This window comes from Perca fluviatilis, chromosome 20, assembly GCF_010015445.1.
Source record: "Perca fluviatilis chromosome 20, GENO_Pfluv_1.0, whole genome shotgun sequence".
Classification (NCBI taxonomy): domain Eukaryota; kingdom Metazoa; phylum Chordata; class Actinopteri; order Perciformes; family Percidae; genus Perca; species Perca fluviatilis.
In genome coordinates this window covers 30,032,403-30,104,491 of record NC_053131.1, presented here as the reverse complement: position 1 = coordinate 30,104,491, position 72,089 = coordinate 30,032,403, and the positions used below count along the sequence as shown (strand labels likewise).

Below are 72,089 nucleotides of genomic sequence, written 5' to 3'. Positions count from 1 at the left end.
TATGATTTATTATTTTATTATTATGTTTCTGTACATCTGAGATAAAACATGACTTTGTCCTACTTTAGGTCAGCTCTGTTGGGTAAAGTTCTCCGCATTGATGTGAATGACAATGAGAGAGGCCCGTTGTACAGAATTCCTCCAGATAACCCCTTCAAGCACGAGCGGGGGGCACGACCGGAGGTATATGCTTACGGTGTCCGCAATATGTGGAGGTGTTCTGTGGACCGGGGCGACCCTCGGACCAAAGAGGGCAAAGGACGTATCTTCTGCGGGGATGTGGGCCAGAACAAGTTTGAAGAGATCGACATCATCGAGAAAGGTCGAAACTACGGCTGGAGAGCCAAAGAGGGCTTCTCCTGCTATGATAAGAAGCTGTGTGCCAACAGCTCCCTAGGTAGGCATGCAAATGGTAAAATGGAAACATTCATTGTCACCCTCCTTCGACTGCAGACAACGGTAGTCTCCAATGATGTTGTACGCACACAGTAGACAGTTAAATGAATCAATGAGCATAACCTACGACATGACTTACTTCCCTAACTATAAATATTTGAATGCATCACCGGTCACTTCTAATGCGAATTGTTAATTAGAACTGCATTGTTCTCTCTAGTGTATATCATTGCCACTGATTGATACGCTTGTTTCAAAAGATATTTGCTAAAAATACTTACAATCTGTTTACTTTTCAATTTGACTCTTCACCGACAGCTTTCTGATTTTATTTGGGTATATAATTATTAGGCATAATCACATGAACTTATTTCAAAAAAATATATATCTATATTCAACTTTTAAATCTATTTTCACTCATAAAAGCATGTTTTATTAGGTAAACAAGTGGCTTCATTGTAAAGAAATGGCTGGAACAGTAATTATGACTTTTAAAAAATTTTTTTACAGATGATGTCCTCCCTATTTACGCGTACCCTCATAAGATGGGCAAGTCAGTGACTGGTGGCTATGTTTACCGAGGCTGTGAATACCCCAACATGAACGGCATGTACATATTTGGAGACTTCATGAGTGGGTAAGGGTTTAATATGGTAAATAGCATATTTTCTTTGCAAAATAACACCAAAACATGGAATGCATGACATAAGATGAAGCATAAAACTGACTGAATTATAATAATAAAAATATTAAAATCAGTACCCATGAATCCATCAAAAGGTCGCCATTCTCTTCTACTCTGTTCTTTCTATTTTTCTCAGCGGTGGAGATTTGATTTTTTAAGACAAAAAATCTAAGTATTTCACCTCACGTGCAATCTCTACCAATCTGCACCTACTGTAGGTAGAACAGAACCTACTTTCCCGATGGTGTAGGTATTTGTTGCTCTTCCTGAGGTTTCTTCCATGTTTCCCCCATTAAAGATTTTTGGGGGAGTTTTTCCTTATCAGAATCGAGAGTCAAAGTAACTTAACTTGACTTGACACTGCTATATAACCAGTTATGCATGTTCTCTAAGACTGTTTAAAGGTCCCATGGCATGAAAATTTCACTTTATGAGTTTTTTTAACACTAATATGACTTCCCCCAGCCTGCCTATGGTCCCCAATTGGCTAGAAATGGTGATAGGTGTAAACCGAGCCCTGGGTATCCTGCTCTGCCTTTGAGAAAATGAAAGCTCAGATGAGCTGTTCTGGAATCTTGCTTGTTATGAGGTCATAACAAGTGAGGTTACCTCCCCTTTCTCTGCTTTGCCCTCCCAGAGAATTTTGCCAACCCATGAGAGAGAGACATCATGGCTTTCAAACGAGAAAAGTGGCAGTTGGTCAAGGCCACACCCCCACCCTCCACCTTGCCCCTCCCTCTCTCCTCCTCAATAGCTACAGACACAGAAATGGCATGTACTAAGGAAAGCTCATTGTGGGACTGGCTCTAGTGTCTGTAATTCTGCACCAAAGCTGAATTTCGGGAAAGAGACTTCAGATACAGTATTAGGGGACCACTAAGGTCTATATAAAAGCATCCAAAAAGCACCATGTCATCGGACCTTTAAAAGTACTTTGGGAAATTTAGGAATACATAAACAAAAGCGTAATTAAAAGTAATTAAAACGCTCCATCATAAAGTAACAGTGCACTGCACATTAGAGATTGTAGATTTGATCTTTTCCAGGCGTTTGATGAGTCTGCGGGAGGACAGAAACACAGGGAACTGGAACTACAATGAGATCTGTATGGGGATGGGCCTGACCTGTGCCTTCCCTGGACTCATCAACAACTACCACCAGTACATCATCTCCTTTGCAGAGGATGAAGCTGGTAATGCATGAACACATGCACACTCTCAAACTCAGAATATATCTTGAGTTTGCCCTAGCAGTAATTTGGAAATATGTTTCCCAGCGTAATTTCCTCTTGATGAAATGTTTTGTATTTCTTTCCACCAGGCGAGCTGTACTTCATGTCGACTGGAATACCGAGCGCTACGTCACCTTCAGGAGTCGTTTATAAAGTGGTGGACCCTTCAAGGTGAGTATTAGGGGACACTGTGTATTCGCTCTCACTGGTGTGCTGCAGCTAGATATTCCTGTGCACTGTTAAAAGGCGCAGGTGACCGACTGTGATGAAGAAATTTCTGTCCACATTATTTCCCAACGACATTATCCAGGACTTAATTTCAGTTTCAGCAGAACATGTGTAAAGGTATATATAGGTATATTCATGCACACATACACATGTCCACAAACAATAGAATCACAGAGTCCGATCCTGCTCATATAGACCAGGCACAAGATGGTTCTGTCCATTACTGCCACTGCTAGGGGTGATACAGAGTAGTCCAAGTTGCTGCAGAAACAGGGTTTCATACAGTAACATAATCATTGCTTTTCTTCTTTCTTACTTCATTATTACGTGAAGAAAACGTGTGCATTTTGCCATGTACAGTTACTGCTCCCTTTGTGGAGAGTATGTACAGTTCTGTTTCTGTTTCTTGGGAAGGGAGATGTAAGACACACATCTGTTCATAATTACAAACACAGGCATGTCGTTCTTCTCTGTGAGCCTGAGGGATGTGCAGTATCATGATCATTCTTGGCCTGGGTGTAAGCTTATATCTGTGTTTTCTCAGTGCTGGTGGGATGACTTTTGCTGAATGTGGAGGTTATACTGCCTGTCTCTGTTTGGGTAAAGAAGGGAAATGAAGCAGTGTTGGCAGTAGTGTGAAAGGCCTGCCATTCTAAATCTCCCTTCTCTGACATTGCCTCGGACAGCTCTTGGCTCTCTCTGCATTTCTCTCAGCGGTGGATGGTTGTGTCACCTAATTTGTTTCCCAGCCATTCAGTTTATTTAACTGTTCCTCGCCACTGTTGTGACTTGAGCTGGAAGTTAAATACAAAATGAAAGACTGAAAGTCTGAGGAACACAAAATATGTTGTAGTATGTGTCCACCTGCTTAGGTTCTGTCTTCCCTTATGTGCAATTATATTTTATTCTGATTTGTTATTGCTTGTTTTTTTCAGACGTGCTCCACCGAGACAATGCCACTATGACCCTCTTCCTGTCAGAGTGAAAAGTAACCTCATCAAGTTTGTTCCCCAGGAAAGTAAGTCCACTTCCAAACACATTGACCATACTGACTAGGATTGGGCATCGAGAACCGGTTCCAACTTGGAATTGTTTCAAAAATGACCAATTCCAATTTTTATTGTAGGGTTGGGCTTATTTTATGTTAATATGGTATGCTTATATGATATATTTTGGTAACCATGGTGATCTATTAGTGATATAGTCATAGGAAACTTTAAACAGCCTCAAACATCACCCTGATGCTGTCAAGGCAGCCGAAAAAATAAACACATTAGTCTTTAACATATATTCTTCAAGATAACACAAAACAAATATGAAAAATATTGAATCAATGAACTTAGAAGCTATAAATAATCTATGTGTGGATAGTCTAAGTATAATCAGACTAGGGAAGTTTTTTGGGGGGGCATTTTCAGCCTTTATTTTGATAGGACAGCAGAAGACATGAAAGGGGAGAGAGAGGGGGGAACGACATGCAGCAAAGGGCCACAGGTTGGCGCCGAACCCGGGCCCGATGCGTTGAGGCATAAACCCCCAAATATGGGTGCCCGCTCTACCAACTGAGCTATCCAGGCACCCGGGAAGTTTTTTTAAAACTAATGTATTAATTGCATTTCACAGGTCTGACAAAAAGTGATATCTTGAGTAAATTAAAGTTAACATGAGCTACACAAACACTTTTTTACTGCATGTTATAAAACTTGACTCTGCCAGAGAAGAGATTTGATCCGGCGCTCTAGTAGAAATGTCGTCCTCCCCCTGAAATTAACAAAATATAAAAAAAAAATCATTTGGTAAAATTGGTTTCGAAATCCAATCATTGGTTCCAGAGGTTTCCGTAGCGGCCACCAGACTTCCAGGCGCTTGTTGTGTTGCAGCCATGGAGCACAGTAAGCCGCGCTCTAAAGTGTGGCTTGATTTTACATCAAAGTGTAAATCACCATTGAATCAAGATAAAAATGATCCTCTTATCTGTGAAATAAGCATGTGACCCGTTTCAACTCCACCCCTTCAAAGAATTGGAATCAAGAATCGATAAGAACCAGATTCAAAAGGAAGAATCGGAAATTGGAATCACAATTGTTAAAATCAAAACAAAGCCCAACCCTACTACTGACTGAATGTGACTTAATCTGTTTTTTGTGTTTCTTCGTCATTCCCCATTAGCATTAATCGGTGTTGAGCCAGCAAACAAAATCCAGCCTGAGCCACAACCCACAGAGTCCTACGACTGGCTCCAGGAGCTCATTGACCGTCTAGGAGGACCAGACCCGACCACTGCTTTGCCAACCACAACCACTACCAAATCATCCAGACATTCGAGGCGGAAAGGCAGACGCAGGAAGGGCAAATCCAGAACGCAGAGTACACCTGAGCTCCAGAACGGAGTGGTGAGGCTGGTTGGGGATGAACAAGGCCGCAGCGACCGCGGACGGGTGGAGATCTACGTTAACGGGGAGTGGGGCACCGTTTGTGACGACCTTTGGACCACCAAGAATGCTGCAGTGGTTTGCCAGCAGCTGGGCTTCAGCTACGCTATTAAGGCAGCCAGGAACTCGGAGTTTGGGGAGGGGAAGGATCTGCAGATTCTTCTGGATGATGTTCAGTGTGAAGGGACCGAGTCCAGCCTGCTGGACTGCACACACGCCGGCGTGGGGACACATAACTGTGCCCATTATGAAGACGCCGGGGTGATCTGTGGCAACTCGGACTCCGTTGTAGAAGTCTAAATGTTTGACTATTATGAAATCAAAGCTAATTATCATTAACTAAATCTGTTCCACCCTAAATTTAACAGCCAATCTACTCATGAAGGAGCACACCAAACATAGAGCACATGACTTTATGTCTTGATATTTTCAGCAGATACAATGGATGGCAGAAATATGCTCTAAAATTGTTGTATTTTGTTGTCAGTCCATCACAATAAAAAGGCAATCTTGTAGGACAGTGGTTCCCAAAGTGAGGTCCGGGGACCCCCAGGGGTCCTTGAGGGGGTTCCAGCATGTCCGGAGCAAAAGGGGGAATAATTTATTTTCACTAAAATTGCATCCTTAAGCGTGCATTCACACTAACTGCATCGTTCCTCTGATGGTGCAGTGAAAACGCAGATCTTTCCATTCATTTAGAATGGGGGTAAGTGGTTATGCTGCGCGGTGGGGTGCGCGCGGGGAGAGCCAAAAAGCGCACCGGCCTGCAGCGAAAAGTTGAAACAGATTCACCTCTTGGAGAAATGCAACCCAACATCACGCTGTAGTGGCCAATCATGGAACGTAAACGGCGATCAGACTTGTCAATCGGTTTGATGCGGTGTGAGAATCCAGTAAAGAAAACAGGAAACATCACTGCCTCTGTAGCTGCCACTAGAAAGTTTTAAAACACAATGGCTGCATCTGAAATTCCATACTAACATGCTATTTAGGCTAAAACAGTATGTGAGATTTTTTTAGTATGTCCGAAACCTTAGTATGAAACCAATAGTACGTGAATGTACCATGGTTACATCTCTTCAACGGCAAGGAGGCTCTCAGGAAGTGACTTTGAACAGCTTAGTGCGTCTGAAAAGATACACACTACTGTTTATTTACACAAAGTCATGTTGAACCGTAGTACACATATTGAGTATGTAGTGCAGAGGATGAGGTTTCGGACGCAACCAAGCACTGAACTGCCCAGGAGTTTGCGTGACAGCCATCTGTTTCCTCTAACAACAAAGCGCAGTCGCTCCGTCTCTTTTCTTTCATTTTTTGCCGTGAAATGAAGCTGCCTTTAAGTGCGCTCGGACTATAAAGTCTACTTGTGCTACTTTGGGGTGATAAATAAAAACAGGACACACACATGGGCCATTTAAGTGACACCCCCACCACCGCACAACTCTGCGGCGAATCGTAGGATCGCTTTTTCTGGTCTGAACGTGCCCCAAGTAACACAATGACAGAATGCATAAGCATTTTGGGCATGAGTTTCATACGCTTTCTGTAAAAAAAAAAAAACATCTAAAAGCAAAAAAATCCTTCATGTTTTCCTTGCCAGTAGTTGCACATAGCTTTTTCTCAAAGGTAAATGTCTATATAAGAGTTTATTTTAAATTTTCCATCACAGACTTGAATGTTTAATTTGAATGTATGTTTTTGCACTATTGCATTAAGTCTTTGCCTACTCAGCGATTTCTTTTAGTAACAAATTTGACATTTAGTGTCCTTGTAAATGTTCAATGCCATGAGTGAATGAATGGGTGTATTATGATCCTGTAATTATAATAACAAAATGTTGTGAAGATTTTAATAAAAGATTTCTAGTCTGTACTGGCTTTCACCCACACTTGGACCAAACAGTCGACATTTTAGAGTACCGTCTCATGCTGAGTTTATCTTATTTATTTTATGTTGATATGGTATGCTAATATGGTATATTTTGGTAACCATGGTGATCTATTGTTTACCCTTTAAATCAAATATTGCATTATAATCCACGTCTAAATAAACAATTAACAATAATTAATAAACAACCTTAAAAGAAGACTATAAATCTTCCATGATTGCAGGATGTGGAGTAAATACCGAGACGAACAAAGTTTAAATGACAGCCCTTTTATTCCAGCCAGTCGGTGCTTGTTGTTTGAGGAATCGGCCCTCTGTGTTGGGACGGTCATTGATATGCTGAGCGGCAGATTGACCAGCCTACAGCCTGCCAATGTGTGTGTGTGTGTCCCAGTTCTCCGCAACCAGCCTGATATTAGCCCTGAATCTCTCCCCCCAACCTCCTCAGTCTCTGTCTGTCAATTCAATTCAATTTTATTTATTAGAAGAGTTATCTCAAGACACTTTACAGATAGAGTAGGTCTAGACCACACTCTATAATTTACAAAGACCCAACAATTCCAATATTTCCCCCAAGAGCAAGCATTCAGTGCGACAGTGGCGAGGAAGAACTTCCTTTTAGGGAGAAACCTCGGACAGACCCAGGCTCTTGGTAGGTGGTGTCTGACGGTGCCGGTTGGGGGTGTGATGAACAGTGGCAATAATAGTCACAAGAAAGATAATGGAACTATGACTAGAAATCGTAGTTGTTCATGGCGTAGCAGGGCACTGCAGGGCGTTACAGGGTGTAGCAGGGCGTAGCAGGACGTAGCAGGGCATAGCAGGGAATAGCAGGACGTAGCAGGGCGTAGCAGGGCGTAGCAGGGCACTGCAAGGTATAGCAGGACGTAGCAGGGCACTGCAGAGCGTGGTCACATTGGTTAAGTTTAGTTTATATGATATTACAAAGAAGGAGAGCATTACATCATGTGTACAAAACAACACAATAAAGTCAAATGCTTCTTGCAATTGTAGTCCTTGGTGTAAAGATAACAAAAATGCAAGAGTCCAAGTGACTGGGGGGAAATCAAGTTCCCAACAAAACCAATGAAATCGCTCCTTTTTATACATTCCCCCCCAAAATACATACACTTGCTTTAAACTAAGATAGGAAGCTTACGTGCCATCCCAACTTATTAAACAAAGGACTGAATGAATAGTTTATTTCGAACAACATCCAAAATAACAAACTTAAAATCCTATACACAAAAGTGGTGTCATGATTGTGGTTTTTCCTGTTCATTGTTATTTCATTCCCTGTTTGTGTGTGATACCCGTGTTCTGTTTGGTTTTCCTTGTTCTATCCGTGTGTTGTTTATGCTTCAGTTTCCTGTTTTACTTTGTAGCATCCACACTGAAAAATGAAAATCACACCAAGGGCCAGACATGTAGAGTTTATTGACATGCTTTTATTTCATCGAAAAAGTTAAATATCTTTGACTGCATTATTGCATGTTTCATATAGTCTTCTCACTTAGTTTGGTCGACATAAAGCCCTACAAACGTCTGCAAAAAAGTTCCTTCGCCATCATAGAATTTAACAAATCAAGCAAAACAAAGATTACATTTTTAAAAGCAGGCGAACACACAGCCAACTCACAGCAACCTGTTTCACAGCCTGAAGATGCAAACTCAGCGGTTCTGTGGGAATTTCTGAGTCTTTAAGTCGGAAGATCTGCCAAATTCTGCTCTGAGTGTCGCGTAATTACAGAAAAACAGTTTCCGATTTAATGTGAGTCTAAATTGATAAGCAGGCCGGATCAACATTTATGTGGGGCCAGATTTGGCCCCCAGGCCTTAACTGGATCTCATGTTGCTTAAATTGCCTCCTCGAGTCCTCCACTAACCTCACGGGAATTACGGGAGGAGAGAGGCAACGAGCGAATGTGTTTTAGAGGGATGAGACATCCTTTCCTCTGAAGCGTCACATGAATTTGTCAGCTGTTTGGGCGGAGCTAGCAACTCCTTCAGCTGCAAGGCTTCCGGGAAGGCTGCTCTCGTGTATCCTCGCCTATAGCTCCTCGATGATCCCTCCTCGATGCTCGCTCCTCAGGGCAGAAATAAGAAAATGCAGGACTCAGTGTATAACGCAGCACTAAGATTTGTAACTAATTCTAGTTTTCATACTCATCACTGTAGCTTGTACGTGTTGTGTTTGTTGGCCTTCCTTGCACAATCACAGGTTGGAGCATTGGTATATTTTTCTTTTTAAGGCCATGCTGTGTAAACTGCCTCCTTACTTATGTACTCTCCTGACTCCTAAAGTCACCACCAGGAAATGTAATCTTCGATCATTTGGGCAAATCATGTATGACATTCCTCAAGTCTTCGGTGAAAGTGCCTTTAATGTTTTTGCACCCTCATGCTGGTATAAATTGCAGAATCATCTTAAATTAGACTACCTACCAACAATGACACAGTTTAAAATTAGGATAAAGGACTATTTGAGTACTAAAAGCTGTTATTGAGCGCTGCTGGTCATTATGTTGAGATAATGTTAAATTGCCAATTGTCTTTTTCTGTTTTATGTTGTATGTTTTTCACTGTATATTTTAATATGGAACTATTCTACTGCTGTCTTGGCCAGGACTCCCTTGAAAAAGAGATTCTGAATCTCAATGGGATTATTTCCTGGTAAAATAAAGGTTAATACAAATTTAAAATAAATAAGAGCTTTGAGACGGCCTTCACCGAGGAGGGACAGAACAACTTCCGGTTCAGCCGAGGACCGAGGAGTCGAGGAGCTATCAAATAAGGGCCATGAGACACAGCCCAGGGTATACAGACAGCTGAGAACAAGGGACAGTTCAAGTTCAAACTCAAGTTACTTTATTGTCCCCCGATGGGGCAATTTGTTGTGCAGCAGATAGTATAGAACAAATCACACACAATCACACACACAATACAGAGATTGCCTACCTTGCAGGCATAGTTAAAAGCATTAAAAAAAAAAAAAAAAAAAAAAAAAAAAAAAAAAAAATTATTTTTTTTTTTTTTTTAAAAAAAAAAAAAGCGGAAAAAAAAAGGGTTTTTATTTTTTTTTTTATAAAAACAAAAAAAAAAAAAAAAAAAAAAAATCTGTTGGTTCTGAGTTTTGGGAGTTTAAAGCGAGATCCAGATGGCAACATCTGAAATTCAGCCTGTAAGGGATGAGAACTATCTGACAGGATAGATTCAACCCTTCGTAGCATCTGCTTCTGATAAAGTTCCTCCAGGCCTTTCTGCTTAGAACCTGTGATGCAGCTTCTCACCTTAATTAACCTGGAAAGGGAGTTTTTTTGTTTTACAGTAATGGATCCATACCAGCAGATTAAGGAGATTAAGCATCCCAGTCATGAAATCACATCCTTATACAGTATTTAGGAACGGTGTGCCATGCCAACAGGGGGCAGTGTTGATTCATCCTAAGAGAGACTTCTGCCCAGTTTGTACTTTGGGTGGTTGGACTAATTGAAGGCAGAACAATTAGATGTGTGTGTGTGTGTGTGTGTGTGTGTGTGTGTGTGTGTGTGTGTGTGTGTGTGTGTGTGTGTGTGTGTGTGTGTGTGTGTGTGTGTGTGTGTGTGTGTGTGTGTTGCCTTTCCTACGACTAGAGGATAAAAGACGTGACAGATGCTTTTTAGAGATTTGTTTTCATATTAATAATTTAAGTGCGGTATCCATGCGGTCTTCAGTCTGTCACCCAGATGGTCTACTGTTACGTTCTTCGCAAAAAGGAAAAGGACATGAAAGCTTAATGAAATTGAGTTATTTGTAGGGCGGCCCCCTTTCAGACGATTAGTCGACTAATGGCTTTTTGGTCTCAGTCGACTTTAGTTGGTTAGTCATTTTTTATGCTTTTTTCACGCTGAACGACTTAGGTTTAGGAAACTTCTGTGAAGATTTAAAGTGGTGCTTTAAACTCAGTTTAACAGAACTGGTTTGGAATTAGAAATGCTCATTTTCAGGTTCATAGTTGGATTTAGAGGTTGTACCAGGATAGTTTTGCATGGTTTAATAAAAAAAAAACACCATATTTGTGTCGTACTGCACAGTGCTGCAGCTCCTCTTTTCCCCCTGTGTGTTGAGCTCTCCGTTTTAGCTACAGAGGGAGGCATCAAACTTCTGTTCCATCTTTGTTGGGAGTCGCACAAGCGCAGTACCTAGGTAAGGACTACCAGCCAGTCAGAAGCAGAGTAGGGCGGGCCAAAGATCCTCTATACTAAAGATATAGCAGCGCCAATGGTATGAAACGGTACTTCCTGTCTCCTAAAGGGGCGTGGCCTCGTTTGAACGTGTAGTGAACGTTGTGTGGATGGATGAAAAGTTGTATTATTAGTTACGCAGCTGAAAGGCATATTTAGCATCACAGAGATTAGTTTTGTTAGGGCGTTCACGAACATTAGCTGACGTTAGCTTCTCTGTGTAGCCAGATCTCGCGAGAGTTTGCTCCTCAGACAGAAACAGGTCTCAAACAAAGTCCATTTCTCCTGTCTGAAAAATGCCACTTTAGTGTCAGAATGTTCTGGAGATATGTGGCTTGTGAAAAGTGGGTCCAATATTTACTTTGGTGGAGGAGCCAGTAGGGGGCAGATGATTCCACCATTACCAAAATCTCATAACCTGTTATCTGCAGCTCTCCGGGAGCTAAGCAAAACAGCATTTTTCCATTTAGCCCATGCTGTTAGAAAGCCTAATCCTGTAATTGAAGTGAAGACATGAAGATCACCAAAAGTGGATTTATTGGGTTTTCACTTCACAAGATGTAACAGACCATGTTAAGGGTCTGTGGTTTGTGGTGTCCAACCTCAGCGCCACCATGTGCTGCTGTTTCTAAAGCCCTGGAAGGCCTCCTGTCAGCAGAACATGATCCCCATTCACAGACAATGGCCTCACTCCTTTATTTAGATTTTGTGAGTCACTTTTAAGCAAAATCCTCATCACGACATACACAGTTTTCAGAATGCTTTAAGTAGAGCAATGACTTGAACAATTGTAATTTCCAACATGCTGTGCTGGAATGTAACTAAGTACATTTACTAAAGTAGTGTACTTAAATACAAATTTGAGGTATTTGTTCTTTACTTGAGTCTTTTCTTATCATGCCACATTCCAGTGTTTTCCCTAGCTTTGTGGAAGACTTAGGTGCATGTATTTGGCGAGGGGGTTTAGGCGTCCTTCCTCAAGAAAATGTTATGTTTTTCAATTTTAAAAAAAGAAGCAATTTCCCCGTACATTTTGTGTCTCTTTGTGGGTTTTTGCGTCTCTTTGTAATCGTGTTGTGTCTCTTTTTGGCCTTTTTTTTCTTTGGGGTTGTTTTGGGTCTCTGTGGTCATTTGGCGTCTCTTTGTAGTCGGTTTGTGTCCCTTTGTGCTAGTTTTGCGTCACATCACTTTGGACCGTTGTTATCACCATATCTGTGTCTGAAACATAAAAAAAGCTAGAACATATAAGAAATAAATAACACGCAATAAACTTAACGACAAAACATGCTAAAGAAGTCCAACTAAAATCATTACATCTGAGAAAAGTCTTTAGGCCAATGTGCTGCCCAAAATGACCCGGGCGCTGCACCTAAACCTTACAGTGGCAGGGAAAACCCTGCTTTCTACATTTGGCGTTCATTAATATCAAAAAGTTACGCACTAAAGCTTTAAATGTCTGTCTTCTGTAATAACATAATATTTCTATAATACACTTACATTTCTATAATACACATACATGTTTAGAATACCCCCACATTTCTATAATAAACACATTTAAAAAAGTTCAATTCTTTTCTCAACGTGCTTTTTTTAAGCAAAACAAATGAGCTTGGTAATGTGAAGTTCACCCTGCAGGGGATCCACCCAGAGTCTCCTGCATGTCTTGTGTGTCGTCCCCCCTCTTTCTGCTTACATCAGCTTGAGTGGCATCCTGGCTCCACAGGGAACGCCGGGAATTTTCACCTCCTCCTGTCAGGGTTGATTATCAGTCGAGCCATCAAAGTGTGTGTGTGTGTGTGTGTGTGTGTGTGTGTGTGTGTGTGTGTGTGTGTGTGTGTGTGTGAGTGAGACGGACAGCATATGCACGTTAGAAAACATTCTGGCACATTTGTTGTAAAGTGTAAACAGTTCGTGGAAGTGTCCATTATTATGCATGAGAAAACACGACATTTAGTATTTATGTCATGTAAAATGTAAATTGTTCAATGTTTATGTAATGGTTGTCTTAATTTAAAAAAAAGTATTAGGGGATGAGTATCACCAGACTCATCATCATACTTTCATAATGTGTATTAGGCTGTCATAAGGGTGTTACATTGTTGTTTTACACTGCTAAAAATGTACAATATGCAGCATATATGTAGATCCTGCACTCGGTTTTGAAACTTTTCATAATAAGTACACCGTAATAAAATTAAAGAAAATTCAATTAACCCTCTGAGGTCTAAGGGCATTTTTAAATATCTTCTTGAATCTTCTCTGTATAGTGATGCCCAAAATTGTTCCAGAGCAATGTATAAAGAGATAATTTGACCCAAAGCGGAAATATTTCTCAAATCTCTTGTGAACACGTACCTACACTCAATTGTGTTGGTGTAGGTGCTTGAAACGAGTAAAAAAAAAGTCTTGGGTTCACAAAAGAAGCGTAATATAGGAATTAAACAGTAAATAAATGTCTAAAGTGAAATTTTGTAATGTCGCTTTTTGAGTAGGAGTGTTGTCAAACATCGCTCGGACTCGCCGGTGTGTCTTTCATCCTCAGAGGTTATTAATACTAAGTTTAAAAATGAATGAGATAGGATCACACACTGAATAATTATTGGTTACACTTTACTTGAAGGTATCTACATAAAAGTGACATGACACTGTCATGAATGTGTCATAAACAATATAAACAAGTCACAAACATGACATAACGCTTCTCTCAGTAAGTGTCATTCGGTTTTTGGTTAGGGTTAGGGTTAGGGTTAGGGGTAGAGTTAGGGTTAGGGTTCATGTGTCATGACAGTGTCATGTGTTCATGACAGTGTCATGTCACTCTTATGTAGATACCTTAAAGTAAAGTGTTACCTAATTATTTACAACAAAATAGGATAAGTGAATCTAAAAAAAACTAAATGAAGGACTGAAAAAGTAGTGAGACCTCCCAGGGAGATCCACGGAGCCGAGACACACAGTTTGCAGAAGCAAAACGCGCAGCCATGAGATGGAGTTCCAGATAGTCACACTCTGCTTCTAATGTCGTATTAGCTTACCCTTGGCCTCACACACATTTTCACTATGGTCTTTTTCCATTTACAGGTCCCTCCACACGGACAGGAGCCGTCTATTAATAGGGGGGAGAGGTGACCCGTGAGATGAAGGCTCCAGCCGGGAGCCGCTCCGTCTCCTCAGGCTTTACGCGGGGTCTTAAAAAGTCTAAATAAATAAAAAATGTTAGGCCTTAAAAAAAGTCTTTAATTCACTGAAGTATTGTGTTCTAGGTCTTAAATGATTTCAAACATGTCTGAATTTTCCGACATCCATGTAACGCTACTTCTGATGTTCATTGAAATGTTTTTTTTTTTTAATTCTGTGGCGTTGTTCTTTCTTTCTCTTGTCCAAATGTAATTCGCTGAAGATGTACAGATTATTATTACTCTGCGTCGCTTTTATCCAATTTGAATACATTTATTTACTTTGCAAGTACTTTTGTGACTCTGCATTTCGTTGCACTTTCATGTCGTGATTTAGGTCTTAAATTTCATTCATAAAAAGGTCTTAAAGTCTTAAATTTAACTTGGTAAAACCTGCAGAAACTCTGCTCCTTCATCTAGTCTTTCTCCCATCTTCTCACAGCTTCGGGTCTCTTACTTGTGCCAACATCCAGCCAGTGGATCCCCAACACCCAGAACCACTGAGGCACTAATTAACTTTTTATATAATATCTTCAGTGCCATTTTTGGTAACTCTTCAAACATGATCCCCTCCTTCACATAGCCCATCCTAAAATTGGAGTCACAATTTCCTGTGTGAAGGCCTCCGAGTGCAAATGGAAGCCGCATAATGCTCAACACCAGCTACGGTTACTCAAACCAAACAACTTATACTCCTGGAAGAGTTCCTCTGAATGGTGTGAACAGCACGGCATAATTTTAAACCATCGATGTAAAAGGGAATGGCAAATGACCACAGCGAGAAATCACCTTCCTATCTGACGTGAGAAGTATTTTTAGAATGGCATTGCAGGATGTGGGAAAACATGTAAAGTGAACCCCTTTTTTCCTTAGTTAGCCCCTCTCAGCATGTTTTTGGAAATGGAATCGTATGTACTTTCTTTCCCAGTGCCATGAACTTTCTTCCAGTCCACTCGATCAGCAGAGGCATAGACACAACTGAACGTTGTCAATGCAAACTAACACTTCTCCTCTATGTCCTTCTTTACGACGCCTTAATAGACCTCATTGCCATTGGCTTGTCCACACAGCATTCTGGGATGGGAGAAAAACATGCTCTGGTTTATTGGTATTTCTTTAAACCAATCACAATCATCTTGGGCAGCGCTAAGCGCCGGATGGAGCCCTGGTCAAGCTGCAAAATCGCCTCGGGGGAAAGGAACTTGTTTTGGTGGAACATGTGTACGTTCAAAAGTTGTTTTAGTCATGCGACAGAAAACTCAGATTGGACAGATAGTCTAGCTAGCTGCCTGGATTTACCCTGCAGAGACCTGAGGAGCAGTTAACCCTAGTCCTCAGAAATCCACCGGAGTTTAGAATGCCAACACAAAGACAGCCCATGGTAACGGACATCCAGCCGACATTTAGGGACATCCAGCGGAATTTCCAGCGGCACCTGAACAATCCTGGAAATGAAATATCGTCGATAAAGACTAATCAGACGTTTCTCTTTTGATCCCTCAGCCTCAGTTTTCACTTCACAAACTACAAACTCGCCAGCATTGCAAAGCCTTGTTCCTCTATTCATCCGGGCACGTTGTAGTCCATTGACCCTTGACCGCTGTAAAAGCTGGACAAACACAGGAACAAAGCAAAGATAATGAGGAGGAACAGCACAGGCACTGTGAGCAGACAGACTGAGCGAACGCATTGGCTCCCTGATAACCTCTTGAGAAAACAAGGTTTTATGAAGTAAATAGTCCACTAGACAATAAGCTAACCTTCGGTGGACGTGGGCCACCTGTGGAGACCTCAGTTCTCGGGAACACAGCGAAGGGGAATACAAGTTGTATAAGAACAAATGGAGGTCAACTACCTGTAATGAGACTAGTTTCCACCCAAAGAATCAGGAGATAGAGGACTTAGAAATTCAGTTCAGTCAGGACCACTTTGTCAAAATAGATTCATTCATCTGCAATTTGTATTTGGCGGTATGGCTCTGTTCTGGGGCCTCCCCGCACTTCCAGGTGCATACATGGAAAGCCTTAAGCGGGAAGAGCAGCAGTGCAGGATCCCGATAGGGTACAGAACAGAGCAGCATCAATGACAGAGACACAACATTAATTAAGTCAGACAACAAGAATTTAAAAGGAGGTGGTGGGTTGCAAGCGCTAGCAGAGATGCAGCAACGTAGGCTGAGTAAAGCAGTTTAAATAGAGCGCGCTATTTGGAAATCCAATCAAAAGAGGGAATCAGCTGATCCATCAGCTGGCGTGCTGGCTTAGGAACTGTCAGCTATGAGCTGAGATATCAGCCGAGCTTGACTCAGTGACCTGCCAGAACTTACGCTTCATTTCTGTGAAAGTTCTGATTTCTACGCACTTTTTCCCAAGTAGTAGGGAATAAAGATGGCAGTTTGAAAATCCTCAAATTCAACTCTCTATACAGTACTTCCACATTCCGTCTCACGATTCCAATTCAGTATTTGTATTTCAGTTTCTGTTTACTGAGACATGCATCCAGTTGTTAAGGAAAAGCAAGCGAGTGCAGAGTCACAGAACTCCCAATCCGTGTAGCCAAAGATGCTCCATAACAAGCCTACATTTTGTCTAGTGATACATGATGCATAGGTTTTGAATATTTTTTCAATTTTTCTAAAGAGGAGGAAAGCATTTTTGGACATATTTTGACTGTAGTTTGTTCACTTTTTTTCCCAAGCTAAGGGAAAGCATCACTGTTCAAATGCACTCCAGTGCATAAAAAAGGAAGTGAACGCATCACAGTTGAAATGTAATCCAGTACACATACAACAGTAAGAGAATGCATCAGTGCTTACGGCAGCGACATTTAACGCTTATTCTGTCTTCAGTTCAGTCTGTTGCCAGTTCAAGCTGCTACTTTAAGTTCAAGAAACCAAGAATTAATTTCACATTTGCTTTTTGTAAAATGCTAATGCCATTAAGAGAAACAGTGACAAGTTCTCATTTTTTTCCCCCACACAGTCACATAAACTCACCGCCTCTGCCCACCACTGCTGCAGCCTGACAGAAGCAGCTGTGTGTGTGTGTGTGTGCGTGTGCGTGTGCGTGTGCGTGTGTGTGTGTGTGTGTGTGTTCAGGGTGGTGGTTAGTCTCTGGTAAATGGTGGCCTTTGAGCTCAATGAGCCGCTCAGGACCTGGTTGGATAACCTGGAGCAGACAAACACATCTTTTCATGACAAACTACTGAATGGAGACAGTTAATGTCTGGTGATTTATGCTTACAGTTTGAAATCGAACTTATCGGGCGTTTCTTTCATGCTTTATTCTCGTGGAAACAACTTCTTGCTCTTGGCCTGAAAAGCTCTATATGGAGTACGTAAAGACAATTATGGCTCCCCGTTGATATGCCTTGCAGCTGGACTTTTGGCCCACACAGTGATGTGGCAGCAAATCCCAAAGTAAACAATGACAGCCACTCAGTGACCATCATAAGGCACACAGCCCCCCACAGAAAACTGGAATCAGTTACAGCTCCAGAAAAGTATTCCTAAAGAACTTTACCCTTTTATTAGTCTCGCATTGCCAGACCTTCCTCCACAGCGCTGCGAAGGAGGGTCTGGCTAGTCCACACAGCATTCCGGGATGGTTTATTGGCTCTTTTTTTCAAGATTATTTTTTGGGCATTTAGGCCTTTATTTTTTATAGGATAGCTCAAGACATGAAAGGGGAGAGAGAGGGGGAATGGCATGCAGCAAAGGGCTGCAGATCGGAGTCGAACCCGCGGCTGCTACGTCGATGAGTGAACCTCTATATATGGGCGCGCACACTCCACCAGGTGAGCTGCCCAGGCGCCCAGCGCTGGACGGAGCCCCGGCGCCTCTACAAAATAGCCTCGGGAAGGGACTTGTTTTGGTGGAACATGTGTACGTGTAAAAGTTGTTTCAGTCGTGCAACAGAAAACTCAGATTAGACAGATAGTCTAGCTAGCTGTCTGGATTTACCCTGCAGAGATCTGAGGAGCAGATAACTGGAGTTCAGAATTACAACACAAAGAAAGCGGAAGGTAACGGACTTAGGGCGGAATTTCCGGCGGGACCACAGCAATCCCGGAAGTGGAAGGTCGTGGATATAGACTACCTATAGACCCTATTATTACAGTCTTTCATCAGTTTTCACTGATTGCTGTGATGCACACTTTTGTTTTAAGATTTCCAAGGGCAAGACAAAATGCAGACAATGCAGTCAAATTAAGGATCACATCGTTATGGGGTATGGTTATGATTTAGGCTGACATCAACAGACCAAATCGCAAACGTGAGTTCAGTGTTTCCCCTTCAAACTGCTTAGGCCTGGCGGATGGAACATGACATTTCAAAGTGGCTTTTAAATATTTAGTTATTTTTCCAAATCCACACGTAGCAATCAAGCAATCAAGAGGCCTTGCCTTTAAATAATGTAAAAAAAAAAAAAAAAGAATATCACTGAACAAGTTTCCGTTTTTGACCTCAGAATTTGAAAATAGTAGTACTTAATCAGAGTCAAACCTGCAGCCGCTGCGACAAGGACCGAGCCTTTGTACATGGGGCGCATGCTCTACCAAGTGAGCTAACCAGGAGCCCCCCAATTAATCACTGATTTAATGCACCACCCGGTGAGCACGCTAACACCTTGAGTGAACAGCTGGTTCTGGCTAAAATACAGAATGCTAAAATGCTCACAGTGGATCCCTCAGCAGTGATTTCTGCATTCCCTGAGCAACTTTTCCCCTCAGTGAAGTGTGTAAGGCTTTTCATAATCCCTAACGTGACTCAAAAACAAAACATCTTGAATTTAAGGAGCACAATGGGACAGACAGGCAGAGTGGACTGGTTATAATATGCATTGAGAATGAACAAGCAGAGAAATTGAACCTAATTTAGATTATGTGTGTGTGCGCACTATGCGGTGAGTAAAAGCTGTGCAGTCTCGTCTTTGCTATAATATTTGTTTGTTTGTGGGCTCCAGTCACTGAGGAGTTTATATTGTTTTTACAGCTCTGTGTTGTTACCCTGGAGTTCTTGCGAGAGCACAATTTGGAATTTGCTCAGCGAGTCACTCTGGCATTCACTAACGATGCTGATTAACTATGCCCTCGTAGCCGAGCTGCACCAATCACATCGGTGTATCTGATGTAGGCGGGCCAGAGGCGAGGTAAACGGATGACGACAGCGCTGCGACATCGAAGTCATTAGTAAACATTGCAAGATGGCTACGGATTAACACCAGTAGTTTGAAACGGCTTTGGCCGCTACAATGAACGAGTTATACGGCAAGAGTTTAATCTACCAGTTAGCTCCAGTGGTAGCTAAGCGTATGGGGCTCTGGATACGTCACCCCGTGTATTATTGTGATTGGTCGTTGTGTTATCCAATTGCATGCAGGGAGATTTTTCAAATGCATGTTTGGTGCCGCCCCTTGAGTTGGGCCATTTTCATTACTCATTGCCAGACCCTTAAGGTGCCTTTGAGCAAGGCACCGAACCCCCAATTGCTCGGAGCACCATTCCATGGGCAGCTCCCTCACTCTGACATCTCAGACCTGTGTGAGTGAAAACATTGGAATTTCCCCTTGCGGGATTAATAAAGTATACATTATTATTATTATTATTTAGTCATGTTTGTTTACTTCTGAATTCTCAGACTTTTTTAAGTCTGAGTTGTATCTCACTCAGAGACAACAGGGACTTTTAGCAGAATCTGCTAACTCTGCTGGCTGTAAGACACAGGCTTAACACATACTTGCCCACAGGAAAACCAGAGCTTAGTGAGCTTACTCTGCAGACAAGGCCTGAGTACATACATGTGCACACATACCCTTGCACGTGTATAGAAATCTTACCCGACAACCTTTAGCCTGCTGATTCCCATATGTGTCTTCCAGCATTCTCCTATGGTATCATGTGTTAGATAATTAGATAAATACTCAAAAACATCAAGGTTTCCCACAAGTGTGTTTCGGAACGGTCAATTACAGTAATGTAACTCAGGTGCTTAAGTGCCATATCATAAAAAAAAAAAAAACTTGTTTGCAAAATTTCCCAGCTACAATCAATCAAGTCTCATTTTATTACATTTAAGTTTTAGTTTACCGGAGTTTGAAGTCAAATGTTTGATGTACTGTATTATAAAAACAGTCCTCCTTTTTCCATTGCAGATTTAGTACCACCTCACGCCTGAGGCGATCCTGGCTGGTCGTCATAGCGACGCCACAGGAAACTGCCGTGACCTAACGCGACACACACACAGAACGTCGAAGCTGTGTTGTTTTTGACTCTCGGCATGTGGCTGTCTGCCAGAAGACAAATTTAGTTTCAAAAGAAGCTGGAAAAAAACCCACAGCTGGCAAAATTATAAAAAAATGGCGGTTTTGTTCAGGACACCCCCGTCTGTCGCTAGCAATGATGACGCAGTGATTAGTGACGATTCTCTCCGACCAATCAGTAGCCTGCAGGTTTTCACGTCACCTTTAGGTATCGCCTCAGCTCGCTTGGAACCTCGATGGAGGTGATACTAAAAACCCTGTCGGCAGGTACCAGGGACTTTTTTTCGTAATGGAAAACCAAAAAAGGCGAGTAGAGTCGAGGCGAGTCGAGCAGGTACCATGTAATGGAAAAACGTCATTAGAGGCTAGCTGGTGAACACAGTGAAGCATTTAGCAGCTAAAGAGACAGATGTTTTTCTCAGGAGTTGGCAGAGACCAAAAACTCAGCTGCCTGCTCTGTGTAAGATGGCTTTGTAAATAAGCAACTGTTTGCTAACACATCCGCCTTAATAAATGCAAAGATTATAATATGTCAATATTGTGTTTACAGCTACTGTCTTGTATTGTGAAGAACAGAAGTACGTTCCCGGATGTGTTGACAGCGTTAATGTTAATTTGTGCAACTTGTTTATACGGTTAACCCTCCTGTTGTCCTTGGGTCAAATTTGACCCATTTTCTAAAAACTTTTATATCAGAAATTTGGGGTTCTTTCAACCAAATTGTCAAAAAAAGTTGACGCTCTCTTTACAAGTCAAATAAATCATCAGTTTACTACTTTCATTGAATTTAGGTGTTTAATTTAATTGCATAGCATTTGACAAAGAATTGATAAAAGTGACTAAAACAACAAAAACTTACAAAAATAAAAATAAAAGCGCAGAAAGCATCCACAAAAACATTGGAGAAAAAAAAGACAAAAAAACTTCAAGGATAAGCTTCAAAAACGGCGAAAAAAGTGACAAAAACGACAAAAAGGACAACCAAAACGTTGAAAAAAAATATTAATTGAAAAGTTTGACCCGGATAAACAAAAGGTTAGCCTGGTTGACAGACCCTTCTCAGTTGTAACTGAGAGTGGGTCTGGGGAAGGTTCATTGACAGTTCATTTCCAAAGGGGCGTCACCAACGGACGCCGCTCAAATGCCTCTGGGCGCATTGGATAGTCCTTCAACCAATCAGACCAACGATCCGCGTGACGCTGCGCTTCGGTAGCCGTCATGTTGAATGTAAACAAAAAGCTGCTTTATCGTCGTCGCGTAAAGCCCGCCTCAGCAGTTGTGATTGGTGTAAAGCCCGCCTCAGTGGTTTTGATTGGTGTAAAGCCCGCCTCAGCGGTTTTGATTGGTGTAAAGCCCGCCTCAGCGGTTGTGATTGGTGCCTCGATTTTGGGGACATTGGAAATGGGTATAAATGGGCTCTTCGCCAGACTGACTTGCAGAGCAAATCTCAAATTTGCCGGAAGTTCGTCAGGGTTTACCCAGGCTAACAAAAATTTGCATGGTCGACTGAAGGACAACACAAGGGTTAATGCCCCAAAAAACCAGAAGCGGCCCGTGAGTTTTCACAGCGGGGAGATAGGGGTGTCCGAGTATTACCGAGGGTAGCACACGACTAATTCACCAGTTTTGGATTCCTGTTTGCCGACTCTGGTAAAGACAACGCTAAAGCAATTATAGTTTAGTCTGACACCATTAAATTAACTGAAAACACTACAAGGTGATTTGTATTCATATTTATACAGATAATTTGATAGAACGTCAAAAAGTGAGCCAAAAAGTGTGTGGACACCGTTACACTCATTTGTCCATGCATGTAGCCCTTCCTCCCTGCATCATGTGGATCAACTGTGGTCTACATGTGTTTGGCCATGTCCCCCCCTGTCATGTGTGTATGTTTTATGTTTCTGTTTCCTGTTTTATTTTGTAGTCTGTTTTTCTCCCATGTCATGTCTTGTTTTACTTCCTGCCTCGTGTTTTCCCGCCTTTGTGATCGTCTGCCCCGCCCTGTGTTTCACCTGTTCCTGAGCCCTCGTGTCACCTGTCCCTTGTTTCACCCGCGTTACCTTGTGTATTTAGTCTCTGTGTCATCTTTGTCTGTTGTCAGATCATTGTATTGGGTTAGCGTGTGTGTAAGTCTACCCCTTTGTTTCGGTGTTCCAGTTTTTGTGATTCCTGTTCTTTTGGCTCACCACTGCCCTACTGTCTCTGCATTTCTGGGTCTGCCATTTCTTTAAACCTTAACACCCCCTCCTAACCCCCAGTCCGACTGAGTCAATTATAAATTAATAATTGCTTCACCACGTCTGGCCATTAGGGTCTTGAGCTTTACATTCCAAGAGCTGTCATGCAGCAAGACAGATGGCAAGCGTCACACTCAGACATTTGTCATACACTTAGATGAGCCTCCAGGCTACATCAGTCATGAATTAGTGATTAAGTCACGTGCTTAGGATATGTTTAACACCTCAAAATTAAAAGCAGTTTTGGTGTTTTCATTTTTATTCTTAGTAAACCATATGATAACTATCTTTCGAAATACTATTGAAAGTTTGCTTTTTTAATGAATTTTATGTCTATTTCTGAACACCCAGACAGACAATTCAGGCAGACAGTGGATTGATTACTGCCATCCATTTTGTGCAGCAAATAAGATTGGTTGTAGCCTGACGTGCACCTCCCCAGAACTGGACTTCACGTCGCAGCGACACAGACCGCAAAACAACTGGGATTGGTCTGCCGTGGATTGGTAGCATGGCATTTCCCCCCTACTCATTTCCGGGTTCTACTTCTCTGTGGCACGGTGGATCAGTGGTTAGCACTGCTGCCTCACAGCAAGCAGGCACTGCAGTGTTCGATCCCCGGCCCCCGAAAATTCAGTGTGGAGTTTGCATGTTCTCCCTGTGTTTGTGTGGTTTTCCTTCGGGTGCTCCAGTGTTCCCCCCACCATAAAGACATGCATGCTAGGTAACTAGGACTACAGTTGAAAATTCTGGCTAGCACTGGCACATTTACAGAAATGGTGATTAATGTGCATGTTCCTAATAAAGAAATACATCTTAAATCCGTGAACAACATGAAATCGGGGAGAGGGTTAACTTTTCCTGCAGCTTTCGGCCCGTGGTCAGAAAGCACAGGGGAGACACTTTGTTACTCTTTGTTTCTACCACACACTCCCCACTTATGCCACGTAAAGGCTTTTTTTATGCTTCTGCGTAGACAGCGTACCCCCGCAGACACCTCTGCGTCTACGTCGAAAAATTTAACTACAAGCAAGTCGCTCGGCCGTTGCTTGGTAGCGTTGCATTTCCCCCGACTCATTTCCTGGTTCTCCTTCTCCGTAAACAACGTGAAATCAAGGAGAGGGTTAACTTTTCCTGCTACAGATTTCCCACCGTGGTCAGAAAACACAGGGGAGACACTTAGATTCTCCCACTACGACTCTAGAGTCGGCACACGCTCCGAAGCTAATCGCCGTCACTCTCTCAATGCTCCCTCGCTCTAACACACTCCCCCCCAACCACATACACACACACACACACACACACGTGCCGGCTCAACGCACACACTGGCGCACAAATATAAACATCAGGCCACTTACATAGGCTACGGCGAAAGCTCTGCTTGGAGCCTACGTACAACCATAGGTCAGCCTTAAACAGTTACCTGTGTGTTCGGTATGAGGGGAAAGGGAGAGCAGCTTCCACTGTAGGCATAGAATCCAGTGTCACACCTCAGTATGTAAATGAGAAGACATGCTCACAGATATCAACCGCATGACTACTTTTCAGAAATTTTCTGATGCATCCGAAGTTTCTGATTAAGTCCAAAGTGCATGGATTTAGTATGAGTAGTCCTTTAACACAATATCGACAAACCAAATAGAGAATAAGATAGGGCAAAACAGCTGTCAAAGGAAGGGTGTAGAACTTATTAGGAATACTAATTCCTTGCATTATATCAGAAACCATCTGGTGAAAGTTTTTTTTTTTTTTTTTTACAGAAGGCTGGTCTAGGGAAATGCATTTAAGGACATTCCGAAAGCTGAGATATTGCGAGTAAAACTGAAAACATCTGCAAATTGACCTTGGCTTGGCTTTTATACTATTAACGCACAGTTAATCTTGAGCTTCTTGTGCACCTTCAACAAAGACTGCAGATAACTCACTCTGTTCACGTTGAGAAACACCTTACATGTGTTAGTCTCGAATTCCATTTAAGCCTGGACCAAATCTGGCCTTGAATGGGGTTTTACAGGTCTCACGGCAGCTATCGGCTGACATTAATTAGCTACATGCAGGTATCGTACTGAACCAGGATACCATTAGTACTGTAAATGGCAGCCAACGTGACAGAGAAACTGACTTCTCTGCTTGAGCCGTGCAAACTCTCTTCCTTAACACCTATGAGACCCTTCAACCACTCTAAATACCTTCTAAAATATTTGCTTACAGAAATCCTGACATCTGTCAAGCCTTCGCGTCAGAGCCAATGACACAGGCGCAGTTTTGTTCGAAGCTCTGGTTTCATGCCCTGCCTGCATTCGCTTGAATTCGCTCGGGCCGGAGGGTTTGGCAAGCTTGACAATATGTTAGATAAGTTCTGGGAAGTGGCTCAGGAGTAAACACGTCTCAGCCGCAGTAATGGCAAAGTTCGCACCCTGATCTGCACTTGAATGAGAGGCAGCTGTGTTCAGGATGAGCAGCAGTTATTGGCAGCTCACACACACACACACACACAAATGAACTGGCTCAATCAGAAGAGAAAAGCTACAGATAATCAGATTGAGTGCTATAAATCTTTTTGATGAAACCTTTGAGAGGTGTGTGTGTGTGTTGTGTGTGTGTGTGTGTGTGTGTGTGTGTGTGTGTGTGTGTGTGTGTGTGTGTGTGTGTTGTGAAATCAGACATCTGGTCTTAAGGTCTCTATGCTCTCCATCCACACAGCACAACAGGCCGCTATTTACTGCCCCTCCAACGGCCATAAAACACACATGCCTGAGTGTGTCTGTGTATGTGTCTGTGTGTAATCATCTCTTCCTTCCCTGCCTTCTCTTACGTTTCCGTCTCTGCTATTTATTTTTTTCTTCCAGAGCCAAAGTTCAAAAGATTCGATCGCCGGGGACAATGGGGAGAACTCCTGTTTGCCTCTTTCTCTCTCTTTAATCACTTCTGTCTTCCTCCGTCTCGTTTGCTCAGTCCCAGAGAATTCCCAGATAAAGAAATAAAACAGGGCCAGTAAATCAATGCGAAATACAGTGGAGCTCATCATACCTGCAAACTCAGAAAGGCTGAAAAAGGTGACATATCTCTCTCTCTCTCTCTCTCTCTCTCTCTTCTCTTTTTTCTATATATATATATATATATATATATATATATATATATATATATATATTTACAGTTGGCGACATTAAAGAACAGCTTTTTTATTGCTAAGGCCACAGGGTCAAAATTAAATGATTTATTGAAAATGTAATAACAATAACTTATAACGATAACTTATTTCACCAGTAAATTCCTGTTAAACGACAAAAACAGCCACTGGATGGGAAAAGGGTATTTTACAATAACTATGAATGCAGCACGAGGCTGGCGAGGCAAGGTTCAAGTGAACGCAACATCTGTGTTGTTTTTCCGACAACGGCAGCTGCACTCTGTCATACTTTCCTCTCCACTGAAATACAGACAAACTTTTACACCGTTTAGCTGTCAGCATTTTAACTGTGTTTACTCCAGCTGCTAGCTAACGGTAGGCTAACGTTACCTGTTGCCAAGTGTAGTGTTAACTAGCGTCCCGTGCGGCGATGTTTAGGTTGCCTCTAACGTCCGTTTTCAGAGCATCAGAGAGAAGTGCAGGCATTTCAGTGGCACCTAAATAAGGCACCGAAATTCGTGTTGCAATTCGGTCCGGTAGATAACGCTTGTTACGGCACCGGAGCCATATTAGCACCGGTTCTCGGACCCACCACCCCAAAAAAAAAAAAAACTCGTTGGATCTACACGATTCATGTGGATGACATTTTCCCATTCAAAACGGTGATTTTCGCTGAAAAGCGACTAGTTTGCAGGCATGCGCTTATGAAAAGTAGGCTGTGTGTGTTATCTTACATGTAAGTGGCTGAATATCACAGACACACCTGTGCTGTCTATAGATATGCCAGGATCGGTTTATATTAGTTGCTCTTTGATCAGTTTGTGAAATTCCTTTTGACGATTAAGGATCATGTGCCGTGCGTGGTAATTCCAAAACAGTTCCATACGTCTCCACACAATTAAACACACCGTGTGTGTAAAAAACACAAGTACTGAAAACATTTAAAAGAAATTCTATAACATTTCAGGCCACACTGTGTCTTTAGCTGCATACTGTTGTATGTCCCGGTGTTGGAATCCTCTCGAGTGAAATGCAGTCCCAGTTTAGACCATTTAGCTGTCAGCATTTTAACCGGGTTTAAGTCAGCTACTAGCTAACGGTAGGATAACGTTACCTACTACCAAGTGTAATGTTAGCTAGTTAGTGCAGTGGTGCTTCTGTTGACTGTAACGTGTGTTTCGGAGCACCAGAGTGCAGTTCAGGCATTTAAAGGTCCCATGACATGGTGCTCTTTGTATGCTTTTATATAGACCTTAGTGGTCCCTAAAACTGTATCTGAAGTCTATTTCCCGAAATTCAGCCTTGCTGCAGAATTACAGCCACTAGAGCCAGTCCCACAATGAGCTTTCCTTAGGATGTGCCATTTCTGTGTCTGTAGCTATTGAGGAGGAGAGGGGGGGGGCAAGGTGGAGGGTGGGGGTGTGGCCTTGACCAACTGCCACTTTGCTCGTTTGAAAGCCATGCTGTCTCTCTCTCATGGGTGGGCCAAATTCTCTGGGCGGGCAAAGCAGAGAAAGGGGAGGGTAACCTTGCTCCTTATGACCTCATAAGGAGAAGATTCCAGATCGGCCCATCTGAGCTTTCATTTTCTCAAAGGCAGAGCAGGATACCCAGGGCTCGTTTTACACCTATCACCATTTCTAGCCACTGGGGGACCATAGGCAGGCTGGGGGAACGCATATTAATGTTAATAAACCTCATAAAGTGACATTTTCATGCCATGGGACCTTTAAGTGGCACCGAAATCTGTGTTCTCATTCAGCCCGGTAGAAGTCAGTCGTTTTGGAATCGGTGCAAATTTCTGTATTTCACATCAACCAATATTTTGAAATGAAAATAAGCTTAACTTACAATTTTTTAAGACCGTTTCCACCACTGGCATTTCTTAGGACTTGTTTTTTTTATATGTGATAGAGGAGACTTTAATGAGACTAGAATTGTTGAAAGAGTTGCATGTTGCATAATGCCTGTACTATAGTCACAGATCATTTTGCTCATGTGTTCTGAGCCCACACCAGTGACCCTCAACACCAACACAGCAGTAATTCATCTACAGTACACTAGAACACACAAACAGACCACGAAGTTGGTTTCTAATGCCTTTGTTTTTCTGGTTTATGAGCAGATCTTGTTACTTAACCTTGTTGACCGACTCTCAACGCTTTGTTTTCATCTTATCTCCCAGCAGGAAGTAAAGCAAATGCCTCTGGCCAAACCCTGCTTGTGTTCCCACAATGCCTTGTTTTCAGTCCAAACAGATGCCTGTGTAGGTATCATTATCTTTAACCTAAACCCACGTCCTCCCCACTGCAGCCTTTGAAGTAAACATCAGAAGTGTTAAACATTGACACTGCGGTTATCCTCTTTGTGTTGATATGTGAGAGGGGCTGTAAGTTCGTATAGTATAGTGTGTTGCTGTGGAGGGTGGCCATGTTGCTATAGGGATCAACAGTATTGTGCTTCACATAAAACTGCCAAAAACTGAATACACTTTTCAAAGGATGCTTTCTTAACCCCAGGCACAGAACAGTTTGTGAGAAGTATACAATGATGTAAAACTATAAATCAAGGTAAAGATTAATTAGGTTATTACTAGTCTCACTTTGCCAGACCCTCCTCCAAAGCGGGCTGAAGGAGGATCTGGCTACTCCCAACAGCATTCAGGGATGGGAGGAAAACGTGCTCTGGTTTAATGGGATTTCTTTAAACCAATCAGAATTGCCATGGACGGTGCTAAACTGCTAAACTGATCCGCTGCAAAAGAGTTGTGCGAGAGAAAACTCAGATTGAACAGATAGTCTAACTAGCTGGCTCAATTTACCCTTCAGAGATCTGAGGAGCAGTTAACCATAGTCCTCATAAACCGAATTTAAAATCCCAACACAAAGTAAGCGGAAGGAAACGGAAAAGACATGCATCCGGCGGAATTTCCTGCAGCACCGGAGCAATCCCGGAAGTGGAACGTGAAGGATATAGACTAGGTAGTCACCACCCCAATCCATGTACTTGGTATATAAAAATAAAAGCCATGCAGATGCCACTGGTCTGCATATTCTTTTGCGTTTGCATCATTAAGCGCGTTAGTTACATTTTTATTTAATTACCATACAAAAGCATTAAATAAATAATTTTTTTTCATGGTTTCGTAGGCTTGAAAAAAGGAAAACGACAATGTTTTTTTGGTCTTAAAATAGGGAAATCTAATAAACAAGGAAACCAAATCCAGAGAACATGTCTAAATTTGATTCTTCTGTTATTTTTGTTTTGTATCGTTCCTCCGCTTTGCACATGCTGTCACGATCCTGCTCTGTGGTCATTGGTTTATTGTGACACTTTGCCTTTTAATTTAGTGTTATATTTTTCGAGGGATTTGGGGTTTTCTTTTCATGTTCCTTGTTTTTGTTTTTTTTCATTGTTAAATTGAGTTGTCTGTGCTTTCCATTGTGGTCCTCATGTGTTTCTGTAGCCCTGCGTGTCTTTCCCTTGTACACCCTTTGTGTCTAGCCTCATCTGCCTGCCTTGTGTTGCCAGGCCTCGTTGTCTTGTTACTCAGTGTTTCCCTCGTTATTTCTGTTCCCTGCCCACTCTAGCTGTTCCTTGTCTTGTGATCTGCTCCATGTTTATTAGCTCCATGTGTATTTTTACCTGTCTGTTCTTTGTCGGTATACTTACTTACTTACTTACTTACTTACTCCTCTTTGTCCCCTATGGGACATAAGGCTTCAATGAGCACTCTCCATTGCATTCGGTCCCTGGCAGAATGTTGGGCCTCTCCCCATGACAGGTTCATCTGTTCCAGCTCTTGTGTCACACTTCTGCGCCAGGTGGTGTCCATCTTTTAGTGACTTTTGTGATGCGGTCCTGCTCCATCCTCAACCCATGTCCTAGCCATCTCAGGCATAATCTCCTTGGTGATGCTCCGACTTCCCGTTATCTTGTATAGTTCATTGTTGGAGAACTTATTAGGCCAAAAGATCTGGCATATTCGTCAGAGGCATCCATTATGGAACACTTCCTTTCTCCTCATGTCTGTTTTGACAACTCGCCAGCTCTCTGAACCGTACAGCAGAACAGACTTTACATTGCAGTTATATAGGAGTCTTTTTCGGTATGTCAGTTGTCAAAGCCGGCCCAACCCATAAGCGACCTAAGCGGCTGCTTAGGGCCCCGTGGCTACCAGAGGGCCCCCAAGAGCGCTTGAAATGTCCCACAATAGAGCTCATAACAGAGCCAGTCTATTTAAAGATAGCGTTGCTGTTAATAGGTCTCACATTAGTCTTTACATGCGTATTTGTACATTATGAGTGCTTAAACTATTTACAATACACAATTTGGTTTAGTGCCAAGTGCAGTGGCAACATGTTACAATGTGGTGTCCCCAAACCAAATCTTGCTTAGGGCCCCCAAAAGTCTAGGGCCGGCCCTGTCAGTTGTGATTTGCTCCAGTTTGCCCAGGTTGTATTCCTTGGAGAATAAATAGTTAGATTTTTAGTTCCTGTATCCTGCGCGTTGCTGTCCTGCCTGCTTTTGGGTCCAAACCTGCACCAACCGCCAAACATGCGCAGTCTGATCTGCGTGGGAGCAGGCTGATTCAAAGAATTTTAAATAGAATTTAATTGAATTACAGTTTTAAAAAAAGGCGATTGAAAATGAAGGTACATTTTGAGGAATTTGAAAGAAATATGTGTTTGTAAAGGTGTGTAGGAGGTATGTTTCCTACTTTAAACCGGTGAAATAATTCTTCACCCTCACCGGTATACAAACAAACCGCTATATACACATGTAGAGTACATCCGGCTCCTGCTTCTGCAACTGAAAATGTTTGTTTTTGTTGCTCAATAAATAAATAAACTAATTCATAAATACATAAATGTATTCAGTATTCGTCGAAGCACATTTTTTGGAGTCACATAAAATCAGTACAGAAAAATACTTTGCACATCTGATATGTGAGACAGGTGTGTCGGGAGGGGGACAAACAGGTCAAAAGTAGCCTAGAAACTCCAGCACATTATCTAATTTGCAAAAATATATAAAGTTTAATAGTAGGCAACGTTTCGGTACTAGACCGAGTCACTTAAAATGAAACGGTGTGTGAGAGAGACATACCTCGCGACCCATTACCCTTTACTGTCAAAGAGGTAAATATCTGTCAACCTGTCAGGCGTTACAGTTTTAACCCTCTGAGGACAAAAGACGCACCAGTGACTCCGAGTGATGTTTGACAACACTCCTACTCAAAAGGCGATATTACAAAATTTCATTTTAAACATTTATTTACTATTTAGTTCCTATATTACGCTACTTTTGTAAACCCAAGACTTTTGTAAACTCATTTCAAGCACCAACACAATTGAGTGTAGGTTTGTTTTCACTAGATATTTGAGAAATATTTCTGCTTCAGGGCCAAATTGCCTCTTTATACATTTCTCTGGGACAATTTTGGGCGTCACCATACAGAAAGCTGAATTTATTCTGAACATTTTAATATGAAACACATGGGGATCAGGTTATATACAAATACCCTTAAAAAGAGAATTCAAGAAGATATTAAAAAATGCCCTCAGATCTCACCATATTTAAAATGTACTTTACAAACAATGCCAAAAACAAATTAAGGCATATATTGTTATATACAGGATAACATACTTTACTATCCTTTAAAATTGAATTTAAAATACCTATTTGGCAACACTTTATAAGAAGGTTACAAAACATTTGCACAAGTAATGCATGACTCCCGATATATATATATATATATATATATATATATATATATATATATATATATATATATATATATGATGTGTTTCTCTATAAAATTCTCCAAAAAACATGTATTTCTTAGAAAACAAAATCCTATGTTCCTGGGCTTTAAAGCTTTGAAAGGTAAAAGCTTGTAACTGAGAAACGGTACTGAAGTGAATGCCGAGTTTAATCTGGCAATGAAATATGGTGCCAGCAGTGTAATGGAGAATGCATTCCTGTGCAAACATGTGAACTCCAAAACAGATGTTTTTTTTATAGACCATCAGAGAAACAATAACTTTTGTTTGTCTCATTTATGTGTTTTTGCTATTTTTTTATATGCTTTGCTATGGTTTTATGTCCCTCTTTGTGCACAGATTGGATTACTCACACTCACTACTGGGCAAGTGAAAAGACACATTCCTAGCTGTAGCCCCAGGGCACTGGCATGCAGCAGCTCCCTACAGGTCCAAAGAGCCTTGGACGTTCTCACCTACACTGCTCGCATGTCTATATGCACAGTGCTAACTTCTTCCTCTAATTCTGATGCATCTTGACTTGGTAAAACTACCTTTTTTATGTATTTACATAAAAGGTATAATATGCAGGATTTTACAATTTTTTTAATACAAAAGTAATCCCTCTCAATCATCATTTATGACCCACTAGTAGTGTGTGGCGGTGTCTCCATCTGCAGAGACCCTGCCCTCTGCCTGGATTTTCTCTTTTCTTCTTATTTTTCTGTGTGCGGGACGTTTATGGGTGTCAACAAAGAGCCTTTGGGCTTTGGTGTGTAACCAGCAGCCAATAACAGCGCAGGGTGTGCAGCCCGTTCTCATTCCTAACCACCACTTTGTCCCCTCAGCGTCTCATACTGACGCACAAGACATCGGTGTGTACAAAGTGGGGAAATTTGAAGACGAACGGGTTGTTCATACATTGCTGTGCGTGCGTGCGGGCGGACAGGCGGCTGTGTGTTTATTTGTCGTATAACGCACACACGGAACACACGTTTCGGGACACAGCTTTTAAAGTCAGCCAGAAAGTGTGGTTAGTTTTGCTTTCACTTCTGATATTTTACACACATGAAAGAATAAATACTGTGGGCCTACATACGTTACTGTGATTATAATTGCATGTGAGTGAATATTGGGAAACAAATGAGTTTTGATGTCCCATTCATTGTCTCAATTCTCTGTACGCAATGTTAACATATTCTTTGTAAATCTTGACAATTATTCCCCAAAAGAACCAAGCAGGCCTGCCTTGTTGCACGATCCAAAATTTCTTCAAAACTTGCCATTTTCAGCGTGTAGCGTGCTACCTCGAAGGTTGTTGTTGTTTTTCCCGAAGCGAACAGAGTTTGACAACGGCAACACACACAGAGCGAAAGGCGAGGCACATGTTCCTTGAAATGAACTGTCGTTGATCCAGACTATGTTAACATATACTGTATGTGATTTGTAGTAAATGGAATAAAACGTGTACAAAAGCTAATTAGATCACTTATGAATAAACATATGGGGACCTATTTTAGCGATCTAAGCGCAAAGCGTGAAGTGCATGGCGCAGGTGCGTTTAGGGCGTGTCCAAATCCACTTTTGCTAGTTTGACGGCGAAAAAAAGGGTCCGTTTGCCAGGCGCATGGTTCAAAAGGGTTGTACTTAGTGTCTTCATTAATTCATAGGTGTGTTTTGGGCATAACATGCAATCAACCAATCAGAGTGTCATCTCCCATTCCCTTTAAAAGCCAGGCGCGTTTGGACCTTGGAGCATTGCTATTATGATGGCGGATTTGCACCGTAATATTTTTATTTGTAATCTTTTGCATGTTTGTGTGCTGCTGCGCGTCCCTGTGTGTGTGTAACAAGCATAGTGTGCTCGTGCTGTGCACGAACCTAGGAGCATTTCACTAATTCACTGTTGTGCAAGATAGAGCCCTTGATCTATTTATTACATTCCTTGTCCTACCCAGTGTGTCAGCTCAGAGCAGGGGTGCTGCATGAAACCTGAGGCTGATTGGACTCTCCACTGGGTCCTGGACTTGCTAATGCGTAGAAATCCCAGGGTTTATTCAGCTGGACCAGCTGGAAGATGACCTGCACTAACACAGGGATCCATTACTCCGGCCTTCACCCCCCCCCCTCGCCAATCTAACCTAATAAGACACAGACTGTTAGCAGTCAGCTGGCCATTGCAACAGGGTGCCAGCTTCTCACTGAGGTTAAAAGTCTAAGTATTAATTAAAAGCTGTGTGTTTTGATTCCTGGCACTGACAAGAGGATGGATTCCAGCTGCTAGTTGGCCACTGGAGGATGGTGGGTATTACACACTGCCAAACGGCAAGGCACTGAACCCGAAACTGGGTTTCAAATTAGTTTCATCCCTTTATTCCCTTGGTTTCTTATCTGCAAGATCCAATAAACGTAGTTTGTTATAAGATAGGATAAACTTTTATTGATACCAAGGGAGTAATTTGGTTGTAGAAATAGCAGAAAGCAGTAGTAATTGTAAAAAGCAGAAGAACAATACAGAGAAATAGGGAAAGTAAAAGAATAAATAATAACAAATATAAAAAAAACTAAAATAGAAAATAGAAAATCTACACAAGAACATATGGAAACAACAATTGCAAGATAAAGTGACAGTGGTATGTTTAAAGTGACAGAAATGGTGTACCCGGATTAGCTCAGTTAGTAGAACATGCGCACATATATAGAGGTTTACTCCTCGACGCAGCGGCCGTAGGTTAGACTCCGACCTGTGGTCCTTTGCAGCATGTCGTTTGTGTTGGCATTTTAAACTCCGGTGGATTTGTGAGGACTGTGGTTAACTGCTCCTCAGATCTCTACAGGGTAAATCCAGACAGCTAGCTAGACTATCTGTCCAATCAGCCAATCCATAAAACAACCTTTGAACGTACACATGTTCCACCAAAACAAGTTCCTTCCCGAGGCTATTTTGTAGAGGCGCCAGTCTGGCGCTTAACACCGCCCAAGACGATTGTGATTGGTTAAAATAAATGCCAATAAACCAGAGCATGTTTTTCTCCCATTCCGGAATGCTGTGTGGACTACCCAGACCCTCCTCCGCAGCGCTGTGGAGGAAGGTCTGGCAATGCGAGACTAAACCCACAGTGACCTGGCTGACGCGCTGCCCTGATGTTAACCTTGCTGTGTAGCTTTCAAGAATCTGCAAATCTTTTGTTGTGTTGCAGAATATCAATACGTTTTCTTTGTTTTACCGTGCTGCATGGAAATGTCCATATTCTTTGTGTGTGAATACTCCAAACAACATATTTGGCTCCTGGCATTGGCATTTGACATGGATGTGATGAAGCTGTTGTATGGCAGTGTGTCTTTGACAGGTTAATCATCTATTATAATCATGATGAAGCATGTTGTGTGAGAATTAGGGCTGTCAAATTGAATGCTTTGTCATCGCATTAACGCTAATTTGTTTTAACATCACTAATTTTTCTGTTGATGATTGAACATGAAGCCCAATGTAACTGTATAGTTCTCTGGTTTATCAGTGACATGTATGAATAACACTGCAGACTGGAGTCTCTGAACTTTGCATTACCTAACTTTAACGTATAATGAACCATGAGGCATGCTATCGTATCTTGATCCATATCGTCTCTGGCGTGACTGGGCCTACACCATTTTAGGCATCACTGCCTTCTCCACGCTGGGGACCTCTGGGATGTGATGGAGGAAGAGGGCCTGAGCCTAAAGCTGCAGCTAGAACTTTCTTGTTCATTTAAAGTGCCAGAGCCGCAAACGTATTTCGAAACCTTTTTATTTATTTTTATCTCCGCCCCTAATGTTAGTGATCCCCCACAAAGCTCAGATTATAACTCAAACCTTGTCCGTATACCTGCGTATACTCTCCACTACACCACCATAAAACCTCTCGCTCGCCGGAGCAGCTTTGACCGTCAGCCCAGTAACATTTCTCTGTTGAAAAATGAAGTAGTACAATCTTTTCCTCTGAGGAATACACAACAGGTCAGAAGTAAACAGTTGGGTTGCATATTAAGTGCTTTGGCGGCCTTTGGTAAGTTATTTCGGTATACAATTCTTTTGGAGAAAACTTCAAAAAGCAATTCTATAATAATATAGGAGGCCAAGCAATCGGCCCCTGGATGTTATTGTAGTGAAACCTGAGCTCAAATGTCTAAAAACAACTCAAACCATGATACAAGGACTGCAAATTAGCCTACAGCTAGAAGTCCCACATACATTGCATCGGTTGCACTTTAGATGTAACAATGCCTACATGTATTGTCCCTGACAAATACATGTTTTAATCTTCATACATTCAACATAACAAAGCCTTTTTTTTTATTCCCCAGAAAAGTTTGACCTAGTTCTGTTTAAACAGGGTTAGGAGTAGGCACAGTTGTTTTTCAGTATTGCTGAACCTTATTGTGGTTGGCACCCTGATGAACTGGAATCTCTGAAGTCACACTGTGAGCCAATTTGCCTGTATATATGTGTGTGTCTGCCTCAATGCACTGTGAGAAACGGAAACAATGTATGTGTGAGTCACATTTCATTATGTATTGTGTTTTGTTTTGTTTTTTAGCATTTAGTGTAATGTGTGATAATCAAAGACAACCTATTGACAGCCAAGAGGGAATTTCTGTGTCCTGTTCTTAAAACAACATGCTGTCAGTGTCCAACATAGTTGAGCAACAGGCCTCAAAACAGCAGGAGGGAAAGAGGGAGGAGGAGGAAACTTCAAAAGGCTGGCATGTTTACGGAGAGTCCCTGTTTCTCCTCCAGTGTCGACTACCCATACACACAGACACACACACACACACACACACACACACACACACACAGGGACAAGAGGAGGGGTGGGGAGGCGTGGTTGTTGGGGGTCTATCTATCAACTTCCTGTAGCTCCTTCTGACACATTCTTCTTCCCTTCTTCTATTTCATTTAGGTTTCCATTTACTGCTAAGTACCACATAAAACAGTGAAAATTAAAGGAAGATTGCATTTGTTTTTGTCAACTTAACACTCCTGTTATTTCAGTCTAAGTCTTTCTCGCACACACGCACACACACACACACACACACACACACACACACACACACACTAATCAGTCTAATTTTCCTCCATCAACACTGTCTCACTTCTCACCTTTCCATTCACACCCCGGCCTTTCAGAGCGTCCCTCCAAGCGTCAAAGAACACTCAAGGTTTGTGTTTGATGGAATGGAATGACCAAGGGGAAAGGAAAATATTTCAACACAGGTCGGCACTTCAACGCAACAACTGAGTCCAAACAAGCACTAATACCAGAGGGGATGAGGATGAGTTTAAATCAACACGGTAACCTTATTAGGTTACCTTGATCCGAGGGGCTCACTGGATCACACACTGGAGATGACAGAGTGCAGATAATAGTTTCAAAGGTGACGGTAGCATTCGCTGTATGATTTGTATGAAATTAACAGCGACTAATTCAGAAAGAAAAGGCAGAAAAAGAAATGAACAAAATTTGCATAGTCCTATTTGGAAAGTGCAGTGTTTACAATAGGACGTGACATAAATGCAAATGCAAATGCTTAATATAATAAGGAAATACAATCGGTTTCCAGAACTACAAACAAAGATGTCTTCTTTATTTATCCTACCTTTTTTTCATCACACCAAAATACAATGTCAGGTGAAGCATCAAAGCTTATAATTTTCATTCATTTATTGGTTTATTTAAAACGGGGAGAGTGTAGGCTACAACACGTGTTGCACCAAATATGTTACAATGCTAATGTCCATCTGTTGTCCCTGGGCACAGTGCACATGTATTTAAACAATATAATTCCACATAGGCTAACACTTATGTACAACTGTAGGACAGTCCAGTGTGTATACTGTAGAATAATGTTCTTACTATTTGCAGCTAAATATAATAAGAATGTAAAGAATGTAAAACTCTGACGCAGAGAAGGTTTAGCTTAAAGCCATAACTATAGAGTAGTTAAAGGTCATGAGTCTCGAGCAAAGTACATTGAGTAATAATAACAAGTGAAACAGGAACAGAGTGTACCACTTCGTGTGAGAGCAAATGAGGACGAGACATAACACTGTGGCCCCCACCCTGGCGTGTGTTGTGTGAAGATAACAGTCCTTGTGCTGGAGAAGAAGAGGGGGCCCAAGAAAGAAAGTATAAGAGATGTAGGGAGGAATAGATCGGGGCTCACAAGGTCTCACATTCTAGCAATACATGGACCGGCTCCGTTTTTTTTGTCTGTTGCTAGGGAAACTTAGTCTCTGCATGCTTTGTGATCCCACAGATCTGTGTATTGTAACTCTGATGCTTGACTGATTAAACAAATGTATTTGACTTTATTTTATCGTCTTATTTGGCTCTTGCTTAGGATCAATGTAATACCAATTCAACGAATGCACGGCGATATATAGTAGGGGTGTGCAAAAAAATCGATTCACATTCGTATCGCAATTCAAGCTCTACCGATTTTTTTCTTTTATGTTTTGTAATGGCGTGTATACTATTGTCCTGAAATGAGTTTAGCTCGCCATTCCCATAGATGGCACTGCGTAGAATTCACAATGACTACGTTTACATGCAGCCAATAACCCGTTCAAAACCGGAATATTAGCAATAACCCGGTCGCGCACGGCCATGTAAACACCGGCAAAAAAACGAATATGCTCATATTCCGGTTTTTAAAAACCCGAATATGCTACCTGGGTTACCCCTACCCCTCTAACCCGAAAGTTTGGTCATGTAAATGTGTATCGGCATATCTCCATCAAAAGGAACATTGATTTGTGTTCTGCGCATGTTCTATTCGCAAGGAATCTTGGTCTTTTGAGTAGAGGAACTTCTTGTATGCGCCAGAAAACATAGTTATAATAATAATTATATACTATAATGATATAGTTATATATATGTCAATGCAGAAAACCTGCGCGCAGTATACCGGAAGTAAACAAGAAGTAGAGGTAAACATGGCGCAGCACAGCACCACACTTTTGGAGCGAGGAGGAAACCAATTTCTTTATTAGTGTGGTGAAAACCATGAATATAATGTCTTTTGTTGACGGCAGAAAGTACCGAGATAGTGAGATTTATCAGAAGGTGACCGAAAAGTTTTTGCGTCTTAAGGTTGTCCGTAGGCTACGTCCAGACGCTAACCGTGCGTCGCCGTTTACGTCGGGATATTGCCAATTGATTACAAATTCCATGTAGGAGTAACTCTCTCTGCTCACGCATGTAAACGGGTAATTCCGAATGTTTCAGAAACCCGAATAGTGACCTTAACCCGACCATAACCCGAAAATTGACAGCTTGTAAACGTAGTCACTGACGCCTGGGCACTCTTGTTATAATCAAAAGAAGAATGAGTGCAGCAGAAGTAGTTTAGTCGGCGCAAACAATGGCAAACCTCACAGAAAGAATTATTCAACCTGCTCCAACCTCATTGAAGGCGAGAGGTTGGGCACATTTCGGCTTTTATAACCTCGAGGGGAAGACGGAACTTGATAGGAATCATGCTATATGCAGGCTTTGCAAAGCGAAAGTTAAGTAATTTGGAAACACCACAAACTTGAGAACTCCCATGGTACGCCATCACCCGGAGATTAACATTAAAGATTTGGACGAACAACAACCTAAAGTACCTAACATGCCAGTCAACCAACGCACTCTCTTTCAATGCTCTAAACTCCACCCAACTCTGAACGAAAAGCTCTTTTTATTTAACAGTTTTATTTCATGATTGAATTAAATGTATTTGAAAGCTGGCCAAAGCTTGGCACTTTGCAGTTTTTAGTTGCAGGCTCTTGTCAAAAGTTATACATTTACAGAAGAGTGTCAGTTTGAAAATACTTTTTTTTAAATCCACAGTCCAGTTGTAGTTTTTATTTTTGTATGAAGACATATAAATGTAATATCAAACTACATTTACTTAATTTATTTATGTCTACTGCAATCACATGGGAAAAGTAACTACATTCACATACTTGTGAATCGTTTTTTTTAATCGAGAATCGTTTGTGAATCGAAAATCGATTTTGAATCGAATCATAAGCCTAAAAATCTAAATTGAATCGAATCATGACATTTTCTGAATCGTGCACCCCTAATATCTAGGTCTTTTATTGGAGTCAGACACATTGTCCCAAAAGGGGGAACGCAGAGGAGGTAATCCCCAACAATACATTCAGAGAAGTATTATCAGACCTGAATGACTACATGACTCTTTTTAACATTAGTTTTAAAGGTCCCATGACATGGAAATTTCACTTTATGAGATTTTTTAACATTAATATGTGTTCCCCCAGCCTGCCTATGGTCCCCCAGTGGCTAGAAATGGTGATAGGTGTAAACCGAGCCCTGGGTATCCTGCTCTGCCTTTGAGAAAATGAAAGCTCAGATGGGCCGATCTGGAATCTTCTCCTTATGAGGTCATAAGGAGCAAGGTTACCTCCCCTTTCTCTGCTTTGCCCACCCAGAGAATTTGGCCCACCCATGAGAGAGAGACATCATGGCTTTCAAACGAGCAAAGTGGCAGTTGGTCAAGGCCACACCCCCACCCTCCACCTTGCCCCCCCTCTCTCCTCCTCAATAGCTACAGACACAGAAATGGCACATCCTAAGGAAAGCTCATTGTAGGACGGGTTCTAGTGGCTGTAATTCTGCACCAAGGTTGAATATTGGGAAAGAGACTTCAGATACAGTATTAGGGGACCACTAAGGTCTATATAAAAGAGACTTCAGATACAGTATTAGGGGACCACTAAGGTCTATATAAAAGAGACTTCAGATACAGTATTAGGGGACCACTAAGGTCTATATAAAAGAGACTTCAGATACAGTATTAGGGGACCACTAAGGTCTATATAAAAGAGACTTCAGATACAGTATTAGGGGACCACTAAGGTCTATATAAAAGAGACTTCAGATACAGTATTAGGGACCACTAAGGTCTATATAAAAGCATCCAAAGAGCACCATGTCATGGGACCTTTAAACTGACTAAAACTGTTTTGTTCATGTAGCCTAACTGAAAAAGCACTTTGAGCAAATGTTGCGTAGAGTAATGCTTTATTTATGTCAGTAGGCTATATATAATGATGATCTCGTTTGTCTTATTACACCATGAGCTGTTACAATGAATTGTTTAAAGGGTGGGGGAGCTAAAGCATGCAGTATCTTATAAAGTCAACATAAACAAAAACAATCCAAAGCTCAATAAGTTGTGTATTTTTGTGGTCCAGTGCTTTAAAGACGCAGTAAGCAATGCTGCGCAAAGATTGTTGATATTTTAACTCAACTGCCAAACAAATACAACCCCCCCTTTAGAAGCTCCGCCACCCCCAGATTCACGGACAGATAACTACCGGCTGGCCGGCACATTCACATGCTGCCTCCCATCTCCCCCCCCCTACCATCAACTGTCGTTGCCTGTTGCTGATTGGCTGGGATAGTGTTTTGGGGCTCGTGCACTCCTCATACACAGCCAGGTCTGTGTATTAACAAGTTACCAAATTTAAGTGTACTGGATTAACATCACTTACTCTACCTTTAAGAGCTTGTTCAAAGCCTTAACCTGGCCTAGCATACTGCAGAATAAATCAATTTACCAGAAGAGCCGATCAATAACACTGATCGAGAAGAGGAGGAGCCGATCAAGTATCCCTGATCCCCTTGAGAGGAGAAGGTGTTCTGTCCACACCTCTTCAGGGACCCCTGACTTGTCCAGACTCATAGCGGTCCAATGAGACTTCCTCCTGCTGGTTGATGTCATCATGATCTCAACCACTTAAGGACCAATTAGGTGTTTGTCAGATTATTTTAACATTCCTGCTGATCATTTCCCCTGTCAGTGTATCCAGTTTCACCTGTCTTGCAGATGGTTTAGTCGTTATATATACTTATTACATGGTCTGGGTGAATTTTCAATTCTGACTGGCTGCAGGGTGTCCATTAAAAAGTTATATAGGATACCTACAAACCAGTTCTGGTGAAACTGACTGTTTACTCTTCTAAATTGAATGCGCTACATTAAAAGAAAAGGAAATTGTGAATGTTATTTCCAACACTGTGTAGTCTGCGCTAGCACACAAGCTGCAAGCAAAGTAAGTTACACTGCCCCTCTGAAGTTACTTTGTTTAACAGCAATCATCTCTCATTCCGTTCGCTGTTCAGATCGCTACTTCAGGCTACGGCCGACAGTGCACGTGGCGTATAATCTGGGGTTCTGTGAGCTAAGTGGACTAGAAATATCTCCCGTTGCTACGGTTGGAAAGTCGCATCTAAGGTGGCGTTGCATAAGAACCTTATGGGATGGGAATGATTGTTCCAGGTATTAGTCAACAAGTTGAACTATGGCTCTCTCACTCATGCAGTCATCTGACAACAGGCACACAACAATATGTCTGCGATTGGAGGGTGTAACACTTCTGGTGTTTCCAGTTAACCATAGTCCTCATTAATCGAAACGAGTTTAAAATTTACAACACAAAATAAGCGTAAGGTGACAGATATCCGGTCGAAAAAAGTGACATCCAGTGGAAATTCCGGCACTATTGGAGAAACAATTATGTGAGCCCTCACTGGCTTTCCACCCACAAACACTGTGTTCGATGCAGTAAAGAGATGTAAACATATTTTATTTGTTTTGGCATGTCAGTGTGGATGACAAACTTGAATATGATTTAAAAACAGTATGTGAACAAAATCCCCTTTTGACATTTGTAAGTCTACGTTCAGATGTCCTCAGCTTAGTATGTATGCTGTAGGAATGTTAAATCTTTCACCAAAGAAAAACAATATTTGCCTGTTAATTATCTTATCTTAATTATTGTCACGTGAAAAGAAATTCTGCTCCGTTTTCGGAATGAGATACTCCAAATCCTGCAGCAACCGAACTCTATGCAGGTGAGATATTCCACAGGACTTTGAGGTATGTCTTTAATTCAGAAAAACAGAAACACTTTCTCAGAATTCTTAGATAATTGTATCGTTGAGTCAGAATGGTGCTACTCACATCTGCAATTTTTCCTCTGCATTTCATGGAACATACGTATATTTTCCTGCTGTGGGAGCATGAATTGTGTAAAAAAAAAAAAAACATGACATTGAAGATGGACAGGAAGAAACCCCCAGAAATACTCTGGCAATAATTATGTCATATTGTTTGTAAAGATTAGGAAATAAAGCATGTATAGTACAAAGGTCCATTTGACTTTATTTCCTGCTTACCAGTGAATCAGGAATCCTTTTCCTGGAAAACTAGATCTGGGTAAAATAGTTCAGGTGGCAATAAATAAGCTCATCCTCTGTACACACACACACACGCACGCGCACACACACACACACACACACACACACACACACACACACACACACACACGCCACTGCCATCAGAGACATTCACCTCAGCTCATCCCAACAGAGTAGCAGCAACATACAGGAACAGGGACTGGCTGAGAAGGTTCCTAATAGAACATGCTTGAAAACACTTTAGCACTGATTTTCATTGTCCGTCCAATGGTTCCAACATCAGTGTTATTTCATTTTTGTTGCTGTGAACAAACAGTCAGATTAAGACTATAAAAAAGCTTCACCACTACTGGTTGTGCCTTCCATTCATGTTTTCATATATTTTGAAATTGTAAAGCCAAAGGGACCAAAGTGTCAATTGATGCTGGAGGCCATGAGATTGCAACAACAAAGCTTGCAACTGCACCAAAGTACTTCAGCTGGCACCACAGAAATGCTGTATACATGTAGCAGTTCAGTTTTCCTGTGCTTGTGCAGAATGGAGAAAATAGACAAGAGAAATGAGGATTTGAACAAACAGCTACCATCATCGTGTCCATGTTGTCCTCCCTTCTTGTTGTGACACTGTCAGTACTCCCTGGCCTCCTTAAGGTCCATCTGAAACACTTGTTCAGAGGGGTTATCTGAACAGTCCAGCCCATTATTGGGTGGCCTTACTGAGTGAAACCTACTCCAGTCCCCCTTGCACAGAATCCAGGGCAATACATCCACCTTGTAATGCAGCTCTGGTGAGAACTCTGTACTGATTAAATTTGGCGCTCCTGCTCCTTTCCCTCGCGTAATCAGTCTCATCTGATCGTCGTAGCAGCAGTGCTGCGCCGCTAACGTTGTGCTTTCATACGACAGCATTGAGCGGATGCAGAATCGGGCTGAAGGTTTGTAGATGTCCAAGCGTTCTTTGGATCCGCTCGCGTCCCTCCAGCGATAGGTCTTGCGCAGTTTTCCGTCCTGGATGTTGACAGCACTGTAAACAGCCTCGGAGGGGTAGGAACATGGGCAGCTGGGGAGCTCTGTGAGCACTTGGTGCAGATACTTCTGGAGGAAGTCATTCTTGCAGCTTAGCCACTCTTCACAGCTGTCTACATCTAGGTTAGGGGGGTGGAGGGGGTTGAAAGATTGGAAAAAGTTAGAATTAATTACAGAACGTCTTAACATTCTTATGAAATGAGCTTTGGTGGGTCTTACAGAAGCATCTCAAATACAGTACCCAGATTTGTGTTGAAAAAGGATCATACTCATGCAGCCAAGTATGCAATGCACAATGCATCACACAGCACTTACAAAAAATAATTTTGATAACTGCAACTGACAAGGTTAACAGCAAAAACAAAGTAAACCAATAAACAATTTGCAACAGTGCGGCCACTATACACTTCTCACTATTACTCTGCTACTAGGCTCATGTCAAAAGTTATACATTTACAGAAGAGTGTCAGTTTGAAAATCCTTTTTTTTTAAATCCACAGTCCAGTTGTAAAACATAAAAGGGTGATTGGGAGAGGGGCTTAGAAGAAAAACAAGTATATAAAGTTGTTTTTTTTGGCCATGGTCAAATTAAAAACTACTCTCTGTATCTGTTTCCTATGTTGTAAGGGAAAATGTCAGACACTGGATTGTGTTCTCTCCTGCTGTATCCTTTGTTATGTTTGCAGAATGAAAAGAGCTATCGTGTTCTCTGGCCAGTGCTTAGCAGCAAGAGAGCAATAAAATGGAAACCAAAAAGCAATTCAAACATTTTCTGGGAGGCAGGCTTGGTGTTTCATCGCGTCTTTGACAGACTCAGCGGAGCAGCTCTCAACATGCTGAGAGGGGAGATTTCTACATATCAAAACCGGGCACTCCCAGTGTGATTGAGTTTGCTACCCACCACTGAATGGAACGTACTGTTTCATATACAGGCCAACGCCCCATTGAAAACATGGGAGTGTAACTTGTTGACAATTGTGTGGATGCATGGAACAATAAGATAAGATAAGATTTGTATTATCCCGAAGTAAATTTGTCTTGGACAAACGCACAATATCTGGTGTTTAAATGGGGTCAGCCCAATAGTCCCACAGCCCTATGTTCCCACATTTCTAAGAATTTTTTTTCACTGAAAATTAGGCCCTATGTTCCCACGGCCCTATGTTCCCCACATTTCTAAGATTGTTCTTAACATTAGGCCCTATGTTAGGGTTAGGGTTACATTTCGTCTGTAGTGGATAATAGGTTGGGTGTAATTGGCTACCAAGTTGGGAGAAAGGGGGATCAAATCTGATACAAATTTATGAAAAAGGAAATGTGGGAACATAGGGCCTAATTTTGGAAGAAAATCTTAGAAACGTGGGAACTGTGGGAACATAGGGCCTAATTTTGATTGAAAAGAAACATTCTTAGAAATGTGGGAACATAGGGCTGTGGGAACAAAAGCATGCTCCCGTTTAAATGATTCAACACAACAAGGAACAACCATACATACATAAATAATAATATACACAATACTCCCATACACTCCATACGTACTTGTGTCCAGGGAGTCTGTGCTGTTGGTCGTCTGGATGGGTGTCAGTTCAGTCACTGAAATGGCAGCGTCTACATGACAGAGTGAAAGAAAGGGCCCACTTGTCTTAAGGTGGTTTATCTTAAACAAACATGAACACACGTACTGGCATTTGACATACACATTAATGAACAAAATAGGAGTACTAAAATATTATTAGACACAGTGGTGGAATGTAACTAAGTACATTTACTGAAGTACTGTACTTAAGTACAAATTTAAGGTACTTTTACTTTACTTAAGTCTTTTCTTTTCATGCCACTTTCTACTTCTACTCCACTACATTTCAGAGAGAAATGTTGTACTTTTTACTCCACTACATTCATCTGACAGCTTTAGTTACTAGTTACTTTAAAAATTAAGATTTTGCACACAAAACACATGTAGTTTAGAAAATACGATGTTTTATTACAAATTAAACTACCCAACAATATAACGGCCTACAAGTCCAGCTGAAATGACTAGCTGATGAAACACTTAGTTGATTGACGGAACTGTTTTGATCGTTTCCAGTTTCTAAAATGTGAGGAATTATCTGCATTGAGTACTTTTATTTTAATAATAATAATAATAATAATAATAATAATAATAATAATAATACATTTTATTTATATAGCGCTTTACATGCTACTCAAAGACACTTTACAGTATAACCAGCACATATAGCACATTAAAAACAGAAAAGCAATAAAACCAACACATAAAACAAGCATATTAAAAGCAATTAAAAACAATAAAAACTTTTACTTGCTTTTACTTGGAACATATTGTTTTACAGTGTGGTATGAATATATACTGGGTGTATCTGTTTAGTTTTGGTTTTAGTATCCTGCTCTAAATTGGCATTCTTCTGTGGCTGTGCTTTACAGGAGGGTGGATATCAAATCTCAAGTCTAACCTTATTTCGGTAATTTTTGTGTTTCATCATGGTTGTCACAGTTCTAAAAAAATCTAAAGATGCTGGTGTGGACAGAACCTGACCAGTTTCTAAGGTGGCTTTCAGACCGACTAGCTCTGTTTGAAAAAATGGAGACCCCCTTCATCCATTCAGATTGGGTGGAGGTGCCGACACAGAAAACCTGCAAAAAAACCTAAAGGTCGCCCGGCAAAGAAGAAGAACCTGGCTCAAATTTTTGCTGTGCGATGTCATCCGTCAAGGCACTGCCTTGCAAGGCAACTACATGCAAGGGCAAATTCTTGGTACGTAAACGCTGTATTTGTACTGTTTACCTCACTATTGTTGAGACGAAGATATAAAACAATTGCCACCAGTCTGTGAGTATCATAAAACTCTGAGCGGTGTTTTGGCGTCTGACAAACTTTAGAAATCTGAACTCTATTACTCAAACTGGACCTCTTGGATTGCATTTCACGTCTCACCAGTACCTGAAGAAACATGACCCATCCCACATTGTGTTGCTTTAACGCTACAGTTGATAACTTTTATAAAAATAATACTTTTTGTCATATTTATTAAAACTATCACTGTATCCTGACAGTAATACTACTTAACTGAAAGGACACAGTACATTTTTCTGATGGGTAATATAGAGTACCTCTGTGGTTGGCCCTCTGCTTTTCACTCTTTGTATTTCACCTCTTGGCTAAATCATTCATTTAGTATGTACGCTGATGATACCGATAAATGAATATATAAAAGTAATTTTTTGCTCCTAAACTCAGATAAAACTGAGATGCTGGTCATTGGCCTTGCTCGACATAGCCACTAATTTGATCAAGTGCGCGTCACTCTAGAAAACTGTGATTTCTCAAAGTTTGACGATGCTATACGGGATGCACATAGTCCAAAACAGATGCAGAGGCGGACACGGTTGTGATTATACTACACTGGGTGTCTACATTCAAGGTCCTGTTCACACCAGTTTTTTTTGCACACTGTCTGCATGTACAAACCTTTATGGCCATGGGAAGATAACATTTACATCACGTGGACCATCACTGCCACATGGATGCAGAGAGTACAAAATGGACTTTATTGCTGTTGACTGTACAAGAAGTGTCAGGCTGTTCCATTTATGTTTCTTATTTAAACATGTGTTCAAAGTCTATTCTATTTAGTGTCAGTCATTTTTGTTTCTTTACATGAGGTTTTTATTGGTTAAGCTCTTAACGCTCTACTGAGGAAGGTGATTGTATTATTTGTAACTGGTATCTGTTTTGTCTTTAGTATTCTTTTGGTAGCCTCTCAGCTGTCTTTGTAAATGGAGTAAATATTTATCCTGGACATAAGGGCTGCTGGTGTGGTATTATGTTGGTCCGCAAGTGGCATTCTCAAATTGTCTATGAGCACCAGCACTGTACTGGCATTCTTTATCTTCGGCTTTTAAATTAATAAAAAACTTGCTTTTATAGCAAGTTTAATTGCACATATTCCAGTAGCTTGGTAGCTTATCTAAAATGTAATTTATCCCCCCTTCTTGTCATATCTGCAAATGTTAGAGAGCTGATTTTTAGGTGATTGAAGTTTAAAACATATTCATGTTACTTTTGCTATTCAAATTCCATCATTAAAAAGTGGTTAATAGTTTCTAAACAAGTCAGAGTTTTAAAATCTCGCCACATCGCAGAGTTTCTAATCTTACCGGCACAGTTTTCCAGGTCGCACGTGCGTGACTCAGTCGCCGTGCACGCGTAGCCACATGAACGGGTGCGTTTCTGGGTGCCGTGTCCACAGGTGACGCTGCAGGGAGCCCAGTCGCTCCACTCCTCCTCGTACTCTGAAAAAAGCACAGAGAGAGAAAAGATTGATGAAGAAAAGACAGCGCAGAGGGGAGGAAAGGCAAAACTATGGAGTAATATATTAAGAGCAGGCTTTGAAGTTAGGTTGTGAATTCCTCACCCAGCTGGTGTATGTGTGTTATGCAATTAAGGAGCGGCTGAAAAGAGCCGGGTAACGACAGCGTGGGACCTCAGAGACATGCTCCTCTGTATTTTAACAGCGCTTTCAAGAGGGGAGCGAGAAGGGGAGAACTTCAAAAGACTGAAGAGGGGGGGGGGGGAGTGGGAGGGAAGAGGGAGCCAGCAGGACTGAATGTCTTCTTGCAGTGAGAGTGATGACGGCTGTATGCTAGCAAAACTCCTCACTCTCACTTTGAGAATGGTACAACCTGAGTTAAGTGCCAAGATTTTATCAACAACTGGAGCTTAATGCAGAGCCTGAATGCATACTTCCTTTTTTTCCTTTCTGCAATAACAGTCTTAAAATAACATTGTTAGATTATATGCTAATAGGAAAATGTAATGCATCAGTGCCCTACAAAAAGGAGAAAAGAGTAAAATGAAGCCGTTTAAAAATGGTCAGTGACACTGAGCTTTCCTACCTTTATACCAAACCTGATCTTTGGGATGCAAAAAAAAAAAAAAAAAAAAACATGCCGGTAAGTTTTGCCCAGCCTCAAAGATCGCGAAATATTCCCATTTGACCTGTTTCTACACAGAAAGTAATGATGCACTGTGACCAAATGAATATTGCATACTTTTGGGGAAAGTCATGAGCACACTAATGATGAGGCAGGAAATACGACCAGCTGGCGTTTGTGGATGAGAATGAGAAGTCAGTCGGAGGGTGAGCACGTGAATATGTGTGCGTGTGTGATCAGACTACAAAATATCGGTCTACTATCAATGTCGGCTCAGTTGTAAGCTCAGTCACTTAGAGAGCCGCGGTGTGCACCAACACACCAGTGGTGGAATGTAACTAAGTACATTTACTTATGTACTGTACTGTCAAATTGAAGGTACTTGTACTTTACTTGAGTCTTTTCTGTTCATGCCACTTTCTACTTCTACTCTGCTACATTTCAGAGAGAAATATTGTACTTTTTACTCCACTACATTCATCTGACCGCTTTAGTTACTTTACAAATTCAGATTTTTGCAAACAAAACACATGTAGTTTATAAAATACAATGTTTTATTATAAATTATACTACCGAACAACATAACTAAGTAAAAGTCCAGCTGAATACCCGATTAAACACAGAAATCGTTTCCAGTTTCTAAAATGTGAGGATTTTTCTGCATTGAGTGCTTTTACTTTTAATACTTTTAGTACATTATCCTGATGTTACTTACATACTTTTACTTAAGTAACATTTTCAATGCAGGACTTTTACTTGTTACTGAAGTAAAGAATCTGAATACTTCTTCCACCACTGCAACACACACACATCTACACACACACACACACACACATCTACACACAGAGTCTGCAGGGCAGTGAAATGCCTCAGAGGTTGTCTGGCTGAACAACAGTGACTTCACTCCTTCTCCAACATCCCCTGGCTGTTATCGTCCACATATTAGTGTATTATTTAAGAGGTCATGTTACGGACGGGGGTGGCCAAGCTTGCACTGCAGCTAGCGAGCTAATCCGCTTGCAAGTTTACAGCCAGCTAGTCTCGTTCTGCCAGACCATATCCACACGCTGCGGAGCGGAGGAGGGTCTTAGTTCACACAGCATTCTGGGATGGGAGAAAAACAGTGCTCTGGTTTATTGGCATTTCTTTAAACCAATCAGAATCAACTTGGGCGGCGCTAAGCTCCGCACGGAGCCTCTGTAAAATAGTCGTGCGACAGAAAACTAAGATTGGACAGATATTATAGATAGCTGTCTGGATTTACCATGCAGAGATCTGAGCAGCAGTTAACCATAGTCCTCATAAATCCACCGAGAGTTTAGAATTCCAACACAAAGTAAGGGGAAGGAAACGGACAAAATACATGCATCCGGTAGAATTTCCTACCACTGGAGGAATCCCGGAAGTGGAACATCAAGGATATAGACTAACAGCCAGCTGACCACTATTTGCTATTTTCACAGATATCTCATAAACCACGTCTTCTTTATCTCATATTTCTATTATCGGACATCATGAACAGAGCTGGCTGAAGTCTTTTGTTACGTCACACTTCTGTTCCATCTTTGTTGAGAGTCGCACATGCGCAGTACCTAGGTAAGGACTACTAGTACAGTCAGAAGCAGAGTATGAAGATGTGCCCTGACAGTACCTAGGTAAGGACTACTAGCCAGTCAGAAGCAGAGTATGAGGGCGTGCCACGCTAGCAGCTAGGCGAGCATTATAACGTGTGTTACAAAGTGACCACGTCTGTCTCTGAAGTAAAGGCTGGACTACAATAGAGCTGTTTGGAGCAGTTTGTGAACAGTGTTTTCTGTTGGAGATGGTAAGTCCCTTTGGGATGGACTTTGGGATGTTTCACTTTGTAAACCTATTACATGCACAAAAACGATATATAACACAATAAAGGAAAGGGGAAAAGTCAAAAATCATAATTTGAGCACTTCACGATGACGTAGTATTAAGAGCGACAACGGTAGCGAGTAGTATGAAAGCCCAAAATGCCGTGTAGGGAGGTTGGTAGGGGTGGTGGAAGGGTCAAACAACACAGGACTTTCACCCGCGTGTCACTGAAATGTACATTTTACGAAACGTACGTACCCAGAGCATCAAAAAAGTGACGCCAAGAGTCCCGACCAAACGCGTTTAGACATGACGTCAGTAACAAACGCCAAAGGCACCCGCCCAGCGTCCGTATTTTACACGATGGGAGTGAGAATGTGTTGTGAGGAGCGGGCTACAGAAGTCTGCAGAGATCACTTCTTTCTAACTCTAACTAACCTGCTTTATCCTCCTTTTTTTTTTTTCCTTTTTCATTTTTACACATGCAGCACTACTCCCCAACACTTGGAAACACGCGCTGTGTTGTGTGAATGTGTGTAGGGAAGGAACTGGCAACTGTCCCTGTGGCGACTTTGTGATAGATTTAAAGTAGCTAATGAATCAATCTTAAAAATGGCAGCGGCTATTAAATGTTGTACCATATTTGTTAGACTGTGCAATTTTATTGATATTTACATCATGCACCACTCAGACTGATAAACTTCTCAAACCACTGGCTCTGAGTAAGGAATCCTGTGTGTGTGTGTGTGTGTGTGTATGTGTGTGTGTGTGTGTGTGTGTGTGTGTGTGTTTGACATGTTTATGTCTCGGGCCTTGAAGGAGCAGACCCTCATATATCACGTCATGCCGGACAGACCGTCTGCAACTAGTGTGTGTGTGTGTGTGTGTGTGTGTGTGTGTGTGTGTGTGTGTGTGTGTGTGTGTGTGTGTGTGTGTGTGTGTGTGTGTGTGTGTGTGTGTTAGCCCTCTCACTCAGAAAGGTAACAGGAAGAAAATCTTCAGGCAGCTTGCTGCCAACATGCCCCTATTCGACCCCCATCCTACACACATTACACACACGCACACACACACACACACACACAGCAGTGATAATACAACAGCATCCAAACATTCAGACCTTTGTATACAAGCAGAAAGCTTTGCAGTCCCTGAGGAACCTTATCTCTCTGTTGTGTGCCCAGTCTTCATGTTGTGAAAGAGAACTTTAGTGTGTAGCTATGTGTCACTATGAACGGTGGTTTCATTTGACTTGTGAGAGTTTATTTCAATTGGAAGGAATGTGTAACAACTCCAACTGTGTGACTTTTCACATTTCTAATTGAACCAGAGGTACACATATATCAAAAATTAAGCATTTTCAGTCTAAAAACTCTCGTCAAAAGTTTGACATTATAAAACATACACATTATTATACTCACTATTATACTTACAAAAGGTATTGACGTGACAACTCATGGTTGCCAGGTGTCATACTAATGCAACATGCTTATAAACTTGGGAGTTTTTTTCAGGTTGACGGCAGTTTGCCAACCTCAGGATTCAGTCGCATTGACGACCAAATATTGGACATTATCACACTCATTTTAACTTGGATATGAAGTGGAATGAAGCACAGCACACTGAGGTTGACAAAACAGTAGAGTACAGTTAGAAAAAGCATCAGATTTTGATCGGCTTTACTTTAGTAGATACTGATCCACAAAAATATGCCCGGATCTGTCCCAATACCGATCCTTACGATTGGACTCGGGGCATCTCTTATCTTGCTATGATGAAAACATTTATTTCCCATTCATCAAGGTAATAAGGTTAAGATTTACATTGGTTTAATCCTGTATCAAATGTTATGAATCAAAAGTTGTGCTGTTTTGGTTTTTGAGAGCATTCTTACCATAGTTATCCTTTGCATCCCAGTCTTTGTTCCAGTGACCACCCCAGTCTGCCCCGACTCCACTCAGAACGGGCTCCTCTGGGTCGTAGGTGTAGTCCTCCGATTGTTCCTCCGAACTGGCTCTCTCCAGCCCGTTCTCCGCCTGCTCTGGGTACTCCCAGAACAGTGGCCAGAACAGCTTCTTGTGGCTATTGGCCCATTCTGAGGACGACACCGACCAGTCGTTCCGCTGGCCCTCCTTGGCCAGGTCCATCTCCACTTCCGTCTCCGTCTGTTTGTCGTCTACCACCTCGATGGTCACCTGACAGAAACACAAAGTACTTACTATAGCAGGGCTCTTCAACGTAAGCCAAGGACCCCTCCTCAACTGTATGTACATGTATTTTATGGGTTGTTTTTAACAATCTACAGGTTATGTACTTATTAGCCACTGTTTAGAGCTTTTATTCATTTATCTATTTATATATTTAAGTATCTTTTGGCTTTTAAGTGTCACGCCTCTGGTGTTTCCTTACTTATGATGGCGTTTCCTCAGCTCGGTTCAGCTCGGTTCCTGTTTTGAATGAATCCATTTTTTTCGATTTAGGGGTGGGTGGATGAATGGGGCTGAGGGGAGGGATATTGTGTTATGTGTGTGTGTGTGTGTGCGCGCATGAGGGAGGGAGTATGAAAAGTGCTATATAAATAAAGATTGAGTGATGATTGATTGACTGAAAGAGACGAAGCAAGGAGCCCCTACTACATACAAGCTGTGTGTGCTGTGTGTGTGTATATATATATACACACACTATATACTATATACTAATATATAATGATTTGTATATGCGACCGGAAGACGTTTGCTAAATAAGTTTGTGGTGTCTTGTAATCCCATGTGGGATGGGCCAAATGTTTGGCATGACACAGAAATAAAATTAAACTTAAAAAATAAAATAACTAAAACTACATTGTATAAAATGAAGTTGCATATTACAATAACGTGCAATGCGGCCTAAAGCCTTTTTACGTGTCTGTGGATGGCTACCTTAGTGACTACCTTACCTATAGGCAATGTACTAAGGCTCAGTCCTTACCGCAGCGGCCCAGGTTGGAGTCCAACCTGCGGCCCTTTGTTGCATGTCATTACCTCTCTCTCTCCACTTTCCTGTATTTAGCTATCAAATAAAGGCCAAACATGGTCCCTTTTCTACAAAGATTTATGCTATACCAACTTTACATGTTGGTGCAAGCTCTCAGACATGATGAGGGAAGTGATGTCACTGCTCCAGGGGAAGTGTATTTATTTGAAGATCAGATTAAAAGTGCCCGCTCCTTTTATGAAAGCGGGTTATTGTGCAGTGGGGGAAGGGACTGAGAGAAATGAAAAATACAGTGGGATGGACTGATGGACTGATAACGGGTTCTGATTATCTCGGTTTCTCTGTCACACAGTCATACACGTGCATGCGTGCATACACACACAAACACGCACAGGTCTCGACAAAACCCAGGTTGCTTATGTTCCCAACGGCAACTGTTTATAAAGACAGCGCAGCAGCTGAGGACAGAGATTTCAACATGATGCCAAATATCAGAGAACACAGAGGATGATAATAGTAATAATAATAATAATAATAATAATAATAACTTTATTTATATAGCACCGAGAGTTTACAAAGTGCTTTGACAGACAACCAAGGCAAAAGAGGTGAATAAAATAACAGACAGGTAACCCATGGGGCCAAACATTTGCAAGACAAAACTGGGCTAAATAAAAAAAAGAGACAAAAGACATAGAACAAAATAACAACAAGACTAAATAAGCATATAAATATAAAATTAAGAACAATAGCAATACAAGATAAACAGATCAAAAGAAACAGTAAAATGGGAGAAGAAAAAGATAAAAAATAGAGTAAAAAGAGATATCTCATAAAAGCAAGTCTATAAAAATGGGTTTTCAGAAGTGATTTAAAAGAAGTCACTGATTCACTTCTTAGGCAGGTCGTTCCAAAATCACAGGGCCCTGATGGTAAAAGCATGGCCACCTTTAGATTTAAGCCAAAAGGGCCCCGCCCCGAGGAGCTAAGGCTGTGAACTGGCTCATATGGGGCCAACATCTCTGCTATGTAGCTAGGAGCCAGACCCATACAAAGCATAGGCACCGAGCACCCACGGAAAATACTGAGCACCCACATGTGCCAGACTGCCAGTAGGCTACATTCATTTAAAAATAAACATTCCAGTTGGTGCTAAGTTGGTGCTAAGTGGAGCGTCTGTCATAGTGTGATTGGTTATGTCGCTGTCAGTCCCCTGCTCCATATCCTATCCAATCACAGCGTCTCTCGGATGAAAATGCCTCTTTAGTGACCCCCCTCCATCCCCCCACTACACAGTGCGTGCATGTGCATTAGGTAATCAGAGTGAGACTAAAATGGGCAGATTTGTTATTAAAAAAGCAAAACCTAATGATGCAAGTGCATCGACAACCACCACCAGTGCAGAGAGTTCCACCAGTGCATCGCGGTTACGTGTCAGTTAAACTTTTCATCTCCAATCCTATCTGTATTTGTGAGAAGTGGCGCTGTCCTGAGTTGAAAGATATATTATATAGAGTTAATAGGCGTGTGTGTTTGTGTCGGCCGCTGTCCATTTCCTAAGGTTCTGAAATGCAAAAATTTTTTGACTACTTATTTTTTTAAAGGGCGTGCGCCCGTGAGCACCCACGGATGAAAACATAAATCAGCGCCTATACATACAAGCGAGGATGGTCAGGACTATGGGCTGAAACGATTTCTTGAATAACTCGAGTAATTCAATTACAGATAATCATTGATGTTTAATCCATATAACTATAACTATACAGCCTGCTGTGGTTCGCACGGATGATTATTACTGTCACACAACGCGCTTGCGGGCTGTGTACATGTGACGTGAAAAACACATTTTGCATAATGGAGGAAGAGGGCGAAAATAGTGAGCAGCGAAGAGAAGAGAAAATGACAGAAAGTGTCCAAAGTTTGAAATTTGAAACAAAACGAAAACTATTCTTACCTAAGTAGCACATTAATCCTCAAGCTTGTTGTCATCATGTTAAATGGTTATAAAAAAAATTGCAGTAACATGTGGCACTTTGTACTTTGGCTTATTTGAAGCAAATGTACTTCTTCAATGCAATTCTTGCTGTTCTGAGTTTGTACCCTTATGGTTGAACGCACTTATTGGAAGTCCCTTTGGATAAAATAAAGTCAGCTAACTGAAATGTAATGTAATGCAATGTAAGCATCTAAGTAGAAAGCACCCAGTCTGCGTAATACACCCACACGGTAACATTAAGGTTATCTTTTTTTTTTGGCTTGCATTTTTTATTTGATAGTACAGGTAGACAGGAAAAGGGGAAGAGGGAGGGGATGACATGCAGAAAAGGGCCGCGGGTCGGATTAAAACCTGAATTGTTGTTATGTGCATCTCACTCTGTTGACCAGGCAGGCAGTGAATTCCAGAGTCACATCATCATCTCTGTAAATCAACTCTACAAGTCATAACACTTTTTTTTTTTTTTTTTTCGGAAAGCCAGCTCTACCAGAATTTGGCTTCACGGTCACACTTAAAAAGGAACTTTTCACCTTTTATATTCGCCTCTCATGTGTTTTACATTTTCAATTTTTCCCCTTTTTCTTTTATTTCTCCAAAACCCTGTGTAGATGTCTGAGATTCATGGACAAGTTGGAGCGCCCCACTGTTAAAGGTCCTGCCTAATGGTAACTTAAGACGCTGTCCTGACTCAAACCAGCTGTGCACAGAGATGGTATGTATGGAGCGAGATGGAGATACATGGTGTTGAGAACAGAAACTGAGGAGAATGTGATGGAAGATGACTGTCACATCCCCACCTTCCGTGATCACTGTTTAATCCAGAACACCTGCACTTCAGTGACTACATTTAAATTTTTTACCCTTATTCCGAAAAAGAGGATATTCCGACTAAGCTGTTTACATGGCTAATGAAAGTGAATATTCCACTAATATTCCCGTTTACATGCAGCCGTGCAAAATACGATTTTTTTCAAAGTTTTCCACCGGTGGCGGACTTGTTGGATCGTGCGAACACAGCCTCCCTTGAAAAGGTCAGCATATCCAACCAAACCTGTTGATATCCAAGTCTTTGATAATGTTTAATTGTAGCTGTGTTTCTCCTTCTTATAGGGTCTGCAGCCTTGCAAACGGTTGGCTGGTTGGTTTGTGTACGGCAACCATAGCAACGCACAGAGCTGACCATAAACCGTAAACAGGGCCAGAGGCCGTAAACTGCAGTAAAAACCCTGATTGAGACACATATTCCGATTGTGCTGTATACATTTCCAAAGAATGCCTCTAAAACCTGAATAATACCGGAATATCCCACGTCTTAGTCGGAAAATGCTATATTCAGAAAAAGCGCTTATTCGAAATGTCCAGCCAGAATATGCTGTTTACATAACTTTTGGGAATAATAGTGGAATGTTGGTGTGCAGGTAAACGTACTCAGTGATCATATGAATCCTTCATGCTATGAGAGAAGTGGCCTAAACCTATTGATATCATTTGTCCAAAAAAAACTTTTGAGACACCCATACCTGATTTGTTTTAGACGCACGTGATAAAACGACCAACATGTCCAGTGTTTCCAATAACAACACAGTTTATTTCTTAATGTTTGCAATAAAACAAAATACAGCCACTTCGTTCCAACTGTACTACTTTTCACTCATAAATAAACGAAAACGTAACATGCATCTACTGCACGATCCAAAAACTGTTTGTGATAGGTTGATTTTATATATTAACAATTTTGAAATTTGTTGAGTGAAAGACCAAGGAGATCATAATTAAATAGTCAATTTGTTAATAGGTTAAATTCATAAAAGGTGAATGTGAAAAGAAAAGATTTATTAAAAACGTTTTAAAAATGTTGGTCTTTTTAAAGAAGGTTAAAAAAGTTAGCAAAATGTTTAACCAAGTAAATACTGTTTGAGAACATTTGTATGTGTAGGCTATACCTGTAAAAGATTTCAGATCTATGATCTTTTAGTTTAATCTCTTTAAGAAAACTGATCCACGTTTGATTAGTTAGGCCTGCAAGGTCGTAAACGGGAGCTCTCAGCACCGTGCCTCATTCTCGGTGGAGCCAAGGGGGTCAGCGAGCATCCAGAAAGCGTACCTCTTATGGGGAGATTCTGAGGCTAACACCATCACCTTCCCTTCCGCTAGCATTCCATTGACTCCCATTGATTTTGGCATCACTTTGACAGCGAATAACTTTGACTACATCTGAAGCGTTAAAAGACTCTATTTGTCCATTGTTTATTTCTAAAGAAACACGTCAATGTATAAAAGGCTCCATTACCTTGTATCTCACGTTATGGCTCCGTAGCAGACGCTTTGCAGTTTTTCCCCCATTTAATATTTAATTATGAGGTTCAAATATTTCATTTTGCTGACTTTTTATGCAATAATATGTGCTGGATTAGCATGTCTAACGAGTCCTAACGAGCACGCTTTATAATGCAAAAAAATATTTATTACAATGTTGTCAAATTGCTTACCAAGATCATGTACCACCTTTTTCAGTCGCAAAGTCAACGCACGCCTCAAACATTTTGTTAGGAGGGCACAAAGTTAGTTCCGTGGATTGTTGATACATTAGATTGTTACATGTCGCGTGCCAGTTAACACAAGATTAGGGTTTCAGTTTGGTTTAGATCATTTTAAATGAGGGGAATTCGAACCACCAGAATCCCCCAAACATTTGCTTCTCCATTCAATGCAACACCTGAGTGCAGTTACCTCTTGGTTATAATACCTTGTATAATTGACAGTGAACTACTGCCCCAAGTGGTGGGAGGTTGAAACCAAACAAACAAAAACAGAAACCAAAAACGACTCTTAGAAAAACATTTTGACTTCTTCCGACATGCATATTGCATACCTGGATGTTGGGGTTCTGTGAGCCCATATCTGCATTGGCCAGCTCTGGGAAGTTCCTCAGGTCCAGGACGAAAAGATCATTGTGCTCCTCAGGTTCGGGTGGTGGGAGGACACCTGGGTGAGAGTCCTGGGACCAGCGATGTCTGGGCCTGGGGAGAGACGGACCAGAGGGAATAGTCTGCAGCAGGTTCTCCTGCTGGAGCTCCTGGAGAGTCTGTTGGCCGTCACCTTGACTAGGCTCTGCTATCACCTGAGAAGGGGAAAAAGACATTGATCATTATGGCTACCATACAACATGCTGGGGGGAATATCGGGGGACACAGATGATCAATTATCACGTGGAATTCATGTTTTTGTAGTTTAAAAAAAACCATCAGATGGACTGTATTTATATAGCACTTTCAAGTCTGAACGATTACTCTTAGCACTTTTACATAGTTCAGGAACCGTTTACCATTCATTCACACTCATTCATACACTGGTGGCCAAGGCTGCCGTACAAGGTGTCACCTGCTCATCAGATAAACATTCACACACACACACACACACACACACACACACATCTACACTCCAATGGCGCAGCATCAGGAGCAATTTGGGGTTCAGTGTATTGCCCATGGACACTTTGACATGGGACCGCAGGGCCAGGGATCAAACCACCAAGCATCTGATTGGTAGGCAACCGCTCTACCACCTGAGCCACAGCCGCCCAACAGAGTGGTCCCCCCTCTCTTAAGGAAAGATCTGGTTGATCTCGTCAATTTCATGAAAAAGCTCACAGTTAATTGTTTCGGCATATCATTTTAATATTTCAGGGATTGTATAGACCGTGACGCTAACACAAAAATAATTTCCGGTTAGACAAATGGCCGTTGATTTGAATTGCGGAGATATGTACAATCAGGAAGAACTCGTTTGTGTCTGTTGTCATTTTCAGCCATAATGTAATGTTTAAAGATATACTGTATAGTTAAACACGGCAGTCCAGCCTATCTGACGTTTCTGCTGTGCTTATTTTCTGCACTGTGTCGCTTTGCTAGTGTCTTTGATAAACCAAATCTAGCGCTACGAACAGCAACATCTCGCCGCCGGTCAGGCTGACTGCTAATGGCTGGTGTCATTTCATGTGGCCCAACAGGTCAATTAGGTCTTTACCCTCATGTTAGTTCAAGTGTTGAGATATTTAAGCAAACTTGTTTTTTAGATGAATAAGATGAGAGTATTTCCAGTTGTTCCCTGTCCCAGTTTGCTCAGCGCCGTTAAATTGCATGTACGGGATGCAGGAGTTTTCTACCCAGAAGTTATTGTAAACAAACATTGTGATTTGGTCTATATGAGTGCATAATGTAGAATATGCACATTGCATGTATGTAGACTTGTGTGTATACGGGCTCTTTAGCTGAACACAAATTTGCGCAGTGAAAGCATTAGCTTATGTTCCTTCATTAAAAACCTGCAGAGGCAAAGAATCCAGTGCTTAAACGCGATCGCATATAGCATACATTCTGATATTTGGATTATGTTATCCAGTTTCATTTACCTCATCTTGGGTGCAGGACATTTGAGAGCAGTCCATCCCACACAGCCTATTCCACAATAAAGCACACAACTTGAACTGGCTCAAGAATTTGACGCCCTCCGCAAAATGTGGCATTAGCTTCAGCATGCCTCTTGGGAGGGAGTAGAGAGGGATGACTGTCCATCCAGGATTATTATTGCAGCAAAAGCACCTACATGTCCCCTGTGATTGTTCGATGAATGGGCTCCCTGCAAACCATACTCAATATCTCCCTGTTCACATTCCTTTTTCCAGAGTTTGGATACGTTAAGTGGCTGTTTGTGTGTAAAATGCCAAGTTCATATTGCAACCCTGGACTGAGTCAGGCGTCAAGGCTCCCTGTGGGCAACCTGAACCCAACCGCTCGCTTTAATAAAAACACAGAGCCCAGATTGAGGGAATAGAGAGTGGAGCTCTGAGACCAGAGGAGAGCAGCGGAGCCAGGAAAAGACCTATGAACCATACGCACATACACATACGTATACTCTGCCGTTCAAAAGTTATGAATCAGCTGTTGGCCTATATTGATGTTGTTCTTCTTTCCTTCAATAATGTCAGAGATACAACAGTGTAATTCAGACACCAAATGTATTATTTACATTTGAAAGAGTTTTAGAATGAAATGACTTAAACTTCCATTTAGTCGATGTCCCCACAGGAGAATACTGTTGGAACTTAGATGTTGAATTTGTTTTCCAGTTTGGTACACCTTAATGGTAGCCAGCTGCAGTGATTAAGGAAGTTTCTTGATTGATAAAGAGGGTTTAGTTTTGTTAATAAAAGGGAAAATACCACAGTATAAGGCTTTATAAATCTATGGTGGGAGACCTTCCTTTTCTGTTGTGAAGTCTGAAGAAGAGTTTTGCTAAAGCAGCACGCTGCCTGTTAATTCCAGCTTGTTATACTGTATGCTGCATTATTGTGCACTTGACACTGTAACAGGAGCCTGTTCCTATTTAAATCTGCACACGAGTTGATGCTAAGCTTCCAGTTTCTTTTACCAATGACTGCTGATTTCTTCTCTTCTTATTTAACTGTTGCTCAGAGGGATCTTTGTCTTTTTCTGCCCTCTTTTATTGTCAGTCTGGTTATTTTTTTATAGTGCAGTTTTCACACCGACCTAAACGTACCAAACTTTCAACATATTTTTTTTACTTTTTGAAACTGACAGTCCGACAATCCCCCTGTTACTACAACTGCACAACTACTCCCATCACTTCAAGCAAGTGCAAAACCAAGAATGCCTTTGATAAAAGACTGTTCAAAAGGTTGTGCAGTTATTCCCAGCTGTACGATTCATTACGTTGAGACTAACACATGTAATGAAGCCAATAGAAAGCTAATATCGTTGGCTTTTCTCCCCACCTTTGAGTGTAGTTGATGTTTAGATTAAATAGACTACTCACCAACGTGCTTTCACCTCTTCACCAACTGTGTCAAGCCATGCTCTCTGCCAAGAGTCTAAAACCCAGCCAGCCATTTGTCCATTCATAAAACTTGACTGAGAGTCTCTGTCTGAGCATGTTAATGTGAAGGTCACTTCACCTGGCGGCTGCATGCAGGCTGAAACTGCAGTGTGGGCACTTCACATCACTAAATAAAGTGGACTACAGCAGGTACATACATTATACAGGTCTTCTGTTGCTGCAAAGTAGCAGCAGTTTACATTAGTGCATACGGAGTGTGCCATGGAAGCAACTGCTCACACAATGCAGCATGTAAACTTAATCATGGAAAAGGCAACAAAAAAAATCTGTAAAGAGGGAATTGTTACTTTTCCCATAGCAAGATAAATCAGGAGCCAAATTCAGGTCAGTTGGTGGTCAGTCAGTGAAATGGTCCCTTAGCTCCTACTGAGTAATGCCCATAGATTCTAAATATAATGGACATAGCTTCCGGGTCTGAAAAGTGAAGCCAATGTGGAAGTGCCTTAAACCTGCATTCCATTAGGCCTATTTATTTTTTCATAATGAGTTTAATGTCTCAAGCGCTACTTTCAAGTCTTCTTCAATATATCATGATGTTCATTTTGTAAATTATGGTCCCATTTGTTTTAAAATAGAATATAAAGCAGGGGATGCTTTAGGAGCATGGCTACAAACCGACCTGTTAATCATGGCAGAGACTTAGCAATGCTAACCACCATGGTGTGTGTACATTAAAATAGCTGTTAACTTGTTTTGGTGTGTTGTCCATGTTTTCATCTTAAACTTTGACCCTCTCACTAATTTCTTTCACTTTATAAAAATTAACTGGAACATTTTGGTCGCCTAAAATGTCTAGTTCAGCGTTCTGCCAACCAAGCCAGCTAGCTACGGCTAGCATTAGCTGGTAACTAAAGGGAAAGTTTGCCAATTTTCTGTACTGCCGTACATGCAGAGGCATGGCGCCAGTACCCAGTGGTCTGCGTTTACCTGCCGGTAAATCTCGCTGGATGACTTGCTTCAGAAGACTTTAAAAATCAGCAACTTTCCCTCTTTAGCGTTTAGCTAAGCACAGCGCCATTGCAACCATGAACAACACTGGCTTAGCCGCGTCATCCTCTCCAGCTCCACCATGTCGTCAAAAATCATCACGTCCGGTTTCAAAAAACCAAGATGGCGATGGCCAAATTGCCAAATTTGAGGCTTCAAAAGGGCAGTCTACAACCCAATGGGTGACGTCACTGCTGCTCCATCTATTATTTTTACAGTCTATGTTCCTGCCTTGAGTAAGCTGTAGCTTTATAAAGCTTCTCAGCCAAGTTTAGTCATTTAGCATGTTTTTATGTCAACTTTTTAATCAACATCTTGTACATTCATGCATGCAGGTGTGCGCCTTATAAATGTCATGATGTCCATAAGTCCATAAGAAACATGCATTGTAGATGGTTTGGGCAAATTCAATTCAATTTTATTTATAGTTTCAAATCATAACAAGAGCTATCTCAAGACACTACAGATAGAGTAGGTCTAGACCACACTATAAAATCAGGGCAGAAGTCCACAACAAGCGATAAATCACATGTTTGACATATAACTGCCTTGTAAAGTTGATTTAACAGATAGGCATGGTTGATATAGCTATAGCAAACCAAAATAAAGTTAATGCTAATTTGGAGGACATGAATTCCATCTTGCTCACTTCAAACAAGGATCTGTTCACAGGACCTGTTCTTGTCTGTACTCCTCTGTACAGGCCTATGTTTGAATAAATAAAGTAAAATCTTTAATCCTACCCTAGATATAATTGGGTGTGGAGAAGACACAAAACAAGGAAAAAGAACGGTGGGCTATTAAACTAAAAAGCTCAATGTTACGTGTAGCCTAGTTCTGATATATTTAATATCAAAGATTAATAAACTGAAATCAATATTAGAAACACAATTTGTCAATATGAAATTTCAACAGGCTATGCAAGAATAATTTCCCATGACTTTTAAGTAGCCTATAATGGCAAAAATTAAAATAAAAAATCTGCAAATTTAAAAGCACCGGTCTTTTCTAGACTTTCTAAAAAAAAGCTATTGCATTTCAATGTCCTGCACGTTTATAACGCGGACAGCATGCAGGACAGTAGAATAGTTTACCTCAGGAACAGACGCTGTGGTGTTTCTGCCTCTGGCTGAAGTCTTCTTGAAGTGCGTGGGAAAGCCGCGGACAGACACCCACAGCACGGTGAGGATCAGCAGCCACAGATGCGACACTGCCCTCCGCTGCATCTTTACCACAATCCTTCCCCCAAAATGCTACAATGTGCAGAATCCCTCAGCCTGTATCCTCAGATGGAAGAGGAGCGTTCAAACCATATCAGTGCGCAGAGAGCCACATAGAAAACCAAAGCAGCGCACGTGCGTGTTGTCCGTGCACCTCCTCCGCGTTGAGTCGCTTGCTCCCCTAATTGTAATAATCCCCGATGTCCGCTTTCTAACATTGGTCTGTTCATTTCACGCATATGCGGGACGCACACAAAAATCAAACCGATGATAAGAATTCCCTAATTGCTAAAAGTGTCCAATTAGTCTAGTGCAACTTCCAGCGCACAGAGCGGAGAGTAGGCTAAACCACGTCCACGGGGTTTGGAGGTTCCTCCTCTGCTCCTCTGAGGTGACATCGAGTCAGTCATCGGTTCCTCTGGTTGCAGTCCAGCTTGTAGTATTGGCTTTAAAGGAGCAACCCCCCCTCTGCCCTAGGTGACGTAATGGAGGGAGGGTACAGCCTAGCCCACTACTAGAGAAATCAAAATCAGAATCAGAAAAAGGTTTATTGCCACAATAGGTATACACTTAGGCCTACGTGGAATTTGCCTTGAATGATGCAAACATGAACAAACTCACATATTAAACATGAAATAAACAGTAAAGAAAACAAATACATAGGCTACATACAAAATAACTGTTCAGAATCACAATCAGAAAAATTTTCTATTGTCACAGTAAGTAGACTTGTGTGGAATTTGCCTTGGTAAATGGTGCAAACATTAACAAACATAACCATGAATATGAAATTAACAATAAATACAGAAAACAAATAAATAAGTAGTCTACAAAATAAAGCAAAAACAGACTGAATGGGTTGAATGCAGAATGTGCAATGAATAGGCCTACCATAAGAATATACGGTCAGGAACCAAGCCAAGATTTGTGTTTTAGCAATAAAGCACCATTTAATTTAATATTAAAAAACTAAAAAGCCATTCAGACCTTTAAGTTGTTAAATGATTAGGCTACAATATGATGCACATGGTAACCAGTGGTGGAATGTAACTAAGTACATTTACTCAAGTACTGTACTTAGGTACAAATTTGAATTACTTTACTTGAGTCCTTTCTTTTCATGCCCCTTTCTACTTCTACTCCGCTACATTTCAGAATACCACTACATTCATCTGACAGCTTTAGTTACTAGTTACTTTCGTAACTACTTACGTGATCGCGAACGCACCCCCACAACTCCTCCATGCAGTTGCTAGTAGCCAAGGAGGACACGGAGGATTAAAACAACATGATGGACTCTTCAGAAGAGGTCATTATCTTCACTCGAGTTTCTGCGCGGGAAAGTCACCGGACGCCACAATCTTCTGAACATAGTCATACTGAGAAATACAGAGAGAGTTGTGTGGAGCTGAGAGTCTTAATTAGCGTTGTAGCAACTCATTTGGCAATGAACAGACATTTATTGATATCAAAAAGTTACGCACTAAAGCTTTAAAGTGCTCATATTATGCTCATTTTCAGGTTCCTAATTGTTTTTAGAAGTTATATCAGAATAGGTTTACGTGGTTTAATTTAAAAAAAACACCATATTTTTTATGTACTGCACATTGCTGCAGCTCCTCTTTTCAACCTGTGTGTTGAGCTCTCTGTTTTAGCTACAGAGTGAGGCATCGCACTTCTGTTCCATCTTTTTTGGGAGTCGCACATGCGCAGTACCTAGGTAAGGACTACTAGCCAGTCAGAAGCAGAGTATGAGGGCGTGCCACGCTAGCAGCTAGGCGAGCATTATAACGTGTGTTACAAAGTGACGAGCATTCGTCTCTGAACTAAAGGCTGGACTACAATAGAGCTGTTTGGAGCAGTTTGTGAACAGTGTTTTCTGTTGGAGATGGTAAGTCCCTTTGGGGTGGACTGTGGGCTTTTTCACTTTGTTAACCTATAACGTGCACAAAAAAGATATATAACACAATAAAGGAAAGGGGAAAAGCCAAAAAGCATAATATGAGCACTTTAAAGGTGCTCTAAGCGACGTTGGGTGACGTCACTTCTTGTTGACGTTCGATGTATTGTCAAACAAAACGGAGGCTAGCTCGCCCCTCCCTCTTCCTCATCCCGTCCCCTCGACCCTCCCTTCCGTGCACTAACCCCCCCAACCCCCACCCCCAAATCCTTCTTGTCGGTTATTGGCTGGAACACTGTTTGTTATGTTTGGTGGTGCAGGTTGGCGCTGTTAGTTTTTCTTGTTGTTTGCGGAGCCTGGGCTGTCTACAGAGACCGTGTTTTTTTACCGTGTGTTCAGGGGACAGGCAGCTAGCAGATAGGGAGGAGATGTTTGCTCTATGTGACAAAAAAATGTTGTAGCATAAAAAACATGTGACATCACTTAGAGCACCTTTAAGTAAAGGATCTGAGTACTTCTTCCAACACTGATGATAACATGAACTGATGTGGCAGCTCATGAACTGTGCTATGATCTGCCTCTGCCCATTAAACAGGCCTCTTTACTGTCTGTTTTTAAATCTCTTCATTAAACACAATTTTCACAGTTATTTATTTTATAGTCTTTTATTTATACTTCTGTACAGCACTTTGGTTGTTTTAAAGTGCTCTATAAATAAAGTTTGTTTTATTGATTGATTATAAAATGTAAACGTAATTTTTAGTTTTTATGGTCTTTATGTTATGTTTTCTACTTACTATGTATTTTTTGTACAGTACAGAGTGTGTTGTGTGTGTGTGTGTGTGTGTGTGTGTGTGTGTGTGTGTGTGTGTGTGTTTGTGTGTGTGTGTGTGTGTGTGTGTTTGTGGGACACACACACACACACACTTTTAGGCCAACAGCATATAGTTTATTCAGACAAATTGACAAAAACAGACAGAAAAGGAGAGAGAAATCCTGAGGAAAAAAAGGGGCACCTCTCACTGCGTATTGATAATTGAAACTTTGAAGTTACATTACAGTTTTACATTACACATAATAATAAACACATTTGATCCATTATTGACATCAATTTCATGATTAGTTCAATTTAAAAAAAATTTTAGTACCAAATCATAACAAGAGTTAGCTCAAGACACTTTACAGATAGAGTAGGTCTAGACCACACTCTATAATTTACAAAGACCCAACAATTCCAATATTTCCCCCAAGAGCAAGCATTCAGTGCGACAGTGTCGAGGAAGAACTTCCTTTTAGGGAGAAACCTCGGACAGACCCAGGCTCTTGGTGGGTGGTGTCTGACGGTGCCGGTTGGGGGTGTGATGAACAGTGGCAATAATAGTCACAATAAAGATAATGGAACTATGATTAGAAATAATAGTTGTAGTAGTTCAGGGCGTAGCAGGGCGTAGCAGGGAGTAGCAGGGCACTGCAGGGTATATATATATATATATTATAGTAGCAATAAAGTAAATGGAACTATGACTAGAAATAATAGTAGATGTAGCAGTGCATGGCGTCGAGCAGGACCACAGCAGCAGCTGCCAGTGCAGGGCGGGATGGTTAGTACAGCCTTAAAGAGTGTATATAGTGACCATAGCTTTATATATACATTGTTAAAGGAGAACTCTGGGCAATTTTTATGTTAATCTTGATCGTTATACCTATGTGAGTACTGTCTATATAAAAAAACAGACGTTCATTAATATGAAAAAGACTCCTAAACAACCTTCACACCTTCTAAGATAACCTGTAAAGTTTTGTATTTCATTGGTGAGAGGTTGCTGTTTTCTGTGCATAGTGTTTATGATATCCTGTGTAGTTGCTGCTGTTGATGTTAGTTTCCTGTTACCCAGTCGAGCTCTATCTTGGATGTTTTGCATTTGAAAAGCAGCTGCTCAGCAGCAGGTCCACTCTTGAGGAAAGTCATCTGAATGTAGAGACACTCACATGTGTAGGCTATTTTCTCCCTATTACACATTGTTGTGTAAGATTGCTACTGATGTAGTACCCGTAAACATTATAATCTGGGCTACCTTACCTACAGGCCAGCAAGCGTATCATCAGTGTTGTGTAAATTGATATTTTTTTATTTTATTTTTTTTACTTTTTCTAATAATATATTGGATTCCTGTTAATGTATAATTTCAGACATATTTTGACTTTGGTGGGAAAAAAAGCCTTCAAAAAATAATTTGGTGGGTTAGCTCACCTGGTAGAGCGGGTGCCCATATTTAGAGGTTTACTCCTCGACGCAGAGGCCGTGGGTTCGACCCCGCCATGCCGCCCTTTGCTGCATGTCATTCCCCTTCTCTCTTCCCTTTCAAGTATAAGCTGTCCTATCCAAATAAAGGCCTAAAATGCCCCCAAAAAATTCAAAATAAAATCATTTAGTGGCACCCCCAGGTGTCCCAGACCCCTGTTTAAGATCTCTGGTGTATGGGGACATTTTGAATGAAGGCTTCTGGGATAGGCATTTGACATTCAAAATAAAAGTGGGGGGTAAATCTTTTTAAAAAGATGTTTTTGAATAATTTAATAAAATGTGTGTTTGTCATAACAGCTAAATGAAAGCACAGACTATTAACTACTATCGGAAATATAGTGAAAATACTGTAGCATAATATCTCATATGCTGTAGATGAAAACATTTGAGTCACAGCATGTAAGCCTTCGTACGATTCCACTTTGATTGTTTAAGCACGTTATATATCTCTAGCCTACTTATCCTCTCGTGGAAATTATTTATTTATAATAAAAATAACAAATTACATAACCATAATAATATCTAACCTCCCACACTTTGTATGCTGAAGCTCAGAGGTCTTATTGTTATAATAAATGTAACTTGACTAACAACTCCACAGGGGTTAAGTAGGAAGGAAAGGCTTTTAACATGTCTGGTCGGCCTTCAAGGATGCACATAATATACATTGGTGAAAACATACAGTATGAAGGTATGACTTCATCATTTTGCATTCGTTGTTAGGAAAACTCCACTGGGCAGTTTAAGTTGTGGTTGTACTCTAGTGGATGTGGTCTGGCAAAACTGTGGCCTAAACTTGGCATGTGGTTGCCAGAGCTGGCTCACAATTTGCCCTTGGATTGGATGCCAGAACATAGCCTAGTGCGTCAGCAATGTGATGATACCTCCTATAGCCTGGTCAAGATATTGTCTCTTCAATCAAAAAATTAACTTAAGAGATATTTTTGAATAGTACTGCACTGCCTCTTCTAACCACTTGTTTTCAAAGTTTGAAGGTCACATGCTATATTCCCTGCCTGCCCGGCCACACACATACCAACATGCATCAGCACACATCAGCACACACACATGTATGCTGATATATACACTTAACTCCTTCCAGACACAGGTTTAGAAGACCTGCAGTGAGGTGGAGTAGGCGTGGAAAAGGAATGGAGCGGGGGATGGGGTCAAGGGGTGAAAGAGCTTCCAGATGTTGAGACTGTTTCTCTTTCAAATGAAAGTTCCTCCTCACTTCCTTTTTTTGACTGAGAACATGTGTGTGTGTGTGTGTGTGTGTGTGTGCGTGTGTGCGTGCGTGTGCGCGTGTGTGTGCATGCGCGTGTGTGTCAGTGTGTGTGCGTGTTTCAAGTACACTTCTGACAGTTCCCACATTGCGATCTATTTCCGCACTTCTGACATGAGTTTTGATGCCACACAAAGACACATATATTCAATTTCTTTTTCTGAAAATCTGATGAGTCATTTCACTGTATACAGGCTCATTAACTTGTGTTATGCTGCATACCATTGCAGGTCAGAAGTCGATAATTCTGAGTTGGTATTCCCGAACTTTCGATCAAACTGCGTCCCAGACAGTGCATCTGCTCGGGGAAAACATGGACCCAGCAAACTGACGTTTGTATTGCAAGTGTCCGAGCTTCACAAGCATCTACAGAGGACATACGTCACTTACCACAGAGAAATGTCTTGCTCATCTTTCACCTGACGCGCCAGATGGTTCGGTGTAACAAACCGTCTGCCGCATCAGGTGAAAGAAGCCGTCATTGGAAACTGGAAAATACCTCTGTTCAGTTCAGTCACTTTATTATTCCAGACAAGAAACTTGATCTGCAGTAAGGAGTGCAAGATTAAAAAAACAACAATACACATTTACAAATAAACAAAAAGACAACAATACAAAAATGTTTCCTGTAGCCAACATACAATATACAGAAAACAGTTTTACACAAAGCTCCTCACCGGACGCTGATTGGTTCGGTTCACTGCTGTCAGGACACAAACTTCTTACATACATTTTCGTGTGATATGGGATCCCACTATGATCTTTGATTTCGAGAGAAACCAGCTGCCGTGCAACGTAAGCTCATCTTTGCAACAGCTCAAAATTGTGTAAACGGGTGCGGAGCCTAATGTGTGAAGAAGTGTGAACCACAGCCAATGGAATAAATCTGTAGAACGTGTGAATTAATTTAGTTTTGGAAAAGGTATTGAAAAGAGTTATAGCAATCACAAATCAACTGAATGGAAATCGAAATGGCAGCTACAACATCGTAACAACTCGTTTCACAACACAAACGGTTAAAGCTGCAGTAGGTAAGATTGTGAAGAGCCAGGACTTTGCCAACAAATTTGAACATCGACAAATTCTCAGTCCCTCCTCCCTTTCTGCTGCAGCCCAAACCGTCTCCTAAGCCCCTCCCACTCAACGGAGTTTGACAGAACTGCCGGCATGTCAGACAACATGTTCAATAACTACAACACAACACCAACACAACATAACACCAACACAATGTTAACTTTACTCACCAACAGTAAAACGATGCTAACTAGCAGGCTACCGTTAGCCATTTCAGCATCACATCAGACCGACCACTGTGCTAACGTTACTATCATCCTCCCCAACGTAGCTTTGTGGACTTTTGACTACTAATAACCAAGTGAAAGATAAATCATTCATGGTAATTATGTTACCTGTTGAGAGGAAATGTGGCTACATCTGCATCGGCAGATAGACCACCCCCCGTGGCCCTGATTGGAGAAAATCGACCGGGAGCGGTGGAATTTTGCCAATGGCACTACAGGCTGTAGGAGGTGCCAGAGGAGCTGTCTTTTTTTTTTTTTTTTTACATAATTCATGTAGTTCTACTGGATCATAGGGTCAGTTTCAGCAAATATGACAGAAAGTTAGTTTTATAAGACTTACCTACTGCATCTTTAATTGTGATGTCAGCTGCGTTTATGGAGGAGAAACCCGGGCTAGATGGATCTTGTCGTGTTTCCGACTTGAAATTCCGACTTGAACGACTTCCATTGCACTTTCAGGTGTCACAAGTTGTTTCCCCCGAGTTTCTGAGTAAAGTGGATTGCAGCATTACTTTACCCCTGCATACATACAAATGTAAACACAGACACCAATATGTTATACCTTGTTTCACTGTTGCACCAGTGCATTTACCAGCTATTGATAGTCAACTTGACTTGACGTCAGCCGGGACCCTCGACTTGGCCCCGTTCAGATGTATTATTCTTTAGCAATTTATTCGACCAGATAAAATTATATCCATCTATCACATTGATCTATCTCAGTGTTTCCTATAGGGCTACATTAAAATGTTGTGTTGTCTTCCCGTCACCCATGCAACTTTTTGTTTTTATGGGACAACAGGAGGGTTAAACTGGAGAAATCATGATTTAGAGCTGCCTTCAAAACATGATGCATCGTCAAATAGGTCCTATAATGCTCATCTTCAGGTTCATACTTGTATTTTGGGTTTCTACTAGAATCATTCATGTTAACAAAAATATTTTATTTTATTTTATATTATTTTTCTCTGTCTGAAACGCTCTGTTTTAGCACCTATCTCTTTAACTGGAAAAGGTAATTCAAATCTCAATCAGGGGTGGTCCACTCTAGAAGATGTAGATCACATCATCACGCATTGCAATCAAGGGCGTAACTTTGAGTTTAACAGGGGGGGTTGAGATCTCCTCTTTTGAACAAAATTAAAAATGTTAGCATATCAAACATCATTTTCTGCATTCTCGTGACTAACCCTAACCCTAACCCTTTTTTCTGCAACAATTTGTGCCTTTTCTGCATCAAGTTATTATTCAAATGTCTTTATTTATGTAAAGGAAATTATAATAGGTTTCTGGGGTGGTTGCCCTGGCAAGTTTTGATTATTGGGGGGGTTGTAACCACCCCATCCCCCCTGTTAATTACGCCAATGATCGCAATAAATATAATTCAGAGAGGGAGGTATTAAGAAATATGTATTTATGACTGCTTTGTCCTGGAGACTAAAGATTTTTAACAAGAAAGATGTGGGCATTTACCA

The 72,089-nt window shown here is 41.3% G+C and overlaps 2 protein-coding genes across 2 annotated transcripts in view; one reads left to right on the top strand and one right to left on the bottom strand.

Moving 5' to 3' along the window:
- Positions 1–5,709, top strand: part of hhipl1 (HHIP-like 1) — an 8,924-nt gene extending 3,215 nt beyond the window's left edge. Inside the window, exons 4-9 of the mRNA XM_039786801.1 lie at positions 69–397; positions 907–1,033; positions 2,128–2,273; positions 2,402–2,483; positions 3,476–3,558; positions 4,710–5,709. Coding sequence (XP_039642735.1) covers positions 69–397; positions 907–1,033; positions 2,128–2,273; positions 2,402–2,483; positions 3,476–3,558; positions 4,710–5,272 — 1,330 coding nt within the window. The 3' untranslated portion in view covers positions 5,273–5,709. The remainder of the gene's footprint in view (positions 1–68; positions 398–906; positions 1,034–2,127; positions 2,274–2,401; positions 2,484–3,475; positions 3,559–4,709) is intronic.
- A 36,567-nt stretch (positions 5,710–42,276) lies between these two features.
- ism2a (isthmin 2a) lies at positions 42,277–64,251 on the bottom strand. The gene is made up of 6 exons (XM_039787092.1): positions 63,698–64,251; positions 58,573–58,821; positions 52,626–52,926; positions 48,116–48,250; positions 45,476–45,544; positions 42,277–44,055 (listed from the first exon to the last, which is right to left on the bottom strand). The coding sequence occupies exons 1-6, from the start codon at positions 63,827–63,829 to the stop codon at positions 43,538–43,540; spliced, it is 1,404 nt and encodes a 467-aa protein (XP_039643026.1). The 5' UTR covers positions 63,830–64,251; the 3' UTR covers positions 42,277–43,537.
- Positions 64,252–72,089: the final 7,838 nt, after the last annotated feature.

What these genes read in the sequence shown, in the direction of transcription:
- ism2a (XM_039787092.1), bottom strand. Translation starts at nt 63,829, where the DNA reads ATGCAGCGGAGGGCAGTGTCGCATCTGTGGCTGCTGATCCTCACCGTG. An exon ending in CCACAGCGTCTGTTCCTGAG is followed by an intron (nt 58,822 to 63,697) that starts GTAAACTATTCT and finishes TCCCCTTCTCAG; the next exon opens with GTGATAGCAGAGCCTAGTCA. An exon ending in CACAGACTCCCTGGACACAA is followed by an intron (nt 44,056 to 45,475) that starts GTACGTATGGAG and finishes CCCCTAACCTAG; the next exon opens with ATGTAGACAGCTGTGAAGAG.